Source organism: Erpetoichthys calabaricus, chromosome 8 (assembly GCF_900747795.2).
Source record: "Erpetoichthys calabaricus chromosome 8, fErpCal1.3, whole genome shotgun sequence".
In the NCBI taxonomy this organism is placed as follows: domain Eukaryota; kingdom Metazoa; phylum Chordata; class Cladistia; order Polypteriformes; family Polypteridae; genus Erpetoichthys; species Erpetoichthys calabaricus.
The window spans coordinates 136,541,434-136,613,522 of record NC_041401.2 but is presented as its reverse complement, the minus strand read 5'-3'; the positions used below and the strand labels follow the sequence as shown (position 1 = coordinate 136,613,522).

At 41.7% G+C, this 72,089-nt stretch overlaps 1 protein-coding gene across 2 annotated transcripts; it reads right to left on the bottom strand.

The window, feature by feature from the left end:
- Positions 1-33,214: 33,214 nt before the first annotated feature.
- Positions 33,215-71,174, bottom strand: LOC114656096 (ADP-ribosylhydrolase ARH1-like). 2 transcript variants are annotated; one of them, XM_028807509.2, is made up of 4 exons: positions 71,055-71,174; positions 47,522-47,844; positions 36,667-37,027; positions 33,215-35,968 (listed from the first exon to the last, which is right to left on the bottom strand). In XM_028807509.2, exons 2-4 carry the CDS (start codon positions 47,826-47,828, stop codon positions 35,530-35,532), a joined length of 1,107 nt encoding a protein of 368 aa, XP_028663342.2. In that variant the 5' UTR covers positions 47,829-47,844; positions 71,055-71,174; the 3' UTR covers positions 33,215-35,529. The 2 variants fall into 2 exon arrangements, with proteins under 2 accessions (XP_028663342.2, XP_051787350.1); XM_051931390.1 differs by lacking the exons at positions 47,522-47,844; positions 71,055-71,174 and adding an exon at positions 37,166-37,186.
- Between the last annotated feature and the right edge of the window lie 915 nt (positions 71,175-72,089).

The window sequence follows — 72,089 nt, the reverse complement described above, 5'->3', positions numbered from 1 at the left end:
GTTCCGGGCACGTCTAACCGGGAGGAGGCCCCGGGGAAGACCCAGGACACGCTGGAGGGACTATGTCTCTCGACTGGCCTGGGAACGCCTTGGGATTCTCCCGGAAGAGCTAGAAGAAGTGGCCGGGGAGAGGGAAGTCTGGGCATCTCTGCTCAAGCTGCTGCCCCCGCGACCCGACCTCGGATAAGCGGGAGACAATGGATGGATGGATGGATGGGTCCTACGCCTCCAAACTCTAAAGTGATTTTCCTACTCTTACACAATGAGCATTATTATGGGATTTTAAACGTGAAGAAATTTATCGGGGCTAATTATTTTTGTGGAATTTGCCATGCTGCTTATTCTCACAAAGTTCGCCATGTTTGTGCCAATCCTTGCAGGGCCTGCCATGATGCTTCCTGCATTGAAGTAACAGGCTGTTTAATTAGATGCCGGATATGCAAAATCATCTGTCAATCAAACGATTGCCATGAGAGACACCAAAACAAAAAAAAAAACGTGCCAGTGGAAACAATACTGTACTTACTATCAGTGTTATACAGAGCTTACCCACAGTTGCAAACCGAGGCTATGTCCTCATTGTAAAGAAACAATCACAAGCTGCGACAATCACTTATGTTATATGCAACCGTTATTAAAGAGCCCGATGTCAAAAAAATATATATTTTATGATTTTGAATGTCGGCAAGACACGGGTATACACGAACCGAATTACATATACGCTTTACACATGGATGGTAACACAAGCTGGGAATTTGCCGGAAACGATTGTGTTCAAAGATTTATATCAACATTTATAGATAGTAAGTTTAAGAATTACACTTTTATTGCACACAATGCAAAATCCTATGACAGTTATTTTGTAATTAGTCAATTAATAAAAGAAATAATGAAAATGGATTTGTTAACGATCGGTGGAAAAATCATGTCGATAACAGTGAAAGGTTTAAACATCAGATTCATAGACTCTTTGAACTTTTTAGCATCAAAATTGTCTAAATTACCGCAGGCTTTGGGTTTTAAAGGGGCTAAAGGATACTTTCCTCATTTTTTTAACAAGATTGAGAACCAAAATTATGTCGGGCCTAGACCGGCTGTAGAATTTTATGGTGTGGAAAGTATGATGCCAGACGAAAAGAAAGAATTTCTTTTATGGTATTCTAATCACAAGAATGACGCATTTGATTTTCAAAAGGAATTAAAAATGTACTGTCGCTTAGATGTAGAGATTCTAAGGTCGGCTTGTATTTTGTTCAGACAAGAGGTTATGGAGATCACCAAAACGACAAAGGTGTATTTAGACGAGCAGTTTCAGATCAAATATAGATCATATTATCGATTGATCCTTTTCAATATGTTACTTTAGCGAGTGTTTGTATGGCAATGTTTAGACTTCAATTTTTGCGTGAGCAAACCATAGCTTTGCCGTTACAAGACAGTTATCACAGAATACAGAAGCGCTACTCTACACCGGCCATTCAATGGATCATGTATTTAGAGGCCGAAGATAAACTAGATATTCGGCACGCGCTAAAACCCGGAGGTGAAATGCGTATTGGAAAATATTATCTAGACGGCTATGCCGAAAATAACGGCATAAAGATGGCATTTGAATTTAACGGTTGTTTTTTCCACGGGTGTAATATCCGTTATAATGAAAAATCATGGAATAGTGTTACAAACACGTCATTCGGCTCGCTTTATTCAAGAACTATGGAAAAAGTTCACTACTTAAAAATGCAGGTTTTCAGGTGCATCAAATCTGGGAACATAATTGGCGACAAATGGTTCGTGAAAACATCCGTGTGCAGAATTTCCTGAAAACCGCTCGACTCCCAGAGGCTTTGAACTCTAGGGAATCTCTCTTTGGCGGATAAACAAAAGCAGCACGTTTATATTACAAGGTTTGCGCTGGTGAAAAAATCCATTACTAAGATTTTACGAGTTTATATCCATATGTGAATAAAACCAAAAGATATCCAATCGGTCATCCAAAAATTATCTATAAGGACTTTGGACCGTTAGAAACGTATTTCGGATTACTTTCGCTAGTGAAACTGGCACTCACTTAGGCTCACTGAAACTCCACACATGCAGTGCTAGCTACACTTACAGCAAGTAAAAAAATCAAAAAACCACTGATAAGAACTTTGCTGCCCAAAGGCCTCAGAAAAATGGGCAAAACTGCATAGAAAAAAAGGTTGGGCGTGTGTCGCTATTTCTGAGGTCTTTGGGCAGCAAAGTTCTTATCAGTGGTTTGCACACAGGGTTAAGCAAGGGGGCCCCGTGTCCATGTGTTGCTCTTGGCTAACGCTAGGGTGCATTGAGTACTATAATAATAATAATAATAATAATAATACATTTTATTTATATAGAGCCTTTCCCATGCTCAAGGCACTTACAGAATATAAAAAGTACGTTATATACAGTATATAGCATTGTACAAACCAGATAAATAAATAAAGAAGATTACGACCATGAATTCAGAGGAAAAATAAATAAATAAATAAAAAGCCTAACAGACAACATATGTGATGGTCTCGCACAAACACACACAGGTTACATGTGCATCTTGACATTAAGGTGAACTGAGAGAAGCGTAATAAAGTCAAGTAGAGCTAAAAGCCTTCCTGAACACATGAGTTTTGAGTTGTTTTTAAAAGAATTAATGGAGTCAGCTGATCTAATTAATTTGTGGTAGGTCATTCCAGAGTGTGGGCGCTATACAACTGAAGCTATACATGGACAACTGGCCCTGCAGATCACACCAGTGCTATTGCCTGTTATGTGAACGCCAAAACACATACAGACCCGATTTTGGTATTAAAAACAAACGTTTTTTCTTTTTATTTTCATACCTGTAGCCTGCCGAGGTGTCGTCACACTTCCTAATAAGGTGGTTAAATAAAACTCTACACTATCTCTTAAAATAAAAAATGCACTGTTCTTAAATAAAAACAATTTAAAATTTTGATTAAAATATATTCAAAAAGTGTTAAGGTTTCTTTTGTATCCTTTTTGTTCAACCCCATAATTTTTCTCACAAGTAATTATGCTTGTATACATTAAGAATTAGTCTTATTCTATAGGAAGTATGGAGTCTGCATTGTTTGGTAGTGTAATTGCACCTTATTACTCAAGCAGCAAACATTAACATTGCTGCAGTCCAGTGTCTGGATTTGTAATGCAGTACATGTAAAAGCACATTGTGTGGTTTTTCAGTGTATATATTGTGTTAGGGTTCTGACAGTTTGGGGTGTGCAAATTTTGTTTGAGCATGGGCACGTAGAGTTATTCAATAACTATCTGTGCCTTTCATTAATGCAGTGGTTCTCTGGATCAGTCATGACTCCTGTGTAGAAATATGTGATTGACAACTCAGTGTTGTACACCAATATATAATTTGGAGCTAGCCACTTGATTTAGAGGTTTTTTGATTTTTTACTTGCTGTAAGTGTAGCTAGCACTGCATGTGTGGAGTTTCAGTGAGCCTAAATGAGTGCCAGTTTCACTAGTGAAAGAAGTAGGGCTAAAGATAAATAACCTCTGTTTTATTGTCATTCAGTTGGAGGAAATTTTGCACCATCCAAAGTTTAATATTATCTTTACACTCCATCAGTTTTTGTACTACTGAACTGTGAAGTTTTTTAAAACCAGATTGAAATACTGTACATCATATAGATTGTTTCCCTCCAAATATGACAGTAATTGCACATTAACCACCTTTTCCATAATTTTGAACAGGAAGGGGAGCTTAGTGATAGGCCTGTAATTTGAAAACACTGTGGGATCCAGAGTAGGCATCTCCAATAGTGACTGAACAATTGCATGCTTGAAGTTGTCCGGCATTTCCCCACAGTTTTAAACAGTGATTAATTATGTGCGAAAGCAAGTGTACTGATGTCTCCAAAATAATCTTTAAACAGATGTGCAGGTTAAATATCAAGAGGATCAGCGGAAGTTTGAAATGGTTGACTATATCAGTTAGCTGGGAGATGGAAACTGATTGAAACAACATAAACTGGCTCTGCACTGGCCCACAGGAAAGAAGTTTACGAATAACTCGCAGTTCTCAGGCGAGCTCACAGAGAAGCTGCTGACAGGTGGGGTAAAGAAAGTGTTCATGGTGTTAAAAAGCACTCTAGGTCTTGAGGCATCATTTGCAATAAGTCCGATAGATACTGTAATTTGATTTCGCTGCTCTCATCACCTCTTGGTAGAGCTTCAAGGGAGATTTCAGAATTTCATAGGAGTTTATCCTTCTTTCACCAGTAATTAAATAATACTGAGCTTCTGAATAGTACAGTTTTTATTTAACTGGCAACTATAAAATTCTTAATGTACAATTTTATTTAGTACTGGTGTAACCAAAGATGTTTTAAGGAAATATGATTTTTGTTAACATTTTCACTAAAATTAATTTAGTGCACTTTTAAAAATGAATATATATTTAAGCCTTAGTCAATGTTTATATAAAGAAATGGGTGCTTCAGTAATCATATCAGAAATTCTTAGCAGAAAAGCATTTTGCGAATAGTCTGTGATAGACACTTGATAATCCATGTTCTCAAGCAGCATGTTCCTGACCCCTTTTATAGTTTAATGTCTTGTTTTTTTAACCTATCTTTGCATTTTTTAAGGTAATTTGCAAATTTCATTTTGAATCATTAATTTAAGTGATTATCCTGTACACTAAATTTTGAGAAATGTTCTTATTGAAACATCAGTTCAAATAAGATCGACGAACTGGCTGCGCTGGTGAAAAATGTCAGAACCTACAGAGAATGCAGTTTGTTGTGTTTCTGCGAAACGTGGCTAAATAACACCATTGCAGATGCTAATGTGGAGCTACCCGGGTTTAGCACAGTTAGAGCGGACAGAGATGCAAGTACCTGTGGGAAGCACAAAGGAGGAGGACTCGCTCTCTATGTTAATACACGGTGGTGTAACTCTGGACATGTTAAAGTCAAAATCTCCACTTGCTGCAGGGACATCGAACTGTTGGCCGTAAGTCTGCGTCCCTATTACTTGCCCAGAGAGTTTGGACACGTCATTGTTGTCAACGTGTATATTCCTCCTCGGGCGGACGTGGAGATAGCGAGTGACATCATCCATTCTGCTGTTGCTAAGTTACAAACGCAGCACCCCGAGGCACTTGTTCTAATCGCTGGAGACTTTAACCATGTGACGCTGGACAAAACATTACCTGCATTCTCCCAGTATGTGGACTGCAACACCCGGGGAAATAAGACTATTGATTTACTGTATGCAAACGTTAAAGACGCATACAGTGCCACCCCGCTGCCTGTGCTTGGGAAAGATCATAACCTGGTTCTGCTTCAGCCTCACTACAAACTAAAAGTGAGAGTCCTACATGTAACCACACGATCATTCAGGAAGTGGACCCCGGAGGCTGAGAATGCTCTGAGACAATGTTTTGGAACTACAGACTGGGATATCCTGCAGGGATCACATAGTGAGAACATTGAGGAGGTTGTTGACTGCACTACTGACTACATCAACTTCTGTATGGACACTGTAGTTCCAGTAAGAACTGTACGCTGCTATGCTAACAACAAGCCATGGATTACAAGTGACATCAAGGGCCTTTTGAACCAGAAGAAAAGGGCCTTTAAAGACGGTGATCAGCATGAGCTCAAGCGCGTGCAGAAGGAACTCCGAGTCCAGCTCAGAGCGGCGAAAGAGCAGTACAGGAAAAAGCTGGAGCAGAAGTTGCAGAACAACAGCATGAAGGAAGTGTGGGATGGGATGAAGATCATCACTGGCTGCAGCTCGAAGCGGGGTACCATCATCGAGAGAGACGTGAAGAGAGCAAACCAAATGAACATCTTCTTTAACAGGTTTGACCACCCTAACCCACTCTCACCTCGGAGTACTGCACTCTCTACACACCTGCTGATACCAATGTAGGAGAGACATCCCCACCCACAATTACAGCAGCGCAAGTGAGCAGAGAGCTGAGGAAACTTCGTGCCAGCAAAGCAGCAGGTCCAGATGGAGTATCGCCACGACTGCTGAAGGTCTGTGCATCAGAGCTGGGGGATCCTCTACAGCGCATCTTCAACCTGAGCCTGGAACAGGGAAAAGTCCCGAGGCTTTGGAAAACAACTTGCATCACCCCAGTCCCAAAGGTATCATGTCCTGGTGAGCTGAATGACTTCCGGCCTGTCGCTCTAACATCACATGTGATGAAGACCATGGAGCGGCTGCTGCTTCACCACCTGAGGCCACAGGTCCAACACGCCCTCGACCCTCTGCAGTTCGCATACCAGGAGAAGGTGGGAGCGGAAGATGCCATCATCTATATGCTACATCGATCCCTCTCCCACTTGGACAGAGGCAGTGGCACTGTAAGAATTATGTTTCTAGACTTCTCTAGCGCCTTCAACACCATCCAACCTCTGCTCCTTAGGGACAAGCTGACAGAGATGAGAGTAGATTCATACCTGGTGGCATGGATCGTGGACTATCTTACAAACAGACCTCAGTATGTGCGTCTCGGGAATTATAGATCTGACATTGTGGTCAGCAACACATGGAGCGCCGCAGGGGACTGTACTTTCTCCGGTCCTGTTCAGCCTATATACATCGGACTTCCAATTTAACTCGGAGTCCTGCCACGTGCAAAAGTTTGCTGATGACACTGCTATCGTGGGCTGCATCAGGAGTGGGCAGGAGGAGGAGTATAGAAACCTCATCAAGGACTTTGTTAAATGGTGCGACTTAAACCACCTACAACTGAACACCAGCAAAACCAAGGAACTGGTGGTGGATTTTAGGAGACCCAGGCCCCTCATGGACCCCGTGATCATCAGAGGTGACTGTGTGCAGAGGGTGCAGACCTATAAATCCCTGCGAGTGCAGCTGGACGATAAATTGGACTGGACTGCCAATACTGATTCTCTGTGCAAGAAAGGACAGAGCCGCCTGTACTTTCTTAGAAGACTGGCATCCTTCAACATCTGCAGTAAGATGCTGCAGATGTTCTATCAGATGGTTGTGGCGAGTGCCCTCTTCTACGCAGTGGTGTGCTGGGGAGGCAGCATTAAGAAGAAGGATGCCTCACGCCTGGACAAACTGGTGAGGAAGGCAGGCTCTATTGTTGGCATAGAGCTGGACGGTTTGACATCCGTAGCAGAGCAACGGGCACTCAGCAGGCTCCTATCAATTATGGAGAATCCACTACATCCATTAAACAGTGTCATCTCCAGACAGAGGAGCAGTTTCAGCGACAGACTGCTGTCACTGTCCTGCTCCATTGACAGACTGAGAAGATCATTCCTCCCCCAAACTATGCGACTCTTCAATTCCACCAGAGGGGGTAAACGTTGAACATTATTCAAGTTATTGTCTGTTTTTTTACCTGCATTTTTTATTACTCTTTAATATTTTTTGCAGCTGGAGTATGTGAATTTCCCCCTGGGATTAATAAAGTATCTATCTATCTATCTATCTATCTATCTATCTATCTATCTATCTATCTATCTATCTATCTATCTATCTATCTATCAGTTTGAGCTCATCTGGACCTTACTTTTGTCAGAGTTTTTTTTATTTTTTTCATCAGAGAAAAGTTCAATGATCCAAACAGTATGTTAATGGAAGACTTATAAACCAGTAGTTTTGTTAAATTTAATTTTGTGACATTTATGGAAAAGATTTGCTCTATTATAAAACATTTTCATGTCCTATTTGCATGTGTCTTAGCTTATATGTTTAACTGTTAAGCATTTCTCTGCATAATTTGGGGTAACAATGACAAAAAAAAAAGAAAAGAAAAAGCCATACGGTAACTGTGTCACATGGGCTCGAAAAGATAATTTAGTGTTGTTTGTTTTAATAGTACTGAATGATGTGTGTCATTCCTTTCTTACAGAAGGTGGTCCATAAAATGACAGCCTTCTGCCAGTTTATGTTGTTCCCTTATTCAATTTAACCAGAAAGGATGGAGTTAACAGTTGTGTGAATATGACATGTTCATCAGCATGGTCTTCCATACCGGTGAGGGAAAAGTAGATTGTATTGGTAACTGTCTCCTTTCCTCCATCTGCTACTCAATGTGGTCACAAAGACTTCTGCAAAGTCTATTCTCCGTGTACTCTTGTGTGAGTGAATATACAGTATGTACACTGCACATTTTTGGCTAGTGTGTGGCATTGGACCAGGTACTATTTGAATATGAAACTCTACTTGGAAGAAAGAGACCACTTCTACATGCAAGAGAGTTTGGTGTTCTGGGAGGAAGATTACCCATTTCTCCAGGGACACATTAGAGAACATGAGGTTAGCATAAGCAGGATTTGGCTCTGTTGTCCTGATAGTAGAATGGTAGTAACCAGGGGCCTGCCAAGAGTTCCATAAAACAGGTAAAGACCGAGATGCCATGGAGGGCTGAAGGGTGAGAACTCAATTCCTTTCAGTCTAACCGGTATTATTCAGGAATTCAGCTTGTAATAAATAAGGGGGGCAGCTGTCTTAAAAGGAAGGTAGTCTTGAAGTGGCATAAAAGGCCTGGTCCTTTAAGGGCAACTTTGGTATACCAGCAATCGCTAGCGGACAGTCTGACTTGCCGCTGAATCCCAGAAGTAATCCCAATAAGAGATTTGATGGCTTCTCTTTGCCAGTGCTAAAATTACTTTAAAGTAGGGAGTTCATTTTGTTGATTGTTAATAAGCCATAATAACCAGAGTTGGCCTTTGGCTTAGTGATATCGGCTCCTACCTGGAGTGTCTCCTTGTGGTGAGGGAATGCAAACACAGTTTCAGTCTGTGAAATACTGTAGGTAGTGTATAAACTCCTGTCCATTTTAAGAGTGAAATGTTGAAAGGGAAATATACAGAAATACAGTTGTGCTTGAAAGTTTGTGAACCCTTTAGAATTTTCTATATTTCTGCATAATTATGACCTAAAACATCATTAGATTTTCACTCAAGTTATAAAAGTAGATAAAGAGAAACAAGTTAAATAAATTAGACAAAAACATTATACTTGGTCATTTATTTATTGAGGAATATTCAAGCAATTTCTCACGTGATGAAATATTGTTAAAATAAATAATAATAATAATAAGGTGGTGGCTGTATTTTTAAAATTAACATTGTACATACAAATATCCTTATAACCCTTTAAGGTGTAAAGCATTTAAGGTGTTTTTTTTCAGTAATTATACATTTTATATATATATATATATATATATATATATTATATACAAATCTTACCGGACGATTCGGTACTAATTCTATGTCGATCGGAAAGCTGAGCATCAAATTCAACCGAATCTAAGAAGCGAGCCATAATGCTCCAGGAATGCAGAATGCATTAAAATATGTTAATGTGTAATTCGGCTCAAGTCAGCTATATATATTAGGCCGATAACCATCTAACTTTAATCAAACATTATCGTTTATAAACACACGGTGAAAACGTAAATAAAAATATTCCATATGGAATTTTATCATTTTATACCATGTATTAGGGTACCACTGGAATGTTCCAACGTTATCACCTATAGACAGCCGATGAAAGGCATATTCCAATGAATTTTTATGAAATTTTATTCTATGGCTGCCTCTAGAATGTTCCAACAAGGCCCCGGGATCAAGTACACGCGTCTTATCTCAACAAACAGCAACAGATGTTAATTTTGTAAAGACACCTAGAATTCCATTTTACCATTTCATTTATGACATATCATATCATAATAATATACACAGTTTTAAAAGTACATGTCTTACTTTTTGCTCTTCGGCTCGGATGCGACCCCTGATCTCCTGGCTTAGAAAATGACAGCTCTATGCGTGCAGCGTCACCGGCAACATACGTACTAAATGCGCCGGTTCTTTTTTCCTTATACTTACTTTAAGGCACAAGTTCATCATACCAGGGATAAAAAGACTAGTGAAACGTACACACCATCATAACCTATATATACATAAATATTAACGCTTTATCGGATTTTTTATTTATTTTACAAGACCATTTGCCCTGGCCTGTCTTACCAACTTATAGGCATATCATAAATTAAATGGCGCGTATTAAAAATGACAACAAGAGCATTTCATTTTTACCTTTTAGTTTCTCGGTCTATAATAGAATATCACAACGTAATGCACAATCATAATAATATGCACACTTTAAAAGTAGGGTAAATGTCTTACTTTTGCACTCTGCTCGGATGCGCAGTGAAATCTCCTGGCTTAGAAAAACGACCGCCCGAATACCCGAACCATCAATGTATGTATTACAATATTTTTGTCTGTTGCTGTTTAATTCATACGCTAATACATTTTCCAAGGACAGAGTCGTTCGTACATTTTTGACAGCGGCGCCATGTTGCCTTCAATCCATAGGCTTTTCACATCCCCGCCAACAGATCTGTATCCTGATTGGCTGTTATGAACATGGGAAACGCTCGATGCAGCCAGCGCATGCCCGAACCAGCCTGGTATAATGCCATTGGCAAGCTTAACATGAGGCTTGTGTTTGTTGATTGGTTAAAAATATGCTGGCGGGTTATCTTAAAAAATCTTATCTTTAAATGCTTTGATTGGCCCTAGTGTTGTAAAAAGCTTCGCCCAAAACGGGGTTTATTTTTTGTAACTCTTCTGCATAAAACGTCCCTTGAATTTCATCACCTGCGTAATCTTTTAGTTTATAGACAGGTTTGATCCGTTTAAAACAGTCCACGATAATAAATATTTCATCTGTGAACGACTGCTCATAGCCTTTCTCGAATACACCTTTTAATTTTGAAACTCGGACATGATCCCCTATTTTCATAGTGCACGGAGTAGATGGTCTGACAGGACATCTATATACCGAAAAGTATTGGCATATTTAAAATATTTCCACATTTTGGACTTTAAGGTTCTATTGAACCGTTCTACTATGCTGGCCTTTACATAGCTGTTTGTGACAAAATGTACAATATTGTTCTGTTTGAGTAGTTTTTGTACCAAAGTGTTATGAAATTCTTTGCATTGATCTGTCTGTAGCTTCTTAGGAGCACGACCCTGTCTAAAGATCAAACTAAAACCCCGAGAAACTTTTTTCCCTGTCTTGGCTTTTAACGGTACAGCCCAAGCATATTTTGACAGTACATCGATACACGTAAGGATAAATTTATATCCATCATTGAATTTTGAGTAATAAGACATCTCTACCAAATCGGCTTGCCACTGGCCATCGACAGTTGAAACAATGGTTCTGTTTCTCTTGAACCTCAGCCGTCCTGGTTTGTGCACGCTTTAAGTGTATTGCCCAGTCATCCATTCAAACACATTTTTTCGCTTAAAATTTTTTCGACGACTTGATACGTTTCTCAAGAAGCTGTTAATACCACCGAAACTGCCAGGCTCCTTGGGTGTGTAATAGAGCCTCTCTAAAGTTTTCCTTTCCATCCTCTTGCAGGGGGTCTGTCACTCAAGCTCTCTGTACTCTCTGTACACACCCCGGCGCTGTGCGCAGCCACGAGCAGGATGCCTGCTCCGCCCCAAAATCGCTGACTTACCTTTTGACACATTACCAGGGCCCCGAAGGACCGGTTCGGATCCCAAAGATGAACAGACTCAGTTTTTTAGAATCAAGGCTAAGAGCAGCCGACCATTTTCCATACGCACGACTGACAAAAGCCCCGATGCCGGTGAAACAGCGCACCCGACAACAGGCAGAGATCAGAGCGCGGGGAAACACCCAAATTAACCCAAGTGGCATACGGTGGGTACCGGAAATGACAGGGGGGCGGGACAAACACCTGTCAAAAATTCATGATGGATAAAAGTGACGCTCCTTTACTACTTTGGTCTTATATCCAAACACATAATAAGGTACAAAGAATTATACAAAAAAAGGCGACGTTACTTTTCCATACATACATAAGTGAAAAACATTCCGAAACCTCTATTTGAGAAGTCTAGCCAAAAAAAAAAAAAAAATAGTGACCCCATATAAAAATGGGAATAGCTACGGAAGGAAAAGAGGAGATTAAGTGAAATTTAGTTTCAGTTTGTAGGAGCTTGTATTCATTTGTCCACTCATCTTCTGAACTACTGAAATTCAAGGTCGTCTGAGATCGACAGGCGGATCGGTGCGGCGACCGCAGTGATGCGGGCAGTGCATCGGTCTGTCGTGGTGAAAAAGGAGCTGAGTTGTAAGGCAAAACTCTCAATTTACCAGTCGATCTACGTTCCTACCCTCACCCATGGTCATGAGCTATGGGTAGTGACCGAAAGAACGAGATCGCGAATACAAGCGGCTGAAATTAATTTCCTCCGCTGGGTGTCTGGGTTTTCCCTTAAAGATAGGGTGAGAAGCTCAGTCATCCGGGAGGGGTTCAGAGTAGAGCCGCTGCTCCTCCGCATCGAGAGGAGTCAGATGAAGTGGCTCGGGCATCTGATCAGGATGCTTCCGGGACGCCTCCGTGGTGAGGTGTTCCAAGCACGTCTAACTGGGAGGAGGCCCCGGGGAAGACCCAGGACACGCTGGAGGGACTATGTCTCCCGGCTGGCCTGTGAACGCCTCGGGATTCCCCCGGAAGAGCTAGAAGAAGTGGCCGGGGAGAGGGAAGTCTGGGCATGTCTGCTCAAGCTGCTGCCCCCGCGACCCGACCTCGGATAAGGATGGATGGATGGATGGATGGATGGATGGATGGATGGATGGATGGATGGAATTCAAGGCTGCCAGTGGCTGCAGCTTAAATCCAACTGCAACAGCATCAAGAGTCAAACTTGGATTGTCCGTCTGCCAAATTCACTGAGCACATTCACAATATACAGAATACCTGCACTGATAGGAATACCTGACAAGATTCAGGACTTGTTTTTGGTGTGATAATCAGCTGTTTGATACGTGAAATGGGGAGTGAGGCAGTGAATAGTTTTTGATCATTCATGTTTGTAGAGGAGACAAAGAAAGACAACTTTGGTGTAATGCTGTGAAAGTTTGGTCAGTACCTTTGTCCACAACAGAGCATTATCGATTAGTGCACTGTTGCACTTTGGTCAGATATTAAATTAAGAATTTAAATGTGCTCTCTGTACACGAAAATACTTCTACTGCTTCCATGAGAGAGTGCAGCAATCAGACAAAACGGCAAAACCTTCATCAGAGCCCTTTATAAGTTATTGGGCAAGTGGCTTTGCTGGGACTCAATATGAAAATATCTGGGATTGCACTGTAGCTTACATTTAATGTCAGATCTCAAATGATACAAACAGTTCAACTTATCAAGTTAGTATGCAAGTAGAAATTTTGAGTTCTATAGATGAAATAGCATAAACATACTTAAAAAAACACAAAAAAACAGAAGGTTGACTAAGGAGGTAAATACGTAAGAATATTAGAATAAACCAAATGGAAAAGCAAACGGAAAGAATGAAAATGTGCAAGTGGAGGTGTAGTCATGGATGTTTAAAGAGTAAAGGAGAGGAGGTAAAGCACAGCCTCGAGGGGATACTGTGCTCAGTGTGTGTGAGGGACCCTTACTGATATTAGTAGTAATGGAGCGTCACTATTTTACATCATAAAATTTTGACAGGTGTATGTCCCGCCCCCTGGCATTTCCGGTACCCAGCGTATGCTACCTGGTTACTGGTACGTTCCCCCCACGCACTGGTCTCTGCCCGTTGTCGGGTGCGTTGTTTGACCGGCATCTGCCCTTTTGTCAGTCGTGCGTAAGAAAAATGGTCGGCCGATCTTCGCCTTGATCCTAAAAACTGGGGTCTGTTCATCTTTGTGATCCGAGACAGACATTCGGGAAGCTGTAAGGTGACAACAAGGGAAGTCATCAAATGGGGCGGACCAGACACCCTGCGTACAGCGCCGGGCTTGAGTGAAACTGCTCATATCTGCGTACAGCGCCGGGGTGTTTACAGAGAGCACAGAGAGCTTGAATGACAGACCAGAGAGAGGATGTACAAGAAGGCTTTAGAGAGAATCTATTACACACCCAAGGAGCCTGGCAGTGTATCCCAAACACCCCCAGGGCATGTCGTTACCTTGCCCACCGTGTAAAACCATGCCCTTTATAAAGCAAGGCATATAGTAGAGGATACCAAGGTGTTTAAAAATAGCTTTCAGAGTGGATGTACAAGAAAATTTTAGAGATAATCTATTACACGGGCAAGGAAAGTTGGTTGTACAGCCCAAACACACCATGGGCACCCCGTTACCTCGCCCACCTTGTAAAGCCATGTCCTTTATATGTAAATCATAATGTAGTAGATACTAAACTGTCTTAAAACAAGTTTTATTGAATGATTCAAAAAAGATACCAAAAGTGTCTTAAAAACAACAAGTTTTATTGAAGCAAAATTCCATACATGTATGAGAACACAAATCAAATTGCAAACCAGGTCCAAACCCATTAGTGAGCCGGTGATACACCTAAAATGAAATGTTTAAGGCTCCGATACCGCGATCCACCAGCGAGAACGCTCGACTGGCTCAGCCACACAGTGACACAGGGTAAGCTGTCGGTCAGCTAGCTTCGATGCCGCGATCCACCAGCGAGAACGCTCGACTGGCCCAGCGACACACAGACACAGGTAAGCTGCCGGGCGGCAAGCTCCGATGCAGCAATGGACCAGCGAGAACGCTCAACTGGTCCAGCGACACACGGACTATGGGTAGTGTAGCCGGTTAAAACCTTGCAATGTGGCGGACTTAGCCAGCCTACTTCAGCTCGGTTAGCGTAACCGGTTAAAACCTTGCAAAGAGGCGGACTTAGCCAGCCTACTTCAGCTCGGTCAGAAGAATTGTTAGCTGTAAACAAGTGTTAGTGTCTCCTTTCTGACCTTAATAGCAGCGGACACTGCCAGCCTGCTAGGTCTTGGTCATAACGGGATGGACACCTGCGCTCATCACAACATACCCAATTCTTGTTATTGAGGAGGCCCAGAGGCATTCGGTGGAAAAACCCTTCTTTAAATATGCTTTTGGGCGAAGCTTTTTACAAAACACAGCCAATCAAAACATTTTAAGATAAGATTTTTTTTAGATAACCCGCCAGCATATTGTTAACCAATCAACAAACACAAGCCTCATGTTAAGCTAGCCAATGGCATTACACCGGTATCCGTCAATAAGGGCGCGCACATAAAGGCGACCTTCAAAAGGGCGACCTCAATTGGGCGCAGCGAATAAAAGCGCACATAAATAAAAGCGATCTTCAAAAGGGCGACCTCAATTGAGCGCCGAATAAAGGCGCACGCAAATAAAGGCGAGCTTCAAAAGGACGACCTCAATTGAGCGCCGAATAACTGCGCGCATAAATAAAGGAGTGCTTCAAAAGGGTGACATCAATTGGGCGCAGCGAATAAAGGCAAACGCAACAAAATTACAGAAAATTTATTAGATAAAGGCAATGATTGAACGTATCAAAAGGTGAAAGCAAGAATATTAAAACATCCAATTAATTAATGCATGAACTTCTAACGAACTACTTCTAACGAACTATTTCTAAAGCTCTCTATATTTCGTTGTTTTCAAAATTACAGAAAATTAGATTAAGGCAATGACTGAATGTATAAAAAGGTGAAAGCAAGTTACACTTGAAGCTGTAGATTATGTGCAATGCCACGTAGATATTCGAGAGGCGGTCTATTAGCATAATCAAGGACAATTAATTTAATTCGCTCCGAAGGTCATCCTTTTGAAGCGCTCCTTTATTTGCGCGCGCATTTATTCAGCGCTCAATTGAGGTCGTCCTTTTGAAGCTCGCCTTTATTTACGCGCGCCTTTATTCGGCGCTCAATTGAGGTCGCCCTTTTGAAGATCGCTTTTATTTATGTGCGCTTTTATTCTCCGCGCCCAATTGAGGTCACCCTTTTGAAGGTCGCCTTATTGAATAGAACCCATTACACCAGGCTGGTTCAGGTATGTGCTGACTGCATGGAGCAATTCCCATGTTCATAACAGCCAATCATGATACAGACCGGGCGGCTGGAATGTGGGTGAGAAAACAACATGGCGCCACTGTCAAAATTGTATGAAGTACTATGTCCATGGAAAAATGTATTAGCATATGAATTAAACAGCAACAGACAAAAATATCGTAACACATACAATGCTGGTTCGGGTAATCGGGCTGTCGTTTTTCTAAGCCAGGAGATTTCATTGCACGTCTGAGCCGAAGAGCAAAAGTAAGACATGTACTTTTAAAATGTGTATATTATTATGATTGTGCATTACGTTGTGATATTCTATTATAGACCAATAAACTAAAAGGTAAAATTGAGTTCTCTTGTTGAAATAAAAATCCGTTAACACGTTAATATTTATATATATATAAGTTATGAATATGTGTACACGTTTAAGTAGCCATTTTTATCCCTGGTATGATGAACTTGTGCCTTAAAATAAGAATGAGAAAAAAGAACTGGCGCATTTGATACGTATAAAGGCCTGTGGCCCGGCACACATAGAGCTGTCATTTTCTAAGCCAGAAGATCTGGGTTCACGTCCGAGCAGAAGTGCAAAAGTAAGACATGTACTTTTAAAATGCGTATATTATTATGGTTGTGCATTACAGTGTTTTTATTCTAGTATAGAGCCATAAATGAAATGGTAAAAACGGAATTCTCTTGTTGAAATAAAAATCCGGTAACGTGTTAATATTTATATATAAGTCATGAATATGTGTACACGGTCCCGGGGTTTTGTTGGAACATTGTTGAGGGACCCATAGAATAAAAAGTGATAAAATTCATTGGAATATCCCTTCCACCGTCTGGCTAGTGATAACGTTGGAACATTCTAGAGCAGGCATGTCAAACTCACTACTCACTACATTGCGATTTGAGCGTGGAAACATTCGTACACAACATTTCTGTGCGTATGCACCGTTTATACATGAGGCCCCTGGACCTTACTTTTGTCAGAGTTTTTTTTTTTTTTTTCATCAGAGAAAAGTTCAAACAGTATGTTAATGGAAGACTTATAAACCAATAGTTTTGTTAAATTTAATTTTGTGACATTTATGGAAAAGATTTGCTCTATTATAAAACATTTTCATGTCCTATTTGCATGTGTCTTAGCTTATATGTTTAACTGTTAAGCATTTCTCTGCATAATTTGGGGTAACAATGACAAAAAAAAGCCATACAGTAACAGTGTCACATGGGCTCGAAAAGATAATTTAGTGTTGTTTGTTTTAATAGTACTGAATGTTGTGTGTCATTCCTTTCTTACAGAAGGTGGTCCATAAAATGACAGCCTTCTGCCAGTTTATGTTGTTTCCTTATTCAATTTAACCAGAAAGGATGAAGTTAACAGTTGTGTGAATATGACATGTTCATCAGCATGGTCTTCCATACTGGTAAGGGAAAAGTAGATTGTATTGGCAACTGTCTCCTTTCCTCCATCTGCTCCCCAATGTGGTCACAAAGACTTCTGCAAAGTCTATTCTCCGTGTACTCTTGTGTGAGTGAATATACAGTATGTACACTGCACATTTTTGGCTAGTGGGTGGCATTGGACCAGGTACTATCTGAATATGAAACTCTAATTGGAAGAAAGAGACCACTTATACATGCAAGAGAGTTTGGTGTTCTGGGAGGAAGATTACCCGTTTCTCCAGGGACACATTAGAGAACATGAGGTTAGCATAAGCAGGATTTGGCTCTGTTGTCCTGATAGTAGAATGGTAGTAACCAGGGGCCTGCCAAGAGTTCCATAAAACAGGTAAAGACTGAGATGCCATGGAGGGCTGAAGGCTGAGAACTGAATTCCTTTCAGTCTAACTAGTATTTTTCAGGAATTCAGCTTGTAATAAATAAGGGGAGCAGCTGTCCTAAAAGGAAGGTAGTCTTGAAGCGGCATAAAAGGCCTGGTCCTTTAAGGGCAACTTGGATATACCAGCAATCGCTAGAGGACAGTCTGACTTGCCGCTGAATCCCAGAAGTAATCCCAATAAGAGATTTGATGGCTTGTCTTTGCCAGTGCTAAAATTACTTTAAAGTAGGGAGTTCATTTTGTTGAATGTTAATATAATAACCAGAGTTGGCCTTTGGCTTAGTGATATAGGCTCCTACCTGGAGCGTCTCCTTGTGGTGAGGGAATGCAAACATAGTTTCAGTCTGTGAAATACTGTAGGTAGTGTATAAACTCCTGTCCATTTTAAGAGTGAAATGTTGAAAGGGAAATATACAGAAATACAGCTGTGCTTGAAAGTTTGTGAACCCTTTAGAATTTTCTATATTTCTGCATAATTATGACCTAAAACATCATCAGATTTTCACTCAAGTTCTAAAAGTAGATAAAGAGAAGTTAAACAAATTAGACAAAAATATTATACTTGGTCATTTATTTATTGAGGAATATTCAAGCAATTTCTCACGTGCTGTAATATTGTTAATAATAATAATAATAATAATAATAATAAGGTAGTGGCTGTAGTTTAAAATTAACATTGTTCATACAAATATCCTTATAACCCTTTAGGGTGTAAACCAATGGATTTTTTCACTAATTATACATGTATATATATTATACAAATTCGGTACTATTCGGTTCGGTACTAATTCTATGTCGATCAGAAAGGTGTGTCTCAAATTCAACCAAATCTAAGAAGCGAGCCATAATGCTCCAGGAATGCAGAATGCATTAAAATATTTTAATGTGTAATTCTGTCCAAGTCAGTTATATATATTTGACCGATAACCATCTAACATTAATCAAACATTATTGTTTATAAACGCACGGTGAAAACGTAAATAAGTATATTCCATGGAATTTTATCATTTTATGTCATGTATCAGGGTACCTGTAGAATGTTCCAACGTTATCACTAGCCAGATGGTGAAAGGCATATTCCAATGAATTTTATCACTTTTTATTCTATGGGTACCTCAACAATGTTCCAACAAAACCCCGGGACAGTGTACACATATTCATGACTTATATATAAATATTAACGCGTTACCGGATTTTTATTTCAACAAGAGAATTCCATTTTTACCATTTCATTTATGGCTCTATACTATGTGATGGATGGCCAACGAAAGTGTCCGGCCCTCACCCCCAGGCCGCCAGGAGGAGCTCTCCCGACAGCATGGATGTACCCCGAATTACAGCAGGGCCTCATGGACTTTGTAGTTTCTATGCACAACCCTGCTGGATACTTTGGGGACCACTGGGAGTCGCTGTAGGGAGGCTGTTGGACTCTTACGTGCCCTATAACCTGGAAGTACGTCCTGGTCACATGAACAGGGGAAATGACGTACTTCCAGGTTGAAGAAAAGGACTTTTACCCTGACCTGGAAGTAATAAGGACTTCTGGACTGTTGAGCAGGAACACCTCCAGGTCAGGGGGTATAAAAGGACTCTGGGAAAGCCCAGACACTGAGCTGAGCTGGGAGGAAGGGTGGCGAAGTGTCTGGGAGAGGAGGATTGGTATTTGTGCTTGTTTATTGATTATTATTCTTATTGTATGTGTAGTCTGGAGTGTAGAGTGCTTAGTGCACAGTATTATTATTTAATAAATAATAATTATACTTTTACCTCATGGCTGGCGTTGTACCTGAGGGTTCAAGGGAGATCTAGCGCCCCCTACTGCTACAACTAGTATAAAAACACTGTAACGCACAATCATAATAATATACACATTTTAAAAGTACATGTCTGACTTTTGCACTTCTGCTCGGACGCGAACCCAGATCTCTTGGCTTAGAAAATGACAGCTCTATGCATGCCGGGCCACAGGCCTTCATACGTATCAAATGCGCCAGTTCTTTTTTTCTCATTCTTATTTTAAGGCACAAGTTCATCATACCAGGGATAAAAAGGCTACTTAAACGTGTACACATATTCATGATTTATATATATATATATATATATATATATATATATATATATATATATATATATATATATATATATATAAATATTAACGCGTTACCCCTCCTCGAACCACCACCTTATCGTGGTAGAGGGGTTTGCGTGTCCCAATGATCCTAGGAGCTCTATTGTCCGGGGCTTTATGCCCCTGGAAGGGCCACCCAAGGCAAACTGGTCCTAGGTGAGGGATGAGACAAAGTGCGGTTCAACAGACCTCCTATGACGAATAAAAAAATTTGGACGGCATTTTCCCTCGCCCCGGACGCGGGTCACCGGGGCCCCCCTCTGGAGCCCGGCCTGGAGGTGGGGCTCGTTGGCGAGCGCCTGGTGGCCGGGCTTGCACCCCATGGGGCTCGGCCGGGCACAGCCCGAAGAGGCAACGTGGGTCCCCCTTCCCATGGGCTCAACACCTATGGGAGGGGCCAAGGAGGTCGGGTGCAGTGTGAGTTGGGTGGTGGCCGAAGGCGGGGACCTTGGCGGTCCGATCCTCGGCTACAGAAGCTGGCTCTTGGGATGTGGAATGTCACCTCTCTGAAGGGGAAGGAGCCTGAGCTTGTGCGTGAGGTTGAGAGGTTCCGTCTAGATATAGTCAGGCTCACCTCAACGCACAGCTTGGACTCTGGAACCAATCTCCTTGAGAGGGGCTGGACTCTCTACCACTCTGGAGTTGCCCCCGGTGAGAGGTGCCGAGCGAGTGTGGGTATACTTATTGCCCCCCCGACTTGGAGCCTGTACATTGGGGTTTACCCCGGTAGACGAGAGGGTAGCCTCCCTCCGCCTTCGGGTGGGGGGGACGGGTCCTAACTGTTGTTTGTGCGTATGCACCGAACAGCAGTTCAGAGTACCCACCCTTTTTGGAGTCCCCTGGAGGGGGTGCTAGAGGGCATACCTTCTGGGGACTCCCTTGTACTGCTGGGGGACTTCAATGCTCACGTGGGCAATGACAGTGAGACCTGGAAGGGCGTGATTGGAGGAATGGCCCCCCCGATCAGAACCCGAGTGGTGTTTTGTTATTGGACTCTGTGCTCGTCACGGATTGTCCATAACAAACACCATGTTCAAGCATAGGGGTGTTCATATGTGCACTTGGCACCAGGACACCTAGGCCTCAGTTCGATGATCGACTTTGTGGTCGTGTCGTCGGACTTGCGGCCACATGTCTTGGACACTCGGGTGAAGAGAGGGGCGGAGCTATCAACTGATCACCACCTGGTGGTGAGTTGGCTTCGATGGTGGGGGAGGATTGCCGGTCAGGCCTGGTAGGCCCAAACGTGTTGTGAGGGTCTGCTGGGAACATCTGGCAGAGCCCCCTGTCAGAAGTAGCTTCAACTCCCACCTCCGGCAGAACTTCGACCATGTCCCGAGGGAGGTGGGGGACATTGAGTCCGAATGGGCCATGTTCCGTGCCTCTATTGTTGAGGCGGCTGACCGGAGCTGTGGCCATAAGGTGGACGGTGCCTGTCGTGGCGGCAATCCCGAACCCGTTGGTGGACACCGGCGGTGAGGGATGCCGTCAAGCTGAAGAAGGAGTCCTACCGGTCCCTTTTGTCCTGTGGAACTCTGGAGGCAGCTAATAGGTACTGGCAGGCCAAGCGGAATGCAGCTTCGGTGGTTGCTGAGGCAAAAACTCGGGCATGGGAGGAGTTTGGGGAGGCCATGGAGAACGACTTTCGGACGGCTTCGAGGAGATTCTGGTCCACCGTCTGGAGTCTCAGGAGGGGAAGCAGTGCAGTGTCAACACTGTATATGGTGGTGATGGTGCGCTGCTGACCTCGACTTGGGACGTTGTGAGTCGGTGGGGGGAGTACTTCGAAGACCTCCTCAATCCCAATAACATGCCTTCCAATGAGAAAGCAGAGCCTGGGGACTCGGAGGTGGGCTTCCCCATCTCTGGGACTGAGGTCACCAAGGTGGTCAAAAAACTCCTTGGTGGCAGGGCCCCCGGAGGTGGATGAGATACGCCCGGAGTTCCTCAAGGCTCTGGATGTTGTAGGCCTGTCTTGGTTGACACGTCTCTACAACATTGCATGGACATCAGGGACAGTGCCTCTGGATTGGCAGACCGGGGTGGTGGTCCCCCTCTTTAAGAAGGGGGACCGGAGGGTGTGTTCCAACTACAGAGGGATCACACTCCTCAGTCTCCCTGGAAAAGTCTATTCGGGGGTTCTGGAGAAGAGGGTCCGTCGGATAGTCGAACCTCGGATTCAGGAGGAACAGTGTGGTTTTCATCCTGGTCGCGGAACAGTGGACCAGCTCTACACCCTTAGCAGAGTCCTGGAGGGTGCATGGGAGTTCGCCCAACCAGTCTACATGTGTTTTGTGGACTTGGAAAAGGCATTCGACCGTGTTCCTCGGGGGATCCTGTGGGGGGTGCTCCGGGAGTATGGAGTACCGGACCCCCTGATAAGGGCGGTTCGGTCCCTGTACAACCGGTGTCAGAGCTTGTTCCGCATTGCCGGCAGTAAGTCGAACCCATTTCCAGTGAGAGTTGGACTCTGCCAGGGCTGCCCTTTGTCACCGATTCTGTTCATAACTTTTATGGACAGAATTTCTAGGCGCAGCCAGGGTGTTGAGGGGGTCCGGTTTGGTGGACTCAGGATTGGGTCACTGCTTTTTGCAGATGATGTTGTCCTGTTTGCTTCATCAGGCCGTGATCTTCAGCTCTCTCTGGATCGGTTCGCAGCTGAGTGTGTAGCGGCTGGGATGGGAATCAGCACCTCCAAATCCGAGACCATGGTCCTCAGCCGGAGAAGGGTGGAGTGCCCTCTCAGGGTTGGGAGCGAGATCCTGCCTCAAGTGGAGGAGTTCAAGTATCTCGGGGGCTTGTTCACGAGTGAGGGAAGAATGGAGCGTGAGATCGACAGGCGGATCGGTGTGGCGTCCGCAGTGATGCAGGCTCTGCATCGGTCTGTCGTGGTGAAAAAGGAGCTGAGCCATAAGGCAAAGCTCTCAATTTACCGGTTGATCTATGTTCCTACCGTCACCTATGGTCATGAGCTATGGGTAGTGACCGAAAGAACGAGATCGCGAATACAAGCGGCTGAAATGAGTTTCCTCCGCAGGGTGTCTGGGCTCTCCCTTAAAGATAGGGTGAGAAGCTCAGTCATCCGGGAGGGGCTCAGAGTAGAGCCGCTGCTCCTCCGCATCGAGAGGAGTCAGATGAGGTGGCTCGGGCATCTGATCAGGATGCCTCCTGGACGCCTCCCTGGGGAGGTGTTCCGGGCACGTCCAACCGGGAGGAGGCCCCGGGGAAAACCCAGGACACGCTGGAGGGGACTATGTCTCCCGGCTAGCCTGGGAACGCCTCGGGATTCTCCCGGAAGAGCTAGAAGAAGTGGCCGGGGAGAGGGAAGTCTGGGCATCTCTGCTCAAGCTGCTGCCCCCGCGACCCGACCTCGGATAAGCGGAAGAGAATGGATGGATGGATGGATGGATATTAACGTGTTACTGGATTTTTATTTCAACAAGAGAATTCCATTTTACCTTTTAGTTTATCGGTCTATAATAGAATATCACAACGTAATGCACAATCATAATAATATACCTGTACACATTTTAAAAGTACATGTCTTACTTTTGCTCTTCGGTTCAGACACGCAGTGAAATCTCCTGGCTTAGAAAAACGACAGCCCGATTACCCGAACCAGCATTGTATGTGTTACGATATTTTTGTCTGTTGCTGTTTAATTAATATGCTAATACATTTTTTCATGGACATAGTACAGTAGCGCCATGTTGTTTTTTCACCCACATTCCAGCCGCCCAGTCTGTATCATGATTGGCTGTTATGAACATGGGAATTGCTTGATGCAGTCAGCGCATGCCCGAACCAGCCTGGTGTAATGCCATTGGCTAGCGTAACATGAGGCTTGTGTTTGTTGATTGGTTAAAAATATGCTGGCGGGTTATCTAAAAAAATATTATCTTTAAATGTTTTGATTGGCCGTGCGTTGTAAGAAGCTTCGCCCAAAAGCATATTTAAAAAAGGGTTTTTGCACCGAAAGCCTCTGAGCCACCTCAATAACAAGAATTAGGTATGTTGTGATGAGCGCAGGTGTCCATCCCGTTATGACCGAGACCTAGCAGGCTGGCAGTGTCCGCCGCTATTAAAGTCAGAAAGGAGACACTAACACTTGTTCACAGCTAACAATTCTTCTGACCGAGCTGAAGTAGGCTGGCTAAGTCCGCCACTTTGCAAGGTTTTAACCGGTTACGCTAACCAAGCTGAAGTAGGCTGGCTAAGTTCGCCACATTGCATTGCAAGGTTTTAACCGGCTACACTAACCATAGTCCATGTGTGGCTGGGCCAGTCGAGCGTTCTTGCTGGTGGATCGCGGCATCGGAGCTTGCCGCCCAGCAGCTTACCTGTGTCCGTGTGTCGCTGGGCCAGTTGAGCGTTCTCGCTGGTCCATTGCTGCATCGGAGCTTGCTGCCCGATAGCTTACCCTGTGTCCCTGTGTCGCTGGGCCAGTTGAGCGTTCTCGCTGGTCGATTGCGGCATAGGCGCTTGCCGCCCGGGAGCTTACCTGTGTCACTGTGTGGCTGAGCCAGTCAAGCGTTCTCGCTGGTGGATCGCGGTATCGGAGCCTTAAACATTTCATTTTAGGTGTATCACCGGCTCACTAATGGATTTGGACCTGGTTTGCAATTTGATTTGTGTTCTCATACATGTATGGAATTTTGCTTCAATAAAACTTGTTGTTTTTAAGACACTTTTGGTATCTTTTTTGAATCATTCAATAAAACTTGTTGTTTTAAGACAGTTTAGTATCTACTACATTATGATTTACATATAAAGGACATGGCTTTACAAGGTGGGCGAGGTAACGGGGTGCCCATGGTGTGTTTGGGCTGTACAACCAACTTTCCTTGCCCGTGTAATAGATTCTCTCTAAAACTTTCTTGTAAATCCACTCTGAAAGCTATTTTTAAACAGCTTGGTATCCTCTACTATATGCCTTGCCTTATAAAGGGCATGGTTTTACACGGTGGGCAAGGTAACAGCATGCCCTGGGGGTGTTTCGGATACACTGCCAGGCTCCTTGGGTGTGTAATAGATTCTCTCTAAAGCCTTCTTGTACATCCTCTCTCTGGTCTGTCACTCAAGCTTTCTGTACTCTCTGTACACACCCCGGCGCTGTACACAACCAGGAGCAGGATGTCTGCTCTGCCCCAATTGATAACTTACGTTTTTATCACCTTACAGCTTCCCGAAGATCTGTCTCGGATAACAAAGATGAACAGACCCCAGTTTTTAGGATCAAGGCGAAGATCGGCCGACCATTTTCCTTACGCACGACTGACAAAAGGGCAGATGCTGGTCAAACAACGCACCCGACAACGGGCAGAAACCAGTGCGTGGGGGGGAACGTACCAGTAACCAGGTAGCATACGCTGGGTACCGGAAATGCCAGGGGGCGGGACATACACCTGTCAAAATTTTATGATGTATAATAGTGATGCTCCTTTACCACTGATATTCTTCACCGTCTGATGTCTTTTCCTTGGAAAAGCAGTTATTTCATGTTGGGTATCTGCAAATACATTGAATATTTGGCCTAGAATTAATGATTTGCAAGTGTAAAATTAAAACAGTGATCCAGTCAAACACTAAGTAATATAGCTAAATATGAAACTGAAAAATATGTGTTTGTGCAAAAAGACCCAGCATTTAAACAAATTAAACATAACAGCTAAACCTAATAAAAATATACTACATCTTCTGATATTAATTCTGCCAATAAAACAATAATTCAGTTTTATCCTTCTGATGCACATCGCTCAGAGAGTGTCTCTGGGGGTTGTCTGGCTCCCTGCACTACAAAGGAGTATGGTGTGTGCCCAGAATCTTCTTTCTTTGTAGACTTCTCTCAGCTTAGATCCCACATTATAGCACTCTGCCTGCATATACAGTACATCACACAAGACACATGAGTGGCTCCTTTGTGTCAGACTGCTGTTCATGATGTTATGAATAATTTACATTTTAATTACACAATAGTTGCTTCATTTTAATGTCCCTTTTTATTTTAAAGAAAATAAGGTTTGTAACAAATAATATGGTCACAGAGTTTATTATTTAGAGAGATGGGCTTTGTTCTAAATTGTGAATTTGATGCTCACTAACCCTTAGCAGTTCGCGATCATGTTAAACCACTACAGGTACCCACAAATATCTTTGCAATAGCTTTTGTTTTTGTTTATTCAAAAGGTATTTAAAAAACTAAACTCTCCTAAACATTATGGCGCTATCAGTGACCTTTTTCCAGTTTGTCATAGTTGGTTGTTTGACAGTTGTTTTGGATGACTTACAAAGGCAAGCTGATTGCTCTCCACAAAAGTCCTCTTCGCTGTGCAGTATCCTACCTGGTTACATTCTAAAGGTGTAGGAACATTTTGTACTTCACCTACAATGGATTTAGAACCCTTCCCTTGCAGCCTGCAGCCTTGTGTTAAAATCTTTTAATTTATTTGTTCCCCATACCAAACAACACATAATTCCCCAGGATGGCAAAGCAAAAACAGGATTTTGTAATTTTTTGCAAATTTATTAAAACTAAAACCTGAAAAACCATACTAACAAAAGTATTCAGACCCTTTACTGAGTAATTAATCAAAGCCCCTTGGTCAGCGATTACAGCCTGGAGTCTTTTTGGGTATGACAGGACAAGCTTCACACACCTTAATTTAGGGATTTTCTGCCATTTTTTCTCTGCAGATCCTCTCATGCTAAGTCAAGTTGGATGGGGACTGAAGGTGGACAGCCATTTTCAGGTCACTCCAGTGATCTTCAATTGGGTTCATGTCCGAACTCTAGCTGGGCAACTCAAGGACATTCCCAGAGTTGACCCTAAACCACTCTTGTGTTGTCTTTGCTTTATGGTAGGGTTCATTGTCCTGTTTTAATGTGAACCTTCAGTCCACCCTGAGGTCTAGAGTGCTCAGGAACAGGTTTGTACTTTGCTCTGCTCAGCTTTCTCTCAACCCTGTCAAGTCTCCTAGTCCCTGCCACTAAAAAAAAAAAAAAAATATCTGTACAAAAATGAGATGTCATATTTCAATGAAAACAAAGCAAATAACTCCTTGAGTGATGTTGAATCACAATGAGGCGCAAACTGAGTCGCCTTCAAAGATGGTGAGTATTTGTAAGAATACGAATACTGTTTTTAGAGTAGGTAATGGGGGCCTGCCTATCATTGGCAGCAGTCAAAAGATAGAGTGGAGGCAATCAAGACAGCTAGAAATGACAGGAGAAGCAGGCTTTATGGGAATGTAGTCAAGAGAGGAAGCACCGGGTAGTAAAGGCCAAGACAAACAACAATTTTGATTACAACTGTATACAAAATCTGCACATTGAAATAACCTGTCTCAAGCTAAATTTAAAACTGTAAACTCAACTGAAAACTCATCAAATGACAACTCTATGAAGTTTTGTTGCAGCAGTTTACCTCTGTGCCACCCAAACCCATTATTAAAAAATGCAAAATGCTTATTTAAATAAATCTGAAATGCAAATAGTGACAGGGGACAAATACATGAAGTTCAGATTACACGTTATGTTTCAGTCCTTGCTCACTGATTATTTTTTTCGATCTCACAAATACAAACAAGGTCATTTACCTTTAAATCCACTAGAGGGCACAATGCCCATTTTGTTGCACAAGATGGCTTCTGTCCGAAAAGTGTAAAAGCCATTGCTGACGCCTACAAAGAGAGAACTGGCAATACCCGTTAAAGCATTAGGTTGGACAAAGGCAAGTAATGTATAACAAACTGAAAAAGTGAGCTCTGTAGCACAATAAAAATAGTACTGTATTATGCAGAAATTTAAAAAAAATACGAGGAGGGGGCAAAAATTTCTAGAATCTTAAAAAGAAACAAAACCTTTATTATAGAGCATACAGCAATTCAATTTTAGTTGCCATCAAAATACTTCCCTTGAGATGAAATACACTTCTCCCAGCACTACTTCCATTTCCGGGAACATTTCCTGTACTCGTCTTTTGTTACCATGTCTAGAGCCGCCTGCGGTTTTTCTCCTGGATTTCTTCTATGGTAGCAAATCATCTTCTCTTTGCTCCAAATTTTAATTTCAGAAACAAAAAGAACTCATAGTTCTGATTTGAGGGTCCCAAAACTTCCAAAAAATGCCCACTAGAGGGGAACATTGCTGTCAAAACCTCAGCTAGTGATAAAGGCAAACACAGAATCTTTATACAGGATAAAATATTTATTCTTCATGAGAAAATTGCTCTGTAATGTGAAGCCCCAAAGAGCACAAAAACCATACAAGGCTGTTAATTGAAAATCCAAAAGCAAATAATGTCCCAATACGGTATCCAAAGAGTGGTTAAAACATAGTGCAATTAGGTTAAAATATCCAATAACTCACAAAGCACAGCTGAAGACACAAGAAAACTCACCAACACCACAGCGCATTCAAATGAACCTTCAGGAACTGTGGAGAGCCTCTGGCTTTGTAAGGCAGAGGGCAGTGCCTGTCAGTAATTGGCCGTTTGCCCCTCTACTGGGGGACCACCCATAAAACACATGGAACACAACACAGGCAAAGAAAGTACAGCAGATAATTAACACAAGTAACATTAGCATAAATAAATGGCTCAACAAAGAATAAAACGGACATAAAACATGGATTTGAACCCCTGCCTGGGGAGGAACTTTGTTTGAAATATAGCAGTCACAGGGAGAGAGATCTAGCGAATGCAGGAGGTGCAAAGCAACAACCATATTCTTTTGGTCAAAAACTCATTGACTGACAATGTAGTGTGAGGAGGTGAGGTGTGAAGATGCAGGGCCGTGTACAGGTGTGCTGTTCATGATGCAAAATCGTATTTTGCATGTTCCACAGTTCCAGACATTTTTTTCTCTGCTGCTTTCCTGCAGATGCTTCAGCAGTTCTGGGTAATATTGTTGATTAACAAACTTTTTATTCACAAGTTCGTCAATTTGCAAAAACGCAATCATTGTTGATTTGATGTTCCATATGACCTGGTATGCTTTTTGAAGTCACACAAGTCACAGAATTTTACTATAAATGTCAGAAATACACACTCTTTCAAGTCAGCACGATACCACTTAATAAGAAGACTATAGGGCATACAATACCTGTCGATAACATTGATGTAATGTTATGTAATTTAGCATAAATATGTTGCCACTTGGATACCATTAACTAATACATAATATTTTGAGACTCACTAACTCACTCATCAACACAAACACTATTTTTCATTTAGCTAAAAATCTGAAATTTGCCAGGATGGTACATCTAGGTGGATTGGCGATTCTAAATTGGCCCTAGTGTGTGCTTGGTGTGTGGGTGTGTTTGTGTGTGTGTGTCCTGCGGTGGGTTGGCACCCTGCCCGGGATTGGGGATTGGTTCCTGCCTTGTGCCCTGTGTTGGCTGTGATTGGCTCCAGCAGACCCCTGTGACCCTGTGTTTGGATTCAGCGGGTTGGAAAATGGATGGATGGATGGTACATCTAGGGCAGTAGGTATCCACTAAAAATGAACATTTCACTATACAGTAAAACCTTGGATTGCGAGTAACTTGGTCTGCGAGTGTTTTGCAAGACGAGCTAAAATTTTTAATAAATTGTAACTTGATAAATGAGCAAGGCCTTGCAATACGAGTAGTACGTTTACGCTTTGTCTGCTGAGCGTCACATGATCACAACTGAGCTGATGGTTCTTCTGTCTTGTCTGTATTGTCTCCCATTCTCGTTCTCAGTTGGCATGCCTCACTCATATAGTCAACATCTTTACGAGCGTATACTGTTTACTATAGCATTGTGACCACGTGTGTGTGTTGTAACATGTGAGTCCCTGTCTTGCACCCCAAAACATGAAGCTTAGTCTCAGTACTTTAGCAACACCAGCTTTATTCAGCTTGAAACAGGAACAGCATGGTTATTTATTGTAGCGGGATCTGCCAGTCTCCTATACACAGACACAGCAGTCAGGCAGGGTCATGGCCAGGTTAGTGGCCAAGTAATACTGTGCCCTGCACATTTATAATGTTCCTTGTATCACCCATCAATGGCAGGCACTTATAGCATGTCCGCAATCTTTTTGGATTCTCTTTTATGGCGAACTGCTACAGCGCTGGGAGCCTGCGGTTGCCTCAAGACGCTCTTCCACGTGTCATCCCGTTGGGTAGAATCCCAAAAGAATTTACAGTGCGTGAAGCATTTTATTTATTTTGTGTCCAAGTGTAGTGCCTCTTTGTTTTATGTATTTTTACTTTCTATTTTGTATTAATCATTCTTATATGAATAGTTTTGGGTTGTGGAACAAATCATCTGAGTTTCCATTATTTCTTATGGAGAAATTTGCTTTGATATACGAGTGTTTTGAATTACAAGCACGTTTCCGGAACAAATTATGCTCGCAATCCAAGGTTCCACTATATTAATATTTAGGGGTAAACAAAAATAAACTAAATACTCTAAAATCTCAAAAGTGTCTTGATGGATTTGACTGAAATTTTTTAACATAGTAGAAAAAAATTAAATTAGCCAACATTTGTTTTTTTTTTTATTTATTGATAATTGTTATTAATAATGCTCTAGCCAGTTGCTTGTTCTAATGCACCATGTCCCCGATTTTTCCACAGTTACTGACATCGGTCTCACAGAGAAATGGTGCATGTTGGTTTATGCAAATGTAGGCAGTTGGCAGAAACGAAGTGAAAGGAGCAAAGTTGGGTGAAGCTCAAAGAAGACACATTTAGTATAGTTCGTGAGCATAGTCAATTTCGCGAAACTGATCCAGAAAGAAAGGTATTTAATATACAGTGATCCCTCGCTATATCGCGCTTCGCCTTTCGTGGCTTCACTCTATCGCGGATTTTATATGTAAGCATATTTAAATATATATCGCGGATTTTTCGCTGCTTCGCGGGTTTCTGCGGACAATGGGTCTTTTAATTTCTGATACATGCTTCCTCAGTTGTTTTGCCCAGTTGATTTCATACAAGGGACACTATTGGCAGATGGCTGAGAAGCTACCCAACTTACTTTTGTTTCTCTCTCTCTCTCTCTCTTGCGCTGACTTTCTCTGATCCTGACGTAGGAAGTGTGAGCAGGGGGGCTGTTCGCACACCTAGACGCTACGGACGCTCGTCTAAAAATGCTGAAAGATTATCTTCACATTGCTACCTTCTGTGTGCAGCTGCTTCCTGAAGCGACATGCTGCACGGTGCTTCGCATACTTAAAAGCTCAAAGGGCACGTATTGATTTTTCACTGTTTGTTTTCCTCTGTCTCTCTCTCTCTCTCTCTCCCTCTCTCCCTGCTCCTGACGGAGGGGGTGTGAGCTGCCGCCTTCAACAGCTTTGTACCGGCGGTGCTTCGCATACTTAAAAGCCAAACAGCCCTATTGATTTGTTTGGTTTTCTCTCACTTTCTGACATTCAGTGCTCCTGACGCGCACTCCTTTGAAGAGCTATGTTTGCATTCTTTTAATTGTGAGACAGAACTGTCATCTCTGTCTTGTCATGGAGCACAGTTTAAACTTTTGAAAAAGAGACAAATGTTTGTTTGCAGTGTTTGAATAACGTTCCTGTCTCTCTACAAGCACATGTGTTTCTGCGCAAATCTTTGACCCAAGCATGACAATATAAAAATAACCATATAAACATATGGTTTCTACTTCGCGGATTTTCTTATTTCGCGGGTGGCTCTGGAACGCAACCCCCGCGATGGAGGAGGGATTACTGTATATTGCAACCCGCTTCAATCTTATCTTCAACCTTGTGCAAATGCCAAACTGGGGACTTCTCACAAAGTTTAAAGAGTATCAACAAACATGGCATGCCGCAACTACTTTGAGATAATAGTTTCATTCTCTACTGTATTGCAGAGTTTATCTTAGAGCAGTGTTTCTGAACCTTTGTGGCCTTGGGACCCAGTTTTACTTTTTTAAGTTCCTTGATGATCCACAGACAGCATCTGAAGAGAGTGGGGTTTTGTCCCTTTGTGAATCAAGTGCAATTTGAAGATCTGGACAGGGTGGTCCCTTTGGTGAAACGAGCACAGCTGGACATGGAGAAAAATATTGAACAGCATTGCGGATCACTTCAATGGATGGGACAGTGTGATATGTGACAATAAATCTGATGTAAACTGATTATGCTACATTTTTTTCAGTGCACAGCCGTACGTTTTTGAAAAAGCCAACACTGTTGTCTACCTGCACATCATTGGATTCACAGTACCAACCAGCAAACAGTCTTAAGTGCTTTTCCAAGTTAAAAAAAAGAAAAAAATGCAAATTAACCAATAGAGCCAATCCATGATTGAACAGAATGAAGTGCAATTTTTTTTTTCTATAGCTGATGGAAATGCTATTTTCACAGATTATGAAGAGAACAGGAGTGAGCTTTTGAGTGAGCAAAAATAATTAGTAACTTTTGATTTTTTTATGTGTAGATATTTATTCAAACCCACTGTATACTGAGGCATTTTTAATTTTTGTTCAACAGTAAGCAGCTGAAGTGAACTAATTATAATAACCTGGTAAAAAAGACAAATAAAACTATCACAGATAAGTAGTTACGTAATACTTGTGATACACCCATTTAACCAATGGCATGATAACTGAGGCCCACTGGGTTAGAAAGTATCCCAGGCGAAGCTGGGTAACACTGCTAGTAATTATGAAAAGAACAGACAGATATTTTACCTGGAAGTTATTGTATGTTAACACTGGTTTCTACTGCAGTATTAAAATAAATCTACAGTTAACCTTAAAGGTTAGTTTGAACTGGGACCAAGCAGCTTAAGACATTAAGACATTTTCATTACCTGCTTATTCCAACAGAGGATTCAGCCAGTCTTGGTAGCATCAGGTGCAAGGCTGGAACCAAACCTGAACAGGTGATCACAGAGCTCACATCCACACTCATTGTATATATGGGGCCAATTTAGAGTCACCAGCAGAGGCGTAGCTAGGGTTTTCCGTGCCCAGGGACAACTGAAGATTTCACGCCCCCTCCTGTTGGCCAAAATGCAATGGGGAAGGGAAAGAAAACATCAATTTGGCGCACCCTGGATGCTGCGCCCGGGGACAGATGTCCCCCCTTGCCCCCCCCTAGCTACACCACTGGTCACCAGTTAACTTAACATTCATGCAAGTCCCATACTTACAGTGACCAGGCTGAGATTTGAACTCTGATCCCTGGGACTGTGAGGCAGCAGTGCTTTCATGCTATCATGATAAATAATTGAATATTCTAAATAATTTTAAGCACTAACAAACAATAAAGAATGTTGCACCTCTTCACAGATTGTAATTGATTTCAGTTAGGCAGATTGACAAAGACACTTCACAATCTGGAATAAGTTTAAAATAAGATTTGGTAGTTTGGAAACTTTATTATTTTATTAAGGGTATTATGAACATGCAATAAGTTTAGGTAAGGTGACATTCAGCAGATTTCAGTACATTCAATCTGGCCTGTAAAGCAGCTGGTGCAACATTCTCCCAGGACAATACATCTCAGTAAATATAGACAGATATCTTTAATGTATACTGCTACTCCGGATCTGAAGATGGTTGTGCACATGATTTCCATCCAGGGTTGATTGCTACCTTGCTCCTAATGTTGCTGGGACAGGTTCTGGCCCCATGGTCCTGAGCAGGATGGATGGTCAATACAAAGTTGAATCTGTTATTTGAACTACAAAGTGACACCATTATGATTTTTTCTGGGGAAAGTTAAGTCTGATGTGCAGGGTTCAGTGTGCCGACTTCACAACCCTCAGAATGAAAATTTGGACAGTAATAGTGGAACTGATGCTAAAATTACCTGTCTGAAATTGGGCCTTGCTGGAGAGAGGAATGGTAACTTTGATAATGTGAAATTTGGTAAAGAATACAGCAACATTTTTCCAGCTCAAATTCTAACAGTTTAGTCTACTGTTTAAATTTTATTGCAGCTCTGCTCTTGAAATTTGAATAACATGTTTTTATAAATAGGTGCAGTGATTAAATAATTTTCATATCCAAGTAGTACTAGGGTGTTGTACTGTGTTAGCCATTATGAATGTAGAGAAAAGCCAAGCAAAATGACAGTTGAACGGTGGTGTCAAGGAAGCTGACTTCTGTTTTTGTTCAACTGAAAGACAACACCCTTGTAACTTCTGTTTTTCACAAACCGACAGACAGACGGACCTACCTGAAAAGTGATAGTTTCCACCCCAAGCATATAAGGCGCTCCATTATTTTCAACCAAGCAATACAGTACAATCGTATTTGCTCAGACCTGACAGACCAGGATCAACAACTGCAGGAGCTCAGACAAGATTTCATCAGACAAGGTTACACCCCCAAAACAACATACACTCAAATAAGAAGAGCTACTGCCATACCCAGAGACAACCTTCTGGAATATAAAAACAAAGACAACAAGGATCGCATCCCCCTTGTTGTCACCTACAACCCACATCGTGAAACACTTCAAAAAATTATAAAAGAACTTCAGCCAATACTAAACAATGACCAAACACTGAAAAATGTATTTCCTGAACCTCCCCTCCTGGCATACCGACAACCACCAAACCTTCAACAACTAATTGTCCGAAGGTCCCTAAGTGAACCAACAGAAAATGACACATCTCCATGCCTACAGAAAAGATGCAAAACATGTGCCCACATCTATGATACAGACCGTATAGTTATACCACACTGCCGACTTGAACATCACATAAAGGGATCATTTTCCTGCAGATCATCTAATGTAGTCTACCTAATTTTCTGCATGAAATGTCCTGACACTGCACTCTATGTGGGAGAAACTGGACAAACACTCCGCCAGAGAATGAATTTACACAGGTTCCACATTAAACATGGCAACACAGATGTTCCTGTAGCGGCCCACTTCAACAGCCATGGACACTGTGAGAGGGACTTTAAAGTCACAGTGCTTATGGGCAACTTCAAAACACAGCAAGAGAGAAAAGAATGGGAATTTAAACTCATGCTAAAATTTAATACATAACAACATGGATTGAATAGAGACAAGAGGTTTATGGCCAGATATGAGAATTGTTTACATCTCTCAGAATGACAGACAACCTGACTACAGATCCACATTGTTTTGAAAAAACTCATTACAAACTTCAAAAGACTTTGTTGGACAGTTATCTTATCTAGAGATCTTGACAATACATTGTTATTTTTTCTCTTGTTAAATTAACCCTAGCCTGAATGAATCTATTATTTTTTTACATTTAAAATTTCTCATTTAAAGATTTACCAATGTTGTTTCTTGTCCTAGAGTGTGTATATAAACATAGGGAACTCCAGTCTCTGTATAACATCTTCCCTGAAGAAGGGACCTGAGTTGTCTCGAAAGCTTGCATATTGTAATCTTTTTAGTTAGCCAATAAAAGGTGTCATTTTGCTTGGCTTTTCTCTACTTTCATATCCAAGGAAATTTAAATGTAACTATTAGATAGATAGATAGATCTACTTTATTAATCCCAAGGGGAAATTCACAGATACATTGTTGAGAAATGTTAATAATTTGTATTACTCTGAATTCAAAAAGCATATAAAAATACATGTATGTTATAGTGTAAGTACATTTTATAAAATTATTTCAACCAACAGACAAATCGGATTTCTCAGACTTGTCGATTTCTTATGTTTCTCATGCCTGTTGACAGCTACCACCACCACCACCACCATTAGTGAGTTGATTTCTACTTAGCTCATACAATTCTTCACCAATTTTAGCTAGTCTGCTTTTATACTCAAGCTTTTCATAATTGCACTTGGGCACTCCCTCAAAGCAATATATGGCTCCCCACCAACATGCAGCAATGACACCCGTTGTGTCACTGTCACCTCCGTGGAAAAATCCATGATGGGCAAGAGTGACCCAGGAGCTACCAGCTTTCAGCAGAGCATCATATGCTATCATGGGAGCATCATGACCACTGGCTCCTGCCCAGCCTTGATAGCTCAGTGTTGAATAAAAGGCATCTCTTTCTGCAGGACCATAGGCATCAGGGAATTTAGGTTCTGATTTGCTATCCAGAATTCCTCTTTCCTCAAGATAGATATTCCATTTTTTTTCAAAATAACCCCTAAAAGAGAAAATAACATTGTTAACAACAGTAGTTGCTGGTAATAAATTCTTTTACCAATAAGTTTTATTTTAATATTCTCAGATCTGTCATTTTAGTGTTTTAGAGTGGCTGAAGCCTATCCTGGCAGCATTAGGTGTAAGGCATGAAATACACCATGGTGGGATACTAGACCATCACAGGGCCCACTCGTGCATATACACACTCTCCAGTATGACTAGTTTAGAATGGGCAGTTAACTTGGTTTAAATGTCTTGTGGAGTTGTAGGAGAACATGCAAACTCTGCATTGAACAACCAGCAGAATTCAAAACCAGGAAGCTAAATCCTTGAAATCCCATGTCATTAATAAGCCTAATTTATAGAAAACTTATTGTGAACTGTAAGGAAACACTCTTAAGTAATAATAATAATAATTCTTTGCATTTATATAGCGCTTTTCTCACTACTCAAAACGCTCAGCAATTGCAGGTTAAGGGCCTTACTTAAGGGCCCAACAGAGCAGAGTCCTTTTTGGCATTTACGGGATTAGAACCGGCAACCTTCGAATTGCCAATGCAGATCCCTAGCATCAGAGCCACCAAGTGACATGCAGTTACACACACTGTGGATATATTATGTATACTTCATCTACACACATTTTTCTTACTTAAGGAAATCAATTAAGTTTTTTTTTCCTCATTAATAAATGGCACACACCATGTTTCCAGATTTTCTTGAACATCACGTCCAGATTCTACTATGTAGCTTTTTGCTTTTGGCAAAACTTCCAGGAGACCCCTTCCCCACTCCCGAGGAGGCTTGCCATTCACAGCATAGGCTGTAAATAACACTGCAGTTAATGCGCCCAGATAACCCGTAGGGTGGTGATGGGTCAGTCTCCCGCTCTCAATGCTCACTTCAATCAGGAGTTTTTCTTCAGAAGGTTGTGGAAATCGCAACCCAATGCACATGGCATGCATGGCAGCCCCACATCCTCCTCCTTTTGGATTAAATTTAAGATTCAGTCCACCTGGAACATCAGGGTTCAGTGTGCTCACCATTTCCATACACGTCCAGCCTAAAAATGCAAATGAGAACATTACAGTTAGAAGACACTGGTAACAAAAGTAATAATGGAATATAGAAAACAGAAGATTTAGAATATACAGTATCTTGATAATAAATTCGAAAAACAGCATAACATTCTGAAACCCACTTAATGTAAATCAGGGGTCTGGGGACTATGAAGTCAGATTCAGGTGCAATTAGGAACCATTCTTGGAGGAGTCCCAGTTTAACACAGGAGCCATCCACAAACAAGCTCATGGGGTTAATTAAGAATTGGCAATTAAAACAAATGTCTTTGGGAGGTTGGAGAAAACCCATGTAGACAGGAGGAGAAGGACATGTAAGCTCCATATGCAGATAATGACCCAGGCAGGGCTTTGAATCCAGGACACTGTATCCATGATCAGCAACACTAACCACTTTGCCACGAGAGCTGGGCAGGGCCCTCCTCACTGTCCTGTTTCACTGATATGCGGAAGAAGCTGTGGGGGATGGCTAGTTTAAAAATATGTTTATGAAGAAAATGGTTTAAAGAAGTATATGTTAATACATACCATTACTATATTAAAGCATACCATTACTTTTGCTAGTTACAGAGTTTGTATTTTCATTTTCCTAGTGTTGAGGGAGCTTCCATTTTTCTCTGTGTAATCCATTTGAAAATTGCCATACAAAGTGCAAAATCCCCATTTAAGATGATGACCTTATATTGGTGGAGGGGCTCGTGGGTCTCACTGATCTTTATTGAAATGCTGTTAATACATATGTACTCCTGATAGAATGGTTTGTTATGGGTAACCCTAAGGGAAGAGACAGACAAAGAACATCATTTCTAAATAATATTAAAATAATAATGATAGGGACATGAATACCTGAACCCACTCCTGGTGAAAGTCCAGGGAGTTGGGTTTGCCAGCAAGTGCCCAGTGGCCAGTTAGTTAACGTGGCCTGGTCAGGCTCAACTCGAGAAAAATGTATGGAGCTGTCAAGTGGGCTCAGCACCTGCAAGTAAAGGGTAGAGGCTGGATGTACAGTAATCCCTCGCTATATCGCGCTTCGCCTTTCGCGGCTTCACTCTATCGCGGATTTTATATGTAAGCATATTTAAATATATATCGCGGATTTTTTGCTGGTTCGCGGATTTCTGCGGACAATGGGTCTTTTAATTTCTGGTACATGCTTCCTCAGTTGGTTTGCCCAGTTGATTTCATACAAGGGACGCTATTGGCAGATGGCTGAGAAGCTTACTTTTCTCTCTCTCTCTCTTGCGCTGACTTTCTCTGATCCTGACGTAGGGGGATTGAGCAGGGGGGCTGTTCACACACCTAGACGATACGGACGCTCGTCTAAAAATGCTGAAAGATTATCTTCACGTTGCTACCTTCTGTGCAGCTGCTTCGTGAAGTGACATGCTGCACGGTGCTTCGCATACTTAAAAGCTCGAAGGGCACGTATTGATTTTTGATTGTTTGTTTTTCTCTGTCTCTCTCTCTCTCTCTCTGCTCCTGACGGAGGGGGTGTGAGCTGCCGCCTTCAACAGCTTTGTGCCGCAGTGCTTCGCATACTTAAAAGCCAAACAGCCCTATTGATTTGTTTGCTTTCCTCTCGCTTTCTGACAGTCTCTGCTCCTGACGCGCACTCCTTTGAAGAGGAAGATATGTTTGCATTCTTTTAATTGTGAGACGGAACTGTCATCTCTGTCTTGTCATGGAGCACAGTTTAAACTTTTGAAAAAGAGACAAATGTTTGTTTGCAGTGTTTGAATAACGTTCCTGTCTCTCTACAACCTCCTGTGTTTCTGTGCAAATCTGTGACCCAAGCATGACAATATAAAAATAACCATAGAAACATATGGTTTCTACTTCGCGGATTTTCACCTTTCGCGGGGGGGTCTGGTACGCAACCCCCGCGATGGAGGAGGGATTACTGTAATGCCAGTTAAGTGGACAGCAAGAGTGCGAGAGTGGTTCTTCAGAGTGATGCCATAGGGAAACCATTGCACATGAAAGTCCCAGAAAGAACTTGTATTTATAATATTATTTTAGAATAAGAGAATTAACTATTATTGTATTTAACTCCCTTCTCCATCTCTTATTTATATAGATATTTACTTCTCCCCTTCTTTTGTCTAATGTTGCCTTATTAAAAAGCTTAAAGAAATTTTCCTTTAGCTAAGCTCTCCTTCTCAGGGATGGGGTTTGATTTGTTTTCAAATTTGTTGGGTTATAAATGGATCTGTTTGTATGGAATGATTACAATGAAAATTAATAAAATAAAAAAAAAAAAAAAAAAAAAAAAAACTTGTATTTATTTAGATCAGCAACAGATCCCGTAAATAACCATGAATAGGTGAGAACAGATTTGTGAAACACCAATGGATTCCTGATTTTAAAAGGACTCTTGCTGCATACAATAAAGCAGGCTCAGTTCAGGTTTTCTTGATATATTATATCCTGCTAGGTAGCCTAGACATCACAGATTTCTGTTTTATCTTCATATTACAAACATTTCCAAAGCCCAAAGAACACATTCAACACATTCCCAGAATGAAGTGGTCCTTTGACAATCAATGGATTTATGGTGAAACATGCAACGTAGTAAAGTGCCATTTTAGAACTGTTATTTTTAAGAGTGTGAGACAAGTCCAGGCCTACTAGACCATGACAATTGTGACTGGCCTTTGGGATGTGGAGCACAGCTAGCTACTCTGGTGGGAAACAAGAAAAAGCTGAGGCAGAAGATTGGAAAACACCAGCTAGATATAGCTGGACTGACATCTCCTTGCAAAAGTGGCTCTTGAACTAGGATGCTCAATTAAAGGTGGTCTCCAACTCTGGAGGCTCTGCAAAGCAGGCAGAGTTTCAGATAAATAAATGCTGGGTGCATTTCAGTATCTGTATGCTGATACTGTTCAATGGGAGGTTGGCCTCAGTCAGACCTCAAGAGGAAAACTGAGTTATGCTTGGGGAGTCCCTGACAACTACTTAATATTGCAAGCTAAGTTAACATTTTGAAATAGGACTCAAAATACATTTCAGATATTCTAAATATGAAGTTCAGTCTTTCAGTTACCTGACACTCATTTCAATTTCAGTTCCTCTGTGTTTTGGGATAACTACAAAACATTTTTTGATATCTGAAATGCATCTAAAAATATCTCAAAATAATTCTTGTATATCTCAAATGTCTCATATTCAATGTACTGCTAAAAATGGCAAGTGTTATGATAGGTATTTTGTACTTCACTGTGCACATTTAAGACCTGTTTTTGTTTTCCTTTTTATGTGAAGATAGGTTTTAGAGGCTGAAGAAATCAATTCTGGTTTACTACCATTCTCGAAGATTATTCTGGAGCATTTATAACTATTTGGACCATTTTTTGGATGCCATTTTGGATTGTGTTTCACTGTCATTTTGTGGAGTTTGTTATGGTATTGCTAGACACCCATTAGTGTTTGGGCTTCAGGTTGAAAGGTATAATGTTCTTCCCAAACACTTCCTTCCTATCTGAGCTGGCAGACAAATAAGAAAATATCAGTGTGTGTTTGTTCAGTCAGATCTCCTGATAAAATACTTCTGATCCATATATTTTTTGACTGCGAGTTTGGGTTTTTAGATTTTGGCTTGATGATAGTGTTTAATTGACTTCCTGGGTAGAAATCTTTACTAGTTTTACTGGCTCACGTCTCTTCTTCTGGTTCTCTTTTTAAAAAAAATGCCCAGTCATCTTTGTGGTGTCAGAACAGCAAGAAGACAGTTGTTGGACAGGACGATGAAATGTAGTCAAATTAATAGATAAAGTTTACATCTAAGAAGACAAATATACCAAGTAACATAGCCACATAAAATACAAACTCACAGTCAATAAAACTGATCAAAGGATCTTAAATGAGTAGTCAAAAATAAATAATTGCTAAGTATTTAATGAGAATCCATCATCTCAGATAGCCAGGAAGTGTCTGGCACTTAAAATGTCTCTAGTTAAAGCAATTATAATTAAAAATGCAGGTAATGAGGCCTGTACCTTAGAAACTACCTGACTGTGGACACTGAATGTAGTGTTGCTTAGATTAGGTAAATTAGGCTATGTGTTAAATAGCTAAAATAATTTAAGCTTTAAATTATTCAAATAGTTATAATAAAAAAAAATTCTAATAAACAGCACCCTATTCAATTTTTTTATTTGTTCAATGTATAAAGTTTTAGGTTTACTCCACTTTAAACATGCAATAAACAAAGCAATACCAACTTCTCTTAACCTATTGTATGGAAAAATATAGAGCTATACAAGAGGAACTTTAAACATATAACTTCTTCTTTTTGCCTCATTTGTAATTTTTACATCAAATCAACTCCAAATACTCCATCAGCATCTTAAACTTGCCTTTTGTGGGCTCATGTACAGTTTATTGCTGTTTAATCATAAAAAGGCATTGTCTTGATGCTTTAGAACCTGGAATATAAAAAGCCTTAATGATATGTGAGAAAGAATGTATCTGTAGTGTTCTTTGTCTAAGTCAGTGAGGCAGTTCTAATGCATGGGCAGCAGGTATTGTAGACCTAGTGGAACATCAGGTAAGTGGCGATGCCTTTCTCCACATGTTGGAACCCATCTCTAAAAATTGGAGATAATCATTCATCTTTTTCCTCCACATTAGCGGAACAAGGAATATCAAGCACCTGTGTTCATGTCTAGATGTCATAATGGTTTTTTAAATTATGCACTTCTTTAAGGCACTTACTTTGATGTTGAGAGGACAACCCTTGGGTTGCTAAAGATCTCTAATCTCTCATGTTGAACTGTCCTTACTACATCACTAACATTTATTTGTTAGGAACCAGAATAGGAAACTGTAAAACACAGGTGTCAGACTCAGATCCTGCAGGGCAGTAGTGGCTTCAAGTTTTCATTCTTTCTTGATTAGTACTCAACTCAACCTACTCTTAAAGGCAGTTTACCTAACAACATCTGTGCAGTCCTTCTTTCTTGTTATCTAAGTGTACACTGACCAGTACTTTATTGCCTAACTAAATATGTACATTTTTCCTGTTAATCTAACTACATATGTGCATTTTTTCTTTCTTGTTTCCAAGTGTACATTGCCCAGTAATTACCAACAACATGTTAGTGCCCACTAATCAGTAATTTATTACCAACTACAACTGTGTATTCTTTCTTGATCAGTTTATAAGTTAATGGTAAAAGAACTGGAAACAGCAAGACGTTAGAGAGATAAAAGTGTAAAAATCAAAGCTTTTAGGCAGAGTTGTCCATCTCCAGAATAGCTAATCAATCGTTTATGTGCAACATCACAAGGTTTGGATGAGATTCAATCAAACCGAGACTTTCAAAGATGAATAACTTCCTGTCCAAGAGACCAGAGAGTGATGACAGAGATATGTCACAGAAACAGGTATTATTAGTCTGGCAAAGAAGAGAGTATGGCATGCCAGGTGTATTCCAATAAACCAAAATGTGATCAGAGATAGTCTTTGGAAGTGGAGGTGAAGTATGTGGAAATGGAGGTGGAAGTAGAAGTAGAGAGATATTAAGAAGTGAGGATTCACAGCTGCTAAGAAGAGATGGAAGGGTTTGTGGATATTGGGAAATGAGAAGATAGGGGATATACTGGGAATTATTTTTTAAACAAAGATAAATCTATGAAAATGAAAGTAATGTGAGATGAAAGGGAGAAGGTTATTTGTGCCTTGTACATAGTATTTTGTAGATAAAATTTAGTTTTTTAGAAAAAAAAAATCCATCTAGACATTAAGGAATGCAATTCACGAATCAGCACAACCGGTGAAACTAAAAGGCACCTGGGACATTCACTTTTGATACTGCTGCTTATCTTCAATACGCTTTCTAAGGCTGTACATAATATATACATCCAGACTTTGCTATTTATGTTTTGTATTATATTTTCTTCTTCTGGTATCATTCTATTTTAATAATATCATGGTGCTTATTTTTATACTTTGTGTTTTTATCTACAGTTCTTAAAGAAATAAAGTACATGTAAAGTGTCTGGTGCAGATAAGATTGCCACTTTCTTTTCTTACACATTTAGCAGGATGAAGGGGACACCCTAATGCATGCAATGGTGATAGTAAAGTATTGTTGGTTGGTATGTGGTTTTAATCAAAATACTGTATATTAGCCTCCATGTGTCATGAAATGGCCTGAGTTCAATAAACCACAGCTACAAAAACAATTCCAAGGTTGCCCACTAGAGTGGGGAAACACCATCAAAATACCCCGACTAGAAACAAAAAGGGCCATGATGAACCTTGATAAAATAAATGGTTTATTTTCACCAAAATGCTGTGCAAACCACAAAACTCTGAATTGCACACGAAGATTCCTGAGACGGCAATGCGATACACAATTAATTTCCAAAAACAGAGTCCAAAAATAATCAAAAAACAGAGCAGAGTTTCAAAAATATCAATAAGCATGGTATTAAAAAAAACACTCTACTCCCAGCACATTCAATGAACTGCCAGGAACTATGGGAGGCCCTCCCTCAAACAGGGGACATAACTAAGGTCCTTCCTTTTTTCCGACATATAAACAGAAAAACATACATATGTAATAAATACAAGAAACATAAATGCAAATAACTGAAATAAAAGTTGACAAATAGACCCAAAATATGAATTTGAACCCCAGGCTGGGGGGCTAAAACATGACACTGTGCATCTAGGTTATTCTTGGGGATCAAGTTACAGTATGTCGGCATTTTGGGCTTAGTTAAATGTAGGGACATTATGAAGGTGTGTCAACCATTATGTAACCAGGTCATTCTTATGGACCAAACTAGCCTGAGGTCCAGAATATATCTGGGGATACCTGTGTGTTTTTCATGCCAAAGCTTATGAGTCCCTATGTGGAATACTGAGGAGTGATAGACAGGGCCGGATTTACCTCATATTGAGGTGTAAGCAAGAAGGATTTCTAGACCCCACAACCTACCTCAGGGGGGTAAACGTTAATATTTAACATTATACATAGTTATTGTCTGTTTTTTTCACCTGTATTATTATCATTCTTTAATTTAATATTATTTATTGTATCAGTATGCTGCTGCTGAAGAATGTGAATTTCCCATTGGGATTAATAAAGTATCTATCTATCTATCTATCTATCTATCTATCTATCTATCTATCTATCTATCTATCTATCTATCTATCTATCTATCTATCTATCTATCTATCTATCTATCTATCTCTATCTACCTGCCTACAGCCCTCCACCAAGTCATATTGCATTAAATGATTTGTCTTGTAAAAATAATTACAACCTGTTTAGGATTTGATTCTTTAAAATTATTATTAAACTTTTGACATCCCATTACCTAATTATACACAAAACCGTAACAGCTACCATATATCCTTTTGCACATAGTAAATGATCAGGGCAAGTGGTCATTCTGAGTGATATCTGTTGTGGAATGTAAAATTAAAGAAAAATGCTTTAATGAATATAAAGCAATTCAACACATGGCATGGTGAAGGTCTGAGAAATATTGATCAGAAAACATTTTCATGATACTTTTGGAAGGAAGATGAATCAGCCGTTGGCGGTGTGACAGAGTGAACGCATTGACAATCCAAATAATTAAATAATGGGTCTCATTAACTTCAAGAATTGGCTTCTAATTAAGAAACTGGTTGGAGTTTGAGGTCCCTGACAAAACTGGTCATCTGTTGGCTCGCTTTGCATACCATTTTTTTGTTGGCTATTAGTTATAATAATAATAATTCATTACATTTATATAGTGCTTTTCTCACTACTCAAAGCGCTTGAATGAGGGGGTGCCACTTCAACTACCACTAATGTGCAACATCCACCTGAATGATGTGACAGCAGACATTTTTCCTCCAGTACGTTCACCACACATTAGTTTTTATTTAGGTGGTGAAGTGGTGAGAGATAGCCATTTAGAGACAGGGAATGAGTAGGGGGCCAGGATGACTTGGCTGTCGTGGGCAATTTAGCCTGGACATCAGGAAACACCCTGTTCTTTACAAAGGATGCCCAGGAATGTTTTATAACGACATAGAAGTAGGACCTCAAGCTTTTACATCTCATCAGCAGCATAGTGAGCCCATCATTGCAGTGGGGTATTAGGTTCCACGTTCAGATCATAGGACAAATGCCCTCTGTCCAAGATGGTCTCCCATCCATGTACTGGCCATACACAAACGTGCTTAGCTTCAGGTGGATGACCTGTCCTGAAGTGCATGTGGTATGGCTGCTGGAAAGGAAAAAACAATGAAGAGATTGGAGTATCCAAAAGCAAGTCAAATAACATTAAACCAAATTAAGTCTGTTCAATTAGCAATAGTAACTAGTCACTAATTAAGTAAGTGGCCTGCTGCCACTGATGCTCTCCAAGATCTGAATTTGACACCCTTGCTGTAGACGTTTTCAGCCTTCTTTGAAATGCAACAATTTTATAAGAGCCTTTAAAAGCCACCCTTCTCCATTCATTCCATCCATCTTCATAACCTAGAAAGGTAGGGTTTGGAGCAGCTGGTGCCTATCCCAGAAATCATTAGGTGCAAGACAGGGAAAAACACCTGGACTGGGCACCTGCCCATAGCAGGGTGAGCACACACAATAGGGCCAGTTCAGCAACACCAATCTGCCTAATCTGCAGGCCTTTGGACTGAGGTGGGGGGATGAAATCCATTTGGACATTAGGGAGAACATGCAAACTTCACACAGGAAGCACACAGGACATGAACCATTTCTGATACCCTTACTACTTTTTCTTCTTTCATTAATAATGAGCTTCACATCACGGTGAGCTTTTGCTAGAAAGAGACACCCAAATGAGGTTTTTAATCTTAAGTTTATACTACCTGTGCGCTTTTAAATTACCTGTGCATCAAATTCAAGTTCTTTGGCAAACAATTGCTTCTTGGATTTGTTTCCATACAATTACAAATTAATGCTTTCTCTGACACTACATTTAAACATTGGGTGAAGATAAAAAGTTAACTTTAGTGAAGAAGGAATCATAGTCAAATGGGATCGGGCCTAAACTCTCACTTGTCAAGTCCATTTTTATTTGTATCAGGCTGGGTTGTCCACAAAAGGCTAGCAGTTATAAAATTGCCAAGTACGAGCAATGCTCTAAGACTAAAAAGCCAGGCGTCGTCAGTGGTGCTGATGGTCAGTACTAGAAGTCATATGAGGGAGGTAATTCCTTTAGACAGAAATCTTAGCCAGTGTTTCAGAAAGATGCAAATTGTGTTACACAGCAGCATTACAAAATGTTGGTGTTTTGTTCAAAGCCTGTAATTTGCACATTCGTCTCTTGTCAGTATGAGTTTTCTTTTAGGTACTCTGGGTTTTCCTCCCATGTCCAACAGACATGCAGGTTAGGTTAAAGTGTGCCTCTAAATTGGCTCCTGTGAAAGCATGTATGTAAGTGGGTCCTGTGATTGATTGGCACCCCAACTTGGGTCATCTGCCAGGGAAGACTTCAGCCTCCCAATAACCCTAACTGTGTGTTTCGAGAAATATCAAGTACATTTTCAACAAACTTTCAACTCTGCTTAAGACTGAGCAAGTCACTCAGGGCTTTCAGAATCTGTGCTTTTTGGAAGAATGTGCATATAATGAAGTTACAAAATTACAGTATTTTTTAAACAAGGATTTTTGATGTATTTAAACTGGCCTTTAATGTGATAAATGACTGCTGATTTCAGCTTTCAGTAACTTAACATTCTCCAATCCACTTAATACTATTCATTGTCACCCACCTTGGGATACGTTAGATTCAACGCAATTTAACATACAGTTCTTTATGGATGGAGAAAACATCGCACAGACACAGTCAGAACATGCAGACTCCATGAGGACAGGTGCAGGATTCAAAGACTGGGTGATGAATCTGTGAGGCAGCATCACTAACAACTGTGCCACTGTGTAGCCCACAGACACAATTTGCAAAAGCCAAATGGCTTGCATTTACTTAATTGAACCCTACTGGAATACCAGAAAACCAATTAGCAGAGATTCAGATACATTGTTATAAAATAGTACTAAAATCTAAAGATGTCATAAAATAGTATATAAAATCAACACTTTCCCTAATATTTCTGGTTAACACTCAACAAACCTGAGTGACTCATAGATGTTTTAGATATCGTGTTAACACTGGATAGACAGTGAAGGAAGTGTTATGAAGTGGATAGGGCAGCAGAAGTGAGGTTAGTATCTAACTCTAATCAGTGCTATCTGTCCACCCTGTACAGGGTCATGGAAGTCCTGAGCCCAACCCAGCAGCACTGGATACAATGCAGGGGCCAATCCTGGATGATGAGCCAAATCAACACACTTACAAACACACACACAAACGTTCAGACTTACTCAAATGGAGTCAGTTTAGAGTTGACAATTAGTGTTTTTTGAAAAAAGCCATAGCTAATTAGAGCTTGAACTTTTTTTCTAAACAAACAAAACTGAATGCTTATTAAACTGTTTTACCTGGAGACCTTTCATCCATATCATGCATGCAGTCTTGATATACTTCAGCCATAATCTTGTAGAGTTCAGGGAGCTCGGGCTTCTTCCCTGCCTTTATTAGTGCTTCACCAGTGGCCAGATGCATTACTGTGTCATCACTCACAATCCACTTATCAATATCCACTGCTTCTAGTCCTCCCATTGCAGCGAGCTCTTTCAGAATTTGTGTCCCACTATTACAGAATTCCCAATTGCCATTGTTGTATCCCAAGGCGTCTCCAACTCCACTCAGCACCACTGACGCTTGGTATCTATCTTTCAAAGACATTTTAACAGCAGGCTACCTGAAACACAAAACAGAATAGAGTTGTAGATCAAAAAGCATTACACACTGTATTTACTTTGCACAAAATGAAATTATAGGTGCACTGGGAACACATTAATATTTCCTAGTGTAAATGTCAATCTAATAAACTGCCAGAATATTATAGATACGTGTTATCACAGGGTGAATGTCAAGAATCACATTTATTCATATTTAGGTATAACAGTCTGTTGGACTGTTAAAAAACATCCCATTAGCTGAATTATTAACTGTTGACGATTCCGGCCCCCTACAGACTCCTTCTTCCCACATGGGAGTCTGTTGAACCAACACTGTCGATAGTTATGACCGAGATGAGCTGACAAATCTCATTGAAGCCAGGGGATGGTGTAAAATGCTCAGGTGCTTTTATTATAAAAAAAAAATCAATCCAAAACAAAAGTAAAACCAAAAATATCCATTGTACAGTGTTAAAAAAAAACCAAATCCATAAAATCAGTGAAATGTGGAGATAAAAGCCATAATATATAATTCCGTTAAAATAGACGTTAAAATGCAGTCTCTCTCCTCACCTGATCGCAGCCCATCACCTTCTGTCTCCCCGGCTCACCCATCACAGGCATTGCTGGTGGAGCCTCTGCAGCACAAACTCCTTTCTGCCGACCCCCGTCTTCGCTGTAACCACACTGTGCAGCCAGAGCGTCCGAGGTCGGCACACCACTCGTCTTCCTTCACGCTCCCTCAGTTGTTCCTTGGATCCATTGGGAGGTCTTACATCTCTCTCGCCCCACTCTACACACTCAGTCAGTGGGGCGAACCAGCCCCTAGAGCGCCTCAACCTGCACACCTTCATGGAGCCCCAGCTCGTACTACCTTCTCCTTCCTGGTGTCTGGATCATCTCCCATGACTGCCTTTTCCATCCTTTAATCTCTTTTTCTCTCTTTTATGTCCCCCCATCCCTCTGTGCTGGCCCGTATATATACACACCCATCTCCGTGGGCGCAGCCCCTTAATCACACGTCGCAGGAAGCCAATGAAGCAATTGAGAACGATCGCACCAGCACGTGCAGGTGCAACTTGCCCCAACTACCTCATTAATTCAGTGTGGTTGTGCAATCACGCCCACGGAGAGTGACACGGCTTTATGGATTTAAAACCTGGCCATTTTGTTGTAGCCGCAGACCCGCTATACCACATTAACAACTAACATTAGCTGCATAATCCTCACCAGTTTAACAGCCATTTTCTGGGCTTACTGGTTAGCCATTTGTCAAAAGGGAAAGTTTTACACTTTGTAACCCAGAGGAGATCATTGCAAAGTTGAATGGAGCTAGTAGATCCTCTTCACTGCATGCTTTTCAATTGGGTTTTGGAAAGTAAGAGGAGGAAGCTGGCCCCAGTTACTTGTACTATCTTTGCCAGATGTCGCCTGTGAAGGCTGCAGTTTGGAATAACTAATGCCTCAGATTTCTTCCAAATAAAAATGACAACGGCATTGCAAGGTTTAGATGGAGTAACTGCATTCATGGATGGCGTCTGTAAAAACATAAAATGATGTAATTGAACAAAATGTATGTGTGTAAGTACAGAAAATAGAACAGAATGATCAAACTTGTTTGTGTTTTGCGTACGTGACAAAAAGCATGTATACTTTCTGGAAGTTTTCTTTTAATGATGTGTGTGACAAGAAAATATACCTTTAGGGTAATGACTTTACAAAATTGGAAAAATACAATGAGTCAGGACGCTATTTTTATTGCTTACGTGGTCAACGATCAGGAGATTAGAAAGGTATAAAAGAGCAAGGACATCTGCGCTCGAGGCAGATGAAGCGCGGTGTCCTAGGACTGTGTTTCTCTGTCATTTTACCCTTGTCTGGTATGTATCAATAAAAAGGTTTTTACTAATTTTAATTTTCTTCTCTGTCTTCAGTCACAAAAAGTGTCCACAGTTTTTGGCGCCCGGACGTGGGGCAAGAGACGGCCGGTCGACTCCTCCAGCGAGACCATTTCAGTGATCCGTCTTACCAGCGGACTGCCGTCAACTTGAGATCTCCGGCAGCAGAGCATGCAGCTCCGGCAAAAGTTAGGACTGCCCTGTCCTGAAACAGTTCTTGCGTGAGGAGCCCCTGGTCTCCTCTTTGCTACATCCACAGTGACTGAACGGATTTCCAGACAGAGCTTGCACACTTCCAGGCTGGGGTAAGCACCGGGGGATTTCCGAACATTTTTTATTTTCTAAATAACGGGAGGGCGAGTTTCCTGTTGACCGTCTAGTCATACTCATATCTCAACGGGTTGCTTAAGGTGATGGAGACTTGACCCAAGCAGTTTGACGCATACGAAAGGTCTGATGAAAGGATACTGGCCTCACCCATATCCTAGACTCGGCTGGACGTATTGATGTAGTATTCTGCTGAACCGAATCGGACACGAAGTCACCTGAGCTGGAATCCGGGGATGTGAGCGGACAGGCTAACGGGACGAGTAACGGGGTGGTATATATATATGTATGGAAATATAAACCGAAAAAGAGCACAGATTGCAGGATTGCTGTTAGGAAAGGAATGATATGTAGCGCTATGGAAGATATGTAGCGCTATGGAAAAATAAATAAATCTACATACGGAATAAGCAACAATACCGTGTTCTCCTGGGAACTGGGACAGAACCGATAGTTAGGTGTCTCCCCTTGGGAAAAAGAAGGGAACAGTAAGGGAACAGTGAGTGGCACACTTAATACCTCGCTGATTCATACGGACAAGGGATTAGGCGAATCAGTATATAGTTGGAAAATTAAATACAGAACCCGGGAGGGCAAGGGGACATAATGGGAACTTATAACAGTAAGCCTGTTAATCGCCGCACAGGGGGATCAAAATCATTAATGCTGGAAGAATTATTTTCGGAGGATCAACAGACGCCCTGTAAAAATGGGTCTCCTAGAAAATTAATAGAAAAGAAGACAGGTTTAGATTTCAAGAAGGCATGTAAGAAACGGAATAGACAGAGTGGTGGGCGTTGGCCGATAGAGGGGACAGGAGATGTAAGTGAAATACAGGAAGTCAGGAAGATCCTGTGTAGGAATAAGCAGGGTTGTTATAATAGTGGACCGTATCGAATGGATATGTTCGATAGATGGGAATTAGTAATAAAAGACAGAAATTTAGAAGCAGTACAGAAACAGAATGAATTGTTGCGGGCAAATGAGGGAAAGGCTAAAAAGGAGAAAGAGGAATTACTAATTACATTACAGAAAGTTCAGATAGGCACTGAACCACAGGCAGATGGGAGGAAAAGGAAGAATAATCCAAATAAAGACCCCCTTTATCCTATTATTTTTCCCCTCCTCAGTACCAACCTCAGGCACCTCCATTATCCCCTCCTCTATCCCCATTCCGACTGCCCCCCCTGCACTACAACTAGCAGAAGTTTCCCCTGATGATTCCCCAGGCACAGATCACTATGACCCCTCTACCCATCGTGATGACCCACCCTGTACTAGACAAACCCCCGTCTCCAAATGCACTCGAAGTCACAAACCAGCTCCAACTTTTTTCTCTTCTGATCCTTCACCTTTACTTACTTGCCCTTTAATAGAAGTTCCCAATCCCCATTATAACCCTGCCCATCCAGCCGGACCCCAAAATCCCACAACAGTTATGATAAATCGGAACTGGGACATCCAAGAACTAAAAGATGTCGTGAATGCACTTCCAGATCCAAAGGAAGTAGGAGGACTAAAATTTGTTGAACAACTTGATCAGTTAGATAGCATGTATAAGCCTAACGCTGCTGAATGGACCCAGGTACTTCGTCGAAAGCTTGGGACCACATGGGCCACTGTTAGCAGGGGTGTCCGCAATGACGTTCCATGGGTATGGAACCCAGCTTTAACTCGAGGACAGGGGATAGGTGGAGAAGGCGAATTTAACCCACAATGGGAGGCGTTGAGACAAAATATTGCAGAAAAATATAAAAAAAGGAACGGACTGGTCCCTTATTTCTGCTGCAAAACAAAAGAGAGACGAAACGGTTGATGAATGGGCACATAGGATTCAAGACCTTATGGCTAATCACTCGGGCTTGGGAAATGCTGATGACCGCACCCGAGCTGCAGTTCCACCTTTTGTTTCCGGTTTGCACCTTGATATACAAAACAAGGTCCGCACTTCCTGTATTGAGTGGGAAAGTGCCACGTTTGATGAAGTCAAACGACATGCTGAACATGCCGAAAAACAAACTAAGCAGAAGGAATCGGACTCTCATGCCAAATTATTGGCAGCACAGATGAACTATTATACCAGGAATGCTCCTGACCGAGGCCGAGGATATGGCCTTAGAGGAAGGGGACGAGGACGAGGAAGAGGACGAGGTGGTTTTAGAGCTCCTCCTGTTGACCACAATAAGAATCCTTTTATTCCCTCTCCCTTAAATTCCAATGCTAATTCCTTCTCTTGCTACGCCTGTGGTGAAACTGGACATTTTCGTCGGGAGTGCCCTCACAGACAGCAACAGCCCCCACCTCCCCTTATTCCACCTGTTTTTTCTGACACCCCTGACCAACCATACTGGCCATAGGAAAACGCTGGGACCTCCAGCCACTCTTTTCAACTACCTTTGCTCACCCATAATTCAGAGACTGATCCTTTACTGACATTGTTCGTTGATGGCACTGAGACTATTTTCTTAATCGACACTGGTGCCACTCGATCTACCCTCTCGCTGGCAAAGGTCCCTGCCTCGAACGAGACTGTTACTGTGCTTACTGCTTCTGGACAACCTCACCTTCAAGTATCAAAACCTCTTCAAGTCCAGTCACGTCCTGGCGGACATACCTTACTGCATCGTTTTCTTTTGAATCAGCTTTGTCCAGTTAACCTTTTAGGAAGAGATCTCATGACAAAACTTTCTCTTTCTATTTCTATGACTGACAAAGGTTTTTTCTGTTCAACCCCCAAGTTGTTGTGTCAAATTACCCCTTACCCCAAACCCTCTTTTGCAGCTTGGACTTTAGATATTTCCCCACACACCATTCTCCTCAAAGCCCTACACTTTTTTTCCCCTTGTCTCTTTCCCAATTTACAGGCCCCTGACATTTTACACTGTACTGCCCAATACTTCCCTATAGAAGTAGACACCCCCTGGCTAGAATCTTTCCTTACTTCTGGTATTTGCCCCGAAAACCCTTCACATCTCCTGTGTTTTTATTTCATCCACAAAGGCAGCTGCTTCTGTTCATCTTACATGCTCACAGCACATATATTATCTTGGCGGCACAGTGCCTCATATTTCCTTAGCTAAATCACGCACTGTTAAATGGGGGGAAATAGGACCATGGGTAGAAAAATGCCTTGAAAGAACAGACTGGTTACAAGTTACTCCAGGTATTTTTGATACTCCTGACCGTTTAATAACTAAAGTGGTGCTTCAAACTGATTTTTTAGTACATCGCGCTTTGTGCCGTCCTTCCTCTTTTGCTTGTTCATTACAAACCACTTTCCCTTCTTGGCTCTCTATGCTCCCTGATTCACTATGGTCCCAGGGAAAGAATGATTATGGAAGGATAGCCCATTGTGAGCCTCTGGTGATCCACCCGAAATCCTCCTTCCGCCCGCACCGTGCCCAATATCCTCTATCTCCCGAAGCAGAGGCTGGCATCTCCGCCGTACATCCCGATCTCGTCAAACGCGGTACCGCCGTTGGACATGGACCGTCATGCCTCAGGGATACACTGAAGCCCCTTGTGTTTATGGACAAGCTCTTGCCCAAAATTTAGAAGGCTTTTGGCCGGAAAGAGGTAGTACATTGATACAGTATGTAGATGGAAATGATATGTAGCGCTACGGAAGAAAATTGTACAAAAGATACCCAGAAATTGTTGCTGTTTCTGGGGGAAAAATGGCCATAAAGTTTCTAAAAGTTAAGCTGCAGCTAAATATCTAGGTCATGACATTACGTATGGAACAAGAGCTCTCTCTAGCGATCGCATTACAGCCATCCAAAATCTTCCTAGACCGGTCACAAAACAACAGGTTATGTCTGTTTTAGGTATTCTGGGCTACTGCAGACAGTGGGTTCTAAATTTTACTGAAAGAGCACAGCCGTTGCAACAATTGGCTAATACTCCTGGCATCCTCCTTTCTGGCCAGGTCCAATGGAATGAACAGGCTGAGAAGGCTCTCTGTAACCTCAAAACTGCTCTTCTATCTGCGCCCGCGCTAGGTTTGCCTGATCATTCTCGTCCATTCACTTTGTTCGTGGACGAAAAGCAGGGATTTATGAATGCAGTACTGACGCAACAACATGGAGATAAACAAAGACCGGTGGCTTATTTTTTCTAAAAAAACTGGATCCAGTGGCCGCAGCACTTCCTCCGTGTCTTCGTGCTGTGGCTGCAACAACAGAAGCTGTATTAGCAAGCGCGGATGTAGTTCTCATGAGCCCCCTAACAGTTAAAGTGCCTCACGCTGTACATTCTATCCTAGTACAAGCCAAAACTTCACATCTCAACTAGTTACGCAGTGGTCCAAGGGGACCGCCTGCTGGAAGCAAATCGAATTTCATCAAGCTTGAGTGCACAAGCAGCTGAACTCGTAGCACTCACTCGAGCATGTCAGCTGTCCGAAGGGAAGATCGTAACAATTTATACGGATTCCAGGTATGCTTTTGGAGTCTGCCATGATCATGGAGCATTATGGAAACTAAGGGGATTTAAGACCAGTACTGGCAAACCCATCCAACATCAGAAATTGATCGAATCCCTTTTAGAAGCCATAACCAAACCATCGAAGCTAGCGATTGTTAAATGATAGCTCACACAGGAAAACAGGATCCTGTTAGCAAAGGAAATGAATTAGCTGACCACTTTGCTAAAGAGGCTGCATATAATAACACACCAATTTCTTTATTCCAACAGAGAAATGACCAGGACCTTGATAATCAAATTATTTCTTTACAGAGTGCAGCCACGGATATCGAAAGGAGAAAATGGTCCAAAGAAGGGTCCCTCTCTGATGGAGTCTGGACTCATAAACACACTAACAAACCTTTTCTCCCAAAAGCCTCTTTCCCAGGAATGGCAAAAATCGCCCATGGCCTCGATCACGCAGGTAGAGATGCCATGGTTCGAGATGTTGAAAAACATTGGGAAGCTGTAGGTTTCTCTACATATGCAGAGCAATTTTGCAGATGCTGTGCAATATATCAAAAGTTTAATGTGGGAAAAGGTACCCAGGTAAGTCCCGCCGTTACCCCATATCCAATGGGTCCGTTTGAACACCTCCAAATGGATTTCATTGAACTAACCCCGTCTAAAGGGTACCGATATTGTCTTGTGATTGTCGATGTGTTCTCCCGATGGGTAGAGGCTTTCCCTTCAAAACACAACGATGCCAAAACAGTAGCTAAAGCACTAATTAAAGAGATTATTCCAAGATGGGGTATCCCTCAAAAGTTACAAACAGATAATGGCACTCATTTTGTGAACTCCGTTATAAATGAATTAACCACCTGGCTCCAAATTAATTATTGTAAATACCATCCCCAAAGCGGAGGCATCGTAGAACGATGCAATGGCACTTTAAAAGCTAAACTCGCAAAAATTTGTGAACAAACTAATTTATCATGGCCGGATGCACTACCCTTAGCTTTAATGGGACTAAGGGGACGGACACACCGACAACTGGGACTATCGCCGTTTGAGATTCTGACCGGACGATTGTAGGAAATGTGAATTTGCATACTGTGGACAATGATCTTCTCTCTAGTCTTGCAGGTTTGCGAACCTCGTTGAAGGAAATCCACCAGCAGGTTAATCAAGCCTGGAGGACCAGCCCCCTTTCCAAGGATTTACCAATTTCCTTGGGCACCTGGATCCTGGTTCGAGATACTCGGAGGAAACACTGGCATCAGCCTAGGTGGAGAGGACCATTCCAAATTCTTCTGTCCACACCACACGCCGTGAAGGTTGAAGGACTGCCTGCCTGGATCCACGCATCGCATTGCAAGAAATGGCTATCTTAAAAATATTTTTTCTGTTGACTGTTACCCGCACCCTCTCAGGCTACCCAAGGATGGGTGGTGATCTCTATCTAAGTACTTTACCGCCTCAATGGAAAGGGCATATATGCTACATGAGGAGCACATGTCTCGTATGGCTTCTTCCATTTTCTCCTCCCCATCCCCTTTCCCCCCCCCCCTTCCCCTTCATCAACCATTTCAATTTAATTATATTGCCCACATCATTTTGTTCAAAAAGGGAGGAGTGTAAAAACATAAAATGATGTAATTGAACAAAATGTATGTAAGTACAGAAAATAGAACAGAATGATCAAACTTGTTTGTGTTTTGCGTACGTGACAAAAAGCATGTATACTTTCTGGAAGTTTTCTTTTAATGATGTGTGTGACAAGAAAATATACCTTTAGGGTAATGACTTTACAAAATTGGAAAAATACAATGAGTCAGGACGCTATTTTTATTGCTTACGTGGTCAACGATCAGGAGATTAGAAAGGTATAAAAGAGCAAGGACATCTGTGCTCGAGGCAGATGAAGCGCGGTGTCCTAGGACTGTGTTTCTCTGTCATTTTACCCTTGTCTGGTATGTATCAATAAAAAGGTTTTTACTAATTTTAATTTTCTTCTCTGTCTTCAGTCACAAAAAGTGTCCACACGTCTCAGTGTTTGGATGACCCATACACGTTTGAAAAGGGTCCTGCAAAAGACGGAGTCAACTGGAATAAAGTAGAATAAGGAAAACTATGTTCTCTGACTGAGACAACTGAAAAAAATTCTAAGCATGGAAAACGTCTTAATCCCTAAACATCGGTGCGTCACTGCTAGAGTGCTTGATGAACAGTCACACGCAGAAATGAGCTCAATGCATCAAAGAGCTGTTGATAAGGGCAGACTACGATAAGCAGAGCCATAACACAGTCATCTGATGCCAGCATGTATGGGATTGACAAAGTGGTAGTTCAGCTCAATGGACAGGAATGAAAGCCAATGGCCTGTTTCTCTAAGTGGCACATGGAGACAAAGACATGCTGTACACAGAGAGGGAAAGGGGCTGTGTGGCATATGTCTGGGCCCAACACAGATTAAAGAAATACCTGGAAAGTAACTGACTGGTTACTGCTAACTGACCATAAACCACCAAGACCCCAACAGTAGAAAACACGCCATACTTACTGTACATGGGGCATTAAAGGAAAAAAATCAGTATTTTTCAAGTTGGAGGTTATGTCTTCACAAGCATGGTATATATACATTTGCCATGTGAAATTGTGTTCTAAAGTTAGGCATTTTTTATAATTAAAAAATATATATCTTGCCCTTACCGGGGGTTTACAATGGAGGCTAACGGGGCATGTGGCAACAGACATCCATCCATCCATCCATTTTCCAACCCACTGAATCCGAACACAGGGTCACAGGGGTCTGCTGGAGCAAATCCCAGCCAACACAGGGCACAAGGCAGGAACCAATCCCAGGCAGGGTGCCAACCCACTGCAGGACACACACAAACACACCCACACACCAAGCACACACTAGGGCCAATTTTGAATCGCCAATCCACCTAACCAGCATGTCTTTGGACTGTGGGAGGAAACCGGAGCACCTGGAAGAAACCCACGCAGACATGGGGAGAACATGCAAACTCCATGCAGGGAGGACCCGGGAAGTGAACCCAGGTCCCCAGGTCTCCCAACTGCGAGGCAGCAGCGCTACCCACTGCGCCACTGTGCTGCCCCCACAACAGACAATAAAAGCTTAAAAACTTACCATATACCTCCAAGACAGTTTTCGAGTATTGATCCATGTCCTGTGATTACACAGACATTATAAAATAGTTTATACATATCATTTTTGAACAAACACAAATATTATGAGATTCAGGCATTTTAAAAAAATATATTTGTGTGTGCCATCTCAGTGTTTTCCTTCTGCTGCAATAATCTTTCCTCTTGATTGACCAAATCACATTAAATTGTTTGTGCCACACTTTTGTTTTGATTTACTTTTTTGTGAGAACTCACACAAGTGATTGGAAAGTGTATCCTTACCATAAGAAAAACAGTACCAGGAATATGCAATAAAATGATTATTTCCAGATCTCTTTTGTTGACACAAAGATGCATCGGAAACATGGAAGGCATGCTTTCTTATATCAAAACCTTTTCTGTTTTACTAAAAGTTTTTAGGCTTTTATTTTCTGGTGGTTTCCCATGCCCTGTTTGCCTCCATTGTAAAGTGTCAGTGTGGCCAAGATGATTTTTTTTAATTTATAGAAAATGCTTAACTTTTGAACATAATTTTGCATGGCAAATGCATATATACCATGTTTGTGAAGAAGTAACTTTGACTTGAAAAATACTGAACTTATCCTTAATATAAAGGACCATTTAGACTGCTTTATGCATGCAGTCACAGAACACATACTAACCACATCCTTACAGGAAACAATGCAACTGAGCAGCAGGGCCGGATTAAGACGAAATTGGGCCTGATGCTGCAGTGCAAAAAAGGCTTATTTTTTCTCGGCATTGGAGCATGTGCATTCGACACTCACCGTAAATGCGCACTCAGACCGACCAAGGAGACTTAATTGCTTGCGACGCAACCAGCCAGCCTTTATTGAACGTGAATAATAATAACGACGTAGTATCGTAACAACTCGAGATTAACATCAAACTATGTAACATCAACATTCAATAGCAATTGTCTGAAAAGTGCACTTAATGCAGAAAACCTAACAATGAAATACACAAAATTTCACAAATTCTCTTACGAAACAGAGTAAGAAAAAATGAATTTGCAGAGACATTTGGTCAAAGAACTCAGTTCAGGCTCTTGAGGGTAAAAATTTGTCCACGATTTAAATTTCATAATAGACCAGAATCCTGTGGAGGATTTAAAAAATTCTAAACATCCATGCTGGGCCCGCAGGACGGCGTTTAGTTTTACCTTTACAGATAACCATTTAAATAGCCATCAATTTTTACTGTACAACTAACTTTCAAGGTGAAAAATTTACTAAGTGGCATTTACCGAACAATAATAAATTGGGAAGAATCCCCAGGATATTGCAAAAAATGCAGCTAAATTACTAAGTAAACTGTTTTAATGTAAAATTGACAGCATTAACTTGAAATCTTTGGTTAACAATAAACACAACAACGTTATAGTTACGTCACAGCGCAGGAATACATGGCCAAATATTTGCAAACTCCACTTTTGCATATCATGTTATATATCAGTGTACTGTTACAATCACATCTGATGGTCATATACCACGTATTTCTTTGTGTAATTGTAGGATTTTTAAAAATTTTTTTATGATATTTGGAATTATTCATTTTATGACCTGTATGGTACATTTTGGAAAACATTGTGGCATGGATGCAACATTATCTATACTAATAAAAGGCAAAGCCCGCACTGACTCACTCACTCACTCACTGACTGACTGACTGACTCACTCATCACTAATTCTCCAACTTCCCGTGTAGGTGGAAGGCTGAAATTTGGCAGGCTCATTCCTTACAGCTTACTTACAAAAGTTAGGCAGGTTTCATTTCGAAATTCTACGCGTAATGGTCATAACTGGAACCTCTTTTTTGTCCATATACTGTAATAGAGTGCAGCTCAATGGCCGTGGGAGGCGGAGTTGCGTATCACGTCATCACGCCTCCCACGTAATCACATGAACTGACTGTGAACGCAGTGCGTACAAAACAAGGAAGAGCCCCAAAGAGCACTGAAGAAAACATTCATTACACAATTGAGAAGGCAGCGAAACAATAAGAAGCGAGCAAGTGACGCATACAAGCATATTCATAAGTGCAGCTACTGCGGAAACAAAGCACGGTGTAAACCGTAAGTTTAAATTAAGTTTATAGAAACGCTCCTGCTGCCGTTTGCAATACCATATTCGCGACATACAAGTTTAATGAGAAGACACGAGGTATAAATGAGACTTTGGATCACTTTGTAACGGAGTTAAAATTGCTGTAGCGAGAAACTTTTAAGTGCCGGGTCTTAGCTAACATTAAATAAAGCCGTGGACAAGAGCCCCAAAGAGCGCTGAAGAAAACATTCATTACACAATTGAGAAGGCAGCGAAACAATAAGAAGTGAGCGAGTGACGCATACAAGCATATTCATAAGTGCAGCTACTGCGGAAACAAAGCACGGTGTAAACCATCCATCCATCCATCCATCCTCTTCCGCTTATCCGAGGTCGGGTCGCGGGGGCAGCAGTTTGAGAAGAGATGCCCAGACTTCCTTCTCCCCGGCCACTTCTTCTAGCTCTTCCGGGAGAATCCCGAGGCGCTCCCAGGCCAGTCGGGAGACATAGTCCCTCCAGCGTGTCCTGGGTCTTCCCCGGGGCCTCCTCCCGGTTGGACATGCCCGGAACACCTCACCAGGGAGGCGTCCAGGAGGCATCCTGATCAGATGCCCGAGCCACCTCATCTAACTCCTCTCGATGCAGAGGAGCAGCGGCTCTACTCTGAGCCCCTCCCGGATGAATGATATTCTCACCCTATCTTTAAGGGAGAGCCCAGACACCCTGCGGAGGAAACTCATTTCAGCCGCTTGTATTTGCGGTCTTGTTCTTTCGGTCACTACCCATAGCTCATAACCATAGGTAAGGGTAGGAACATAGATTGACCGGTAAATTGAGAGCTTTGCCTTATGGCTCAGCTCCTTTTTCACCACGACAGACCGATGCAGAGCCCGCATCACTGCGGACGCCGCACCGATCCGCTTGTCGATCTCACGCTCCATTCTTCCCTCACTCGTGAACAAGACCCCGAGATACTTGAACTCCTCCACTTGAGGCAGGATCTCGCTCCCAACCCTGAGAGGGCACTCCACCCTTTTCCGGCTGAGGACCATGGTCTCGGATTTGGAGGTGCCGATTCCCATCCCAGCCGCTTCACACTCAACTGCGAACCGATCCAGAGAGAGCTGAAGATCACGGCCTGATGAAGCAAACAGGACAACATCATCTGCAAAAAGCAGTGACCCAATCCTGAGTCCACCAAACCGGACCCCCTCAACACCCTGGCTGCGCCTAGAAATTCTGTCCATAAAAGTTATGAACAGTATCGGTGACAAAGGGCAGCCCTGGCGGAGTCCAACTCTCACTGGAAATGGGTTCAACTTACTGTCAGCAATGCGGACCAAGCTCTGACACCGGTTGTACAGGGACCGAACCGCCCTTATCAGGGGGTCCGGTACTCCATACTCCCGGAGCACCCCCCACAGGATTCCTCGAGGAAGTCCACAAAACACATGTAGACTGGTTGGGCGAACTCCCATGCACCCTCCAGGACTCTACTAAGGGTGTAGAGCTGGTCCACTGTTCCGCGACCAGGACGAAAACCACACTGTTCCTCCTGGATCCGAGGTTCGACTATCCGACGGACCCTCCTCTCCAGAACCCCCGAATAGACTTTTCCAGGGAGGCTGAGGAGTGTGATCCCTCTGTAGTTGGAACACACCCTCCGGTCCCCCTTCTTAAAGAGGGGGACCACCACCCCGATCTGCCAATCCAGAGGCACTGTCCCTGATGTCCATGCGATGTTGTAGAGACGTGTCAACCAAGACAGCCCTACAACATCCAGAGCCTTGAGGAACTCTGGGCGTATCTCATCCACCCCCGGGGCCCTGCCAACAAGGAGTTTTTTGACCACCTTGGTGACCTCAGTCCCAGAGATGGGGGAACCCACCTCCGAGTCCCCAGGCTCTGCCTCCTCATTGGAAGGCATGTTATTGGGATTGAGGAGGTCTTCGAAGTACTCCCCCCACCGACGCACAACGTCCCAAGTCGAGGTCAGCAGCGCACCATCCCCACCATATACAATGTTGACACTGCACTGCTTCCCCTTCCTGAGACGCTGGACGGTGGACCAGAATCTCCTCGAAGCCATCCGAAAGTCGTTCTCTATGGCCTCCCCAAACTCCTCCCATGCCCAAGTTTTTGCCTCAGCAACCACCGAAGCTGCATTCCGCTTGGCCTGCCGGTACCTATTAGATGCCTCCAGAGTCCCATAGGACAAAAGGGACCGGTAGGACTCCTTCTTCAGCTTGATGGCATCCCTCACCGCCGGTGTCCACCAACGGGTTTGGGGATTGCCGCCACGTCAGGCACCGACCACCTTACGGCCACAGCTCCGGTCAGCCGCCTCAACAATAGAGGCACGGAACATGGCCCATTCAGACTCAATGTCCCCCACCTCCCTTGGGACATGGCTGAAGTTCTGCCGGAGGTGGGAGTTGAAGCTACTTCTGACAGGGGGCTCTGCCAGACGTTCCCAGCAGACCCTCACAACACATTTGGGCCTACCAGGCCTGACCGGCATCCTCCCCCACCATCGAAGCCAACTCACCACCAGGTGGTGATCAGTTGATAGCTCCGCCCCTCTCTTCACCCGAGTGTCCAAGACATGTGGCCGCAAGTCCGACGACACGACCACAAAGTCGATCATCGAACTGAGGTCTAGGGTGTCCTGGTGCCAAGTGCACATATGAACTCCCCTATGCTTGAACATGGTGTTTGTTATGGACAATCCGTGACGAGCAAAGAAGTCCAATAACAAAATACCACTCGGGTTCAGATCGGGGGGGCCATTCCTCCCAATCACGCCCTTCCAGGTGTCACTGTCATTGCCCACGTGAGCATTGAAGTCTCCCAGCAGTACGAGGGAGTCCCCAGATGGTATGCCCTCTAGCACACCCTCCAGGGACTCCAAAAAGGGTGGGTACTCCGAACTGCTGTTCGGTGCATACGCACAAACAACAGTTAGGACCCGTCCCCCCACCCGAAGGTGGAGGGGGGCTACCCTCTCGTCTAACGGGGTAAACCCCAATGTACAGGCTCCAAGTCGGGGGGCAATAAGTATAACCACACCTGCTCGGCGCCTCTCACCGGGGGCAACTCCAGAGTGGTAGAGAGTCCAGCCCCTCTCAAGGAGATTGGTTCCAGAGTCCAAGCTGTGCGTCGAGGTGAGCCCGACTATATCTAGCCGGAACCTCTCAACCTCACGCACAAGCTCAGGCTCCTTCCCCTTCAGAGAGGTGACATTCCACGTCCCAAGAGCCAGCTTCTGTAGCCGAGGATTGGACCACCCAGCTCACACTGCACCCGACCTCCTTGGCCCCTCCCATAGGTGGTGAGCCCATGGGAAGACGGTGTAAACCGTAAGTTTAAATTAAATTTATAGAAACACTCCCGCTGCCGTTTGCAATACCATATTCGCGACATACCAGTTTAATGAGAAGACACGAGGTATAAACGAGACTTTGGATCACATTGTAACGGAGTTAAAATTGCTGTAGCGAGAAACTTTTAAGTGCCGGGTCTTAGCTAACATTAAATAGTTCATAGACCTACAAAAGGTTGCCATTGATTTGAGGCAAGATTGCTTTTCTCCTGTACAACTATACGTTGCATTCTCAACAGTAAGCTTGCACGGCTTGGTCATATTACAACTGGAGTGCTGAACTAACAACGTGGTATACAAACAGAACTATAACAATCGTGATAAACAAACAATAAAACAGCAGAGAGTGGATTAAATAAAAAGGCTGCTTCCTTGGCAAAGCAAGGAAAAAGGATGACCTTATATGGCGTTCGTTTATAAAACAGCGGAGAAGCTGTGTAAAGTCTGCTTCACAAAAAAACAGCAGAGCGCCTTATATGAGCAGGCAGTCAGCTAAAGAAGGGAATCAATAAATACAGTAACTATAATCGTAATAAACGAACAAAAAATAGCGGAGAATCCGCGGACTACATAAAGGAAATGGGTACCTGAACAGAAAAGTGAGTCTCAAATAGCTACACAATAACTATAACAATCGTAATAAATGAACAATAAAACAATACAGAACCGCTAAGCAAGGAGAAAGGATGGCCTTATATGGCGTTCGTTTATAAAACAGCGGAGAGGCTGTGTAAAGGCAGCTTCACAAAAAAACAGATCCTTAACAAATTATTATTGATATATTTTCCTTCAATTTAAAAAGGTTTTCTTTTCTTCTTAATAAAAATTTAAAAGCAGTACTTCGCCGCTGCGAAGCGCGGGGATTTGGCTATTATATATATGTGAATGTATGCATGTATATATGTATGTCTATATATATATATATATGTAGATATGTATATATATGTGTATATATATGTAGATATGTATATATATATATGTGTATATATATTTAGATATGTATATATATGTAGATATGTAAATATGTATATATATGTGTCTGTATGTGTATATTTATATATATATGTGTGTATGTATGTATGTGTGTATATATATATATGTATGTGTATGTATTTATGTGTATATGTATATATGTATATGTGTGTGTATGTATGTGTGTATATGTATGTGTATATATATGTTGATATGTGTATATATATGTATATATATATATGTATATATGTATATGTAGATATGTGTATATGTAGATATGTATATATATATGTATATATGTATATGTATATATATGTTTACATAACCTTTTTAACACACTACTTCTGCGCTGCGAAGCACGGGTATTTTGCTAGTTCATATTATAAAGGCACCTTCAGAGAATGAATTTGTTTATGTAAATAGAAAACATTTCTACTCTATTATAATGTGCTGCTCAATAGTCGCATTTATGTGTCACATTGTGCAAGCATGTAGCATCCTGTATAATGTGCCACACAAATGTGGCTTGCCCGTACCTGTAGAGATGAAGTATGATGAACCTGAACCTGACCCAGCAAATAATCAGCACATTGGACAGCATTAAAACTTCATTTGAATGTAATTAGCAGAATGTGAAAACAGGTAATCAGATGCAGCATTTATTTTTTAACCAATTAATGTAATTTGTGGGCAATGTCACATAGTACAGCCCTTATATTCCTTATGTCATTGACCACATCACTTACAGCATCCACTACGGCATTTTGTGACTCCAGAACAGCATCCGTCAGCAAACAGCCAGATGGTCGCTCAACGGTTTCGTGAGGTGTGTGAGCAGCCAGCGCCTGAAAATATGCTTGCACTGCAGCACAACAACCACTGCCTGGAGTCATGTCCTTGGCACAGGGGTCAGCGTTTGTAATATGGTCTGAATAAACAGACAGTGGGCTGCGACTTGCTTTTTCACGTTGACTTTGATATCTGACCATTTCGTTTTTATCTCGGGTACTGCGCAACTTTCTGAACTTGAACTTTCGAGTGTCTCCGCCACACGGTATCACTCCTTAACTTCCTTTTGTTGTTTATACCACTGCTTACCCCAACAAATAGTTATGTTTTAGCTTGCCTTCACTTCACATTCACTGAAATTCTTCTTTTTTCCATGTGTTTTGCCATTGTTGTTTAATAAAACACTGAGTTGGAGGGGGTTATTTATACTGATTTGCATATTCAAATATGCAAAATTATGGGAGGAGTCAGGGTGGGGCTGTAGGCGTGAGCATTTGTGTTACATTTCACATTCATTAAGGTTTATAAAGGGGAAATGCATGGAACTTGATGTACGCACAGTTCTATGCATCTGTAATTTTATATGCGTACGCACATTTCCGGTTTTGTCCGTACTTGATGTTTTATTGTGAATTCTAAACACAGCGTTATACATGAGGCCCCTGATCCAAATCACTTAAGGAAACACAGATGTCACTTAACTGGTTCAGACTACAGTTGTTCTTGGTGATGCTGAGCAGTGTGCCTACAGATGTGGTGTTTACATTGGGAGCCAGTTTATGTATGGATCCAGCTGCATTTACCTTTGATAGAACAGTAAAGTACCCGAATATGAGGGGCCAAACAGGCCATAAATCATATATTTCTGTTTGGTTAAACATTGGTTTACGTGTGAACACTATTGGTTTATGAATATTTACTATCGGTTTGCGTGCATACTTAATTGGTTTGCGTGCGTACAATACTGGTTTCATTCATATGAACTATATTTGTTCGTGTATATATATTATAGGTTTGTGCGTGAACTATATCCATTTGTACGTGCATACCACTGTTTTGCATATGAACTATATTTATTTGCGTGTGTATATCACTGGTTCCAGTACGATTTGTTTTTGGTTTGTGAGTGAACTGCATTGGTTTACGCTTGCATGTTATCGGTTTGCATATGAACTATATTGGCTTGCGTTCTGTGTCGGTCTAACAATGGATTTGCGTATGCACTATATTGGTTTCATGCACGTCTTATACTGGTTTCATGTGGTGATGCGTGCGCACCCTATCGCAACTCTGTGTATGAACTATATCGGTTCTGTGTGTGAATTATATTGGTTGTTCACGTGATCTTCTGTGGAAATGGGCGGGGCAAGAAACAGGAACTCAAGGGCCAGTAGATTCATGGAGTGTAAAGACAAGTGGCTAGGAGACGTATCTGCGTTTAAACGGCACTATATTTTTTTTTCCGCACAATACATTTGCGAAAGGACTTGGTGGTAATTATTACTATTTAACAGAATCTACCCTTGAGTCTGTAATGAACACAAGGCTGAAGTTAGGTACGTATTCGGCCGTCTTCTTATTTGCTTCCAGGATCATGTTACTAAAAGTACTGATCACAGTACTTTTTCACACAACTTTTAAAACCAGTTATTCATTCTGAAGGCAAAATATTCTTCATTTACTAACGTCTTTATCTAACATACAACATTTAGATACTACTGGTTAGATTCGCCCAGTGCCCCTCGCGCTGCACAGACAGGTGAAGTGACTTGTTTATGGTCACATAGTGTCATTATCAGGACTTGAACTTGAACTCAGAGTTTAAAAGTGCAGTCTTAAACACTACGCCACAATGCTTGCACATCTACAATGTGTATATTAATTGGCATAATATAAACTTGTCCAGGACAGATTCCATTGTTAAAGTTGAGTTTAACATTTTCAACCCGTTCAAATTTTGGTTGAAAATCTGGAATATTTATTTTTTCAAATAATGGATCAGTTTGCGGATTAATGTACACACTGTAGAATATTTTGCCTTGCTGTTAATATACAGTAGAAGAAGAAGTTGGTTTGTGAAAAAGTAGCTGACTGCAAGCTTATACTGGATGTAGCTAGAAGTGAATAAAAAGGCAGCTGAATGTGCACCTAACTTAAAAATAATTACCACCAAACACTTTCACAAACATACAGTGATGTGCAAAAGTATTCAATCTCCTTGAAAGTTGTCATAATTTTATGCAAGACAAAATATTTGTACACATATTTATTCATTCAGTATTTTTTCTTATGCTGTAACAAAACATTTCCAAAGTCAAAATAAACTATTTTATGTAGACATTTAATTGAAGAAGAAAATCTCCAAAGTTAGTGTTTACGTAAGTGTTTAAACCTCTGTTCTTTGGAAGCTCCAGGTTTACACCAATGACAAATTAATTACAAAGGTGGCAGACATTTGACAGTCATAATTAAACATAATGAGGTGCTACTTTCTCTCTGGATATAAAAAGCCCCCTTCGTAGGGGCCGTAGTCTTTGGTGTACAGTCACTGAAAAAATGAAGAGAGAGGAGCATTCTGCTGATGTGAGAAACAAAGTTATTGAAATGCACAAGGTTGCAGGAAATAACTATAAAAATATCAAGAGTTTGAATGTCCCATTGCACACTGCTGGATCGATCATCAGAAAGTGGAAGGTTCATCACAGCACCCAGACTCTTACTAGAACAGGCAGTCCCTCAAAACTGAACATCAGAGTTAGACATCAACTGGAGAGAGAGGAAACTAGAAATCCAACCGTCACTCTCAAATGTTTGCAATGCTTTTTGGCTGAAACTGGAGTGAAGGTGCAGGGGTCCACAAATTCAAGAGCTCTCCATTAAACAGGCCTCTACAGGAGGGTGGAAAGAAAGAAGCCATTCCTTAAGATGGTCCACATAAAAGCACATATGGCGTTTTTCTAGTTAAATGTGGGGAGAAGGTTTTATGGTCAAATGAAACCAAAATAGAACTTTTTTCTCAGACTTCAAAGAGGTACAGAATGTGTGGTGTAAAACAAACACTGCCCATGCCACAAGAAACACCAGACCTACAGTGGAATATGGAGGTGGCAGCATCTTGCTATGGGGATGTTTTTCATGTGCTGGGACTGAGAATCTTGTCAGAGTTGAAGGGTAAATAGATGGGCACAAATGCCACACAATATTGCAGGAGAACTTGTTCCAGTCTGCTATGAATTTAAAGCTCGGGAGAAGATTCATCTGGATGACAATGACCCTAAGCATTAGACCAAAGTGACACTGGGATGGCTCAAAAACAGACAGGTGAATGTTTCGGAATGGCCAAGTCAAAGCCCTGATCTTAACCCTGTTGAGAATCTGGGGCACTGTTTGAAAACTGCTGTTCAGAGATGCCATCCCACCAACATACAGGGTACCTAGAAATAATGCCAAGAAGAATAGGGAAGAATCACGACTGAGCAATGTGCAGAACTGGGGCATATTTACATACCCCAAAAGAATGAAGGCTGTTACTAAAGCAAAAAAGTTATTGACTAAATATGAATGTGTTGGGCTTGAATACCTAGGCAAACAATCACTTTGGAGTTTTTCTTTAGTTATTTGGAGTTTGATAATGTTTTGTTACAACACAAGAGTTCACATTAAAAATACCAAATGGTTAAATATGTGGACAAATCCTTTGTCATGCAGAAAATTAGGATGACTTTTAAAGGGATTGAATATTTTTGCACGTCACTATATGTTTGTGAAAGGGCTTGGTGGTAATTATTTTTACCAGTATTTTCACTTAATTCTGAAATGATCACAGGGCTGAAGTTAGGTACGCATTCGGCTGGCATTTTATTCACTCCTAGCTACTCCCGGTATAAGCTTACAGTCAGCTACTTACTCACACAGCTTTTGCAAACCAGCTTCTTATTCTATTATAACAGCAAGGCAAAATATTCTACAGTGTGTACATTAGATAGATACTTTATTAATCCCAATGGGAAATTCACATTCTTCAGCAGCAGCATACTGATACAATAAATATATTAAAGAATGATAATAATGCAGGTGAAAAACAGACAATAACTATGTATAATGTTAAATGTTAACGTTTACCCCCCCGGATGGAATTAAAGAGTCGCATAGTTTGGGGGAGGAATGATCTCCTCAATCATTAATCATTATTAATCTCATTAATCATTAATCAATCATTAATCTGCATCATTACAGACTGATCCATTATTTGAAAAAATAAATATTCCAAATTTTGGTCCTGCACGGGTCAAAATTGTTAAACTCTAATTTAACAAATGAATCTGTCCTGGGCAAGTTTATATATGTCAATGTCACAAAACTATGAAAATTAAGGTGGTCCAACGTCATTTAACACTTTACAGTGCCCATTAAATATCACAGTAAATCCCATTTATCAGTTTCACCCTGATACTCGCACTGGGCAGAGCAAAACTCCGCTGCATCTTAAAAAAAGACATCTGCCTTTTCACAAAACTGTGAAAGGTAAGGTGGCCCAATATGATGTAACTGACCCATGCAGGTCCTAAATGTTAAATGTTTAGCTTTTCAAAGAATTGACACGTTTAGTCAATTAATATACATGTTATAGATGTGCAAGCATTGCGGTTAGGGTTTTGCACTTTCAACCCTTTGTTCGTGACTGACACTGTGTGACCTTGAGCAAGTCACTTCACCTGTCTGTGCGGCGCGTTGCGGGGTCGTCGGGCATAATATATTAACTAGTAGCAACTAAATGTTATGTTGCATAAAGACGTCAATCGTAAATGTTGAATATTTTGCCTTTAGAGTAAGTAACAGTTTTGCAAATACTGTGTGAACAAGTACAGCTGCGGGTTGCAAGCAAGCATGTAGATGGGACCGAATAAGAAGTCGGCCAAAATACATACCTAACTTCAGCCTTGTGTTCATTACAGACTCAAGGGTAGATTCTGTTAAACAGTAATAATTACCACCAAATCCTGTCGCAAGCGTATGGTGCGGTAAAAATATATGCTGCCGTTTAAACGCAGATGCGTCTCCTAGACACATCACTTCACACTACATGACTCTACCGGCCCTTGAGTTCCTGTTTCTTGCCCCGCCCATTTCCGCTGAAGATCACGTGAACAACCGATATTCAGTAGTTCACAAGCAGAACCGATATACTGTAGTTCATACACAGAGTTGCGATAGGGTGCGCACGCATAACCAATATGTTTCATACGCGAAACCGACAGTGCACACATACAACCAATAGAGTTCAAGCTCAAAATCGACAGGTTACCCACATGAAACCAGTATAAGACGTGCATGAAACCAATATACTGTAGTGCATACGCAAATCCATTGTTAGACCGACACAGAACGCAAGCCAATATAGTTCATACGCAAACCGATAACATGCAAGCGTAAACCAATACAGTTCACTCACAAACCAAAAACAAATCGTACTGGAACCAGTGATACATACACACGCAAATCAATATAGTTCTTATGCAAACCAGTGGTATGCACGTACAAACGGATATAGTTCACGCACAAACCGATAATACAGTATACGGACACGAACCAATATAGTTCATATTCAGTATTGTACGCACGCAAACCAATTAAGTATGCACGCAAACCGATAGTAAATATTCATAAACCAATAGTGTTCACACGTAAACCAATAGATTACACACAGAAATATATGATTTATGACCTGTTTCGCCCCTCATACCCGAGTGTACTGTATAGTGTTTCCGTTAACTTAAAAAAGGAGAAGCAGTTAAAGACTGGATGTCAGCCTGTTAGTGGTTAGCAAGTACAAAACAAATCCTATCAAAAACGGTGACTTTTGTAACTTTTCAGATTATCATCATTCAAGTTGGAAAGAGAAAAAGGCAACGAACTACAAAGGCACAAATGCGCTGGGCCAAGTGCCGTTGTCATTTTTTTAAACCATCGGCGCACTGAGAGAATTTTTAAATCGCACGTAGTCTGGAATCGAGGCCACATCCTTAAAGTTCCAGATTGTATCATATTTTTTAAAATCATCGTAACAGAATCGTCAAAAAGTTATCTAAGTTGACCGTTAAAAGACATCAGCCTAACTCTTAAATACTAATCACTAGATTGTCAACAGTGAAAATAAACACCTCTCTCATGTAATTTTAACAGTCATTGACGGTTTCTGTATTGCGAATTGTTGTTATATTAATAGCACTTACCAAGAGAAACATATAGAAGTTCGTAGCTATTTCAAGTGAATAACTGAATTTTGAGAATTTTCCCATTAGGATTAATAAAGTATCTATCTATCTATCTATCTATCTATCTATCTATCTATCTAACTCTCTTATTCATTCAGTTTCAACATCCACCTCGTAATAACAGGGCAAGGTGCAGGGGATGGGACATATAAGGCCAGACGTCAACGCTCTGAAAGAAAATAAGTTTGGAGAGCCCGCACAATCCGCCTCCCACTATCGTTTTCAATTCGTGCTACGCTATTAACACGCATTCTTCTCCTTTTGGGTATTAATAATTATGATCTCGCTTAACGAAACTGAAACATAAAAATGGTTATAACAACATTTTCACTACGTAGTTGCTGCAATGGTAAGGAGTAGACCGAATCGAGCTAAGGTGTTCTGCCACATGCAAATTAACCCCCAACACACACTCACAGGCTTTGTGACTAGAGAGCTACCCGCGCACGCACATCCTGTTTGTTCCTGTCGCTACCCGGTCTGCGTGCCTACCAGATTTACGCGCGCAGGCGTATTGAAAGCCTAGCATGCCGTAAAGTGTTCACGCATGCGTTAAACAGATTGGGCAGCACCGTAAAGTGAGCGATGACGTTTTCGTTCAATACGTATGCAATAACACACTCCGCATGCGCTTAATAATAAAAAAAATATATACTAAACCTTTCGCTTTACGGCACGGATCGCTCTCAACTGCGCATGTCGATACACAACGGGCAGTACAGTATTTTCGTTTAAATGCCGTAGCAGTTGACCATAAAAATAATATTATTAAATATTCATTGCACGTTCTGTTTTCAGGGCTGAATTAAGCTTGTCGTACTCCTCGTTATAAACGTTAATTCTTTATTACTGAGATCGCTTCGTTTAGTTTACATAGCACTTCATTTTTCAGTTCCCATTGTACAAATAAGTATTTAACCATTGCATATGTTATTATAGTCTACATATAAAAAATAAATGACAGTTTTAAAAATAGATGTATTCAAGTACTTT

What these genes read in the sequence shown, in the direction of transcription:
- LOC114656096 (XM_028807509.2), bottom strand. Translation starts at nt 47,828, where the DNA reads ATGTCTTTGAAAGATAGATACCAAGCGTCAGTGGTGCTGAGTGGAGTT. An exon ending in TATGGATGAAAGGTCTCCAG is followed by an intron (nt 37,028 to 47,521) that starts GTAAAACAGTTT and finishes TTGCATTTTTAG; the next exon opens with GCTGGACGTGTATGGAAATG. An exon ending in CAAGAAAATCTGGAAACATG is followed by an intron (nt 35,969 to 36,666) that starts GTGTGTGCCATT and finishes TTTCTCTTTTAG; the next exon opens with GGGTTATTTTGAAAAAAAAT.